Source organism: Schistocerca americana, chromosome 3 (assembly GCF_021461395.2).
Source record: "Schistocerca americana isolate TAMUIC-IGC-003095 chromosome 3, iqSchAmer2.1, whole genome shotgun sequence".
Taxonomy (NCBI): domain Eukaryota; kingdom Metazoa; phylum Arthropoda; class Insecta; order Orthoptera; family Acrididae; genus Schistocerca; species Schistocerca americana.
Window position 1 is genome coordinate 908,378,105 of NC_060121.1, and position 72,089 is coordinate 908,450,193.

At 42.2% G+C, this 72,089-nt stretch overlaps 2 protein-coding genes across 2 annotated transcripts in view; both read right to left on the reverse strand.

Annotated features, from left to right (window-relative positions):
* Window positions 1-31,753: 31,753 nt before the first annotated feature.
* Window positions 31,754-38,911, reverse strand: LOC124606503 (spidroin-2-like). The gene is made up of 2 exons (XM_047138486.1): window positions 38,851-38,911; window positions 31,754-32,239 (listed from the first exon to the last, which is right to left on the reverse strand). Exons 1-2 carry the CDS (start codon window positions 38,860-38,862, stop codon window positions 31,754-31,756), a joined length of 498 nt encoding a protein of 165 aa, XP_046994442.1. The 5' UTR covers window positions 38,863-38,911.
* Window positions 38,912-61,387: 22,476 nt separating this feature from the next.
* Window positions 61,388-72,089, reverse strand: part of LOC124606504 (spidroin-2-like) — a 15,308-nt gene continuing 4,606 nt past the window's right edge. Inside the window, exon 2 of the mRNA XM_047138488.1 lies at window positions 61,388-61,879. Within this exon, the coding sequence (XP_046994444.1) occupies window positions 61,388-61,879 (492 nt within the window). The remainder of the gene's footprint in view (window positions 61,880-72,089) is intronic.

Consider the following 72,089-nt stretch of genomic DNA (forward strand, 5'->3'; position numbering starts at 1 on the left):
CCCACTATACGCCCTCGCTCAAAGTCCGTCAACTGCACATACGGTTCACGTCCACGCTGTCGCGGCATGCTACCAGTGTTAAAGACTGCGATGGAGCTCCGTATGCCACGGCAAACTGGCTGACACTGACGGCGGCGGTGCACAAATGCTGCGCAGCTAGCGCCATTCGACGGCCAACACCGCGGTTCCTGGTGTGTCCGCTGTGCCGTGCGTGTGATCATTGCTTGTACAGCCCTCTCGCAGTGTCCGGAGCAAGTATGGTGGGTCTGACACACCGGTGTCAATGTGTTCTTTTTTCCATTTCCAGGAGTGTAGCTTCACAGTGCATTTCTAATAAATTCATCATAGTTAGTTTCTTATATAGTCTCCTCTTAAGCTAACTTAAATCTACTGAGCTCAGATACTAAACTAAGGGACGAGGCAATGCAGCAGCACATAACAAATTAACACAAACAGCAATGCAAAAAAATGGAAAATTGCAAAGCAAGCTACAGTAAATATAAATTACCAAGCAATGTAACATTACAACTAATATTAGCCAATGTACAGTAGCAAGAAAAATAAGTCAGTAGTAAAATTAGCTTAACAGAGTAACACAATTTAAAATTCAGTAGCACTATGCCTGGCAAACAGCAGCAGCAAATATAAAAAATATAAAAAATATAAAACTTATATCTATACATGACAAAGCTCAAGCAGAAAAAATATTACAGTAAAAACAACAATGCAGATAAGGGAAATGTATATTCACATCTTAATATCTATGTAATTAAAGTGATGCACCACAACAACTTATTGTAAAAGAAATATTACCATGTACTTGAAAAGAATATTATGTATGCAATTACTGTTACTAGTTCCTTCTTATTGTTCTTTCCTTTCCACGAGCTCCTTTATCGAAGAATGTGGGTCATAAAATAATTATTTAATAGATCTGTTGACAGAAAGTGTCCACATTAGCAAATGCATTTTATTTTATAAAAGCAATGCTGCAACACAGCTGGAAACCAGATGTCAAATGAAATAAGCAATTACGCAAACCAAAGCATAAAAACATCATTCAATAGTCATGTGGCATTTCGTAACTCAGTAGCTCTCAACTCTCGTAGAAAGACACTTGTCATAATCAGGTGTGCAGATGTACGAATATTTCCCATCAATTCATAAGCATTTCAGTAATTAGCACAAAGTATGAGTAACCATATGTTTTCAGGTAATGAGCGTGTAATATTTGCGATGCTTTCTACAAAGGAACGTCAATAGCCAGGATAATGGCCTCCCTTTTTTTTCTACCAGTGTCGCTGAAAGGCTAATGGCTTTTTTTTTTTTTTTTTCGTGCGGCTGTCGCCCAGGTGGGTGCCCGCGACGCATTACGTGCAGGTGGTCACTTAACTTTCTTACGGAAAAATTTACGACAGCAGTTTCCGCTACAGTGACAGTCTCACATAAAAATATTTCACAGGTCAAGAATTAGCGTTGCAAATCTGTAGAAACAAAATCCTATGAATATAACAGTGTCCAAAAACATTTTCAGTGGCATTGTGATACATTCACACATGATTCACACATGTACACACATTTCATAATTCTAAAGTATGATTCTTGGTTTCCAACATCCTTTTCCATAAGTCAGAGTCCCTAATCACTATTCATTACTCCTTACCTTATTACACATATATGTATCCATCGACACTCGTCAATATTTCGTCATTATAAATATGAAGCATAATCAAATAACTCATATAGCCTCAGCCTATTAATCGTAAACATACCTCAGCAGCATAATACACATCGTCGTCGTAAAAATAACATCATAACACCTCAGTCAAATCTCAAAATCGTCGTAGCTTCCTCCAATAATTAAAAAAATTCTCTGCTCATGTCAAAAGTGTCATCTGCCTCAAACGTACTTTAAAAATCATGAATCCATACCAAATACATCATTCAAAGCTCTCATAGTATCACAACGGTTCCGAAAAATTATGAGCATTTCACAAAGTACAGACAAAATACAATTTCATAAGTGTGAAGTTATCCAACTGTGTAATTGCGTAAGCATCTGTCACTGATGTAATAAAAAAAGTTTATCTCTCAGTTACATGATCAGATAGCTGTGTAATTTGTGTGTTAGAGAAATATGGTACCGATGTGTAAAGTTGTATAAGCAAATACCATATTAGCTAGGGTTCCTTGTGGTTGCCAAACACATGGTACACAAAGTAGGCGTATACCCCCCTGAGGATTAATGTAATTATACCCTCAGGTGTTACAGATTACAGCAATAGAATGAAATATATCACGGAAAACTTTCTTTGTAATTCAAAAATCTTGAAAAATAAATGGCTTAAGTACAAAATCTCTCAAATGCGTGTCCTGTAGCGCTAAATGTGCGTCTTGCTGTAAGATAATTCTGTGGAAGTGTCGTACTTATCGTCCTCCGAAAGCCAAGTTCTGCAGAAGTCAATGTACTTACCTCATGATAAACAAAAGTGAAATGCTTTATGTATAGATATCTTAGTTATTACGCTTATTGCCGTGATGAAGAAAGTACTGTGCTGTAACGTATTGTTGTGCTACGGAAAAGACAATCTCATTGTTGCTGTACCACAAAAGTTACTACTAAAACATGTTTTACTTTCCAGAAGAATTCAGAAAAACTGTGCAGATATAAAACAGAAACACTGCAAAAGCAACATTGTAAATTGTCACTCATTAGTAGCGTCGTGATAAAATCGTGTAGCTGTCACATAAACTAACCACTGTGCCATCTGGTATCTCACTGAAAGTACTTTAAATCCAGAATATATTTTCAAGTAAACCAAAATGTTGCATTAAAATCTCATTAGCAGTACTGGTAAATGTTCTAAGTATGTAAGCCTTATAGTCGTTCCATAATCGTGCAACTAACAAGCAAGAATGTACACACACAATAACACTGTGACGTCTGTTCACTATAACAATGCATTCGTCATTTCTGTTTAAGTAAGTTCTCTTGGTTCTTGATTGGATATTTAACTTCAAACATTGTTGTATGTTAACAGATTCTAAGTCTGACAATGCATATCAGTAATGTGAAGCGAAAAATTTTATGGCAAAGACTAAGTTTAAAAGCAGATTATCTTTCAATAAATGGTTTTACATGTGAAATGTGGTGTAAACCTTTACTCTTCCTAGTACGCAGAGTTTCAACTTCTACGCAATTATCATGTGGTATACGTTGGATTCTGTAAGGTCCATTGTAAACTAGAAAGAATTTGTGACTCAAGTGCTTCTTCTTATGTGACAATGAATGAGCTTTAATGAGAACTTTCTGACCAATATACAACTTCTTTGCATTTGCTTTACCGTGTAGTTTTCTCCTTTTGTCTGCTGCAGATTTTATATTTTTAAGAGCCAAATCAATTATGTCTTTGTGTCGAAGTTTACGTGTATTCGGGAAAGGTACAAGCTCTCTGATTCTGTTCGGTGGTTCTTCATTCTTCAGTACAAGAGTAGGTGGTAAAGTAGTGGAGTCGTGAGGCATTTCATTCAGCACGTTTTGAAATAAGTGTAAATATCTGTCCCAATGCTGATGCTTTCTGTGACAATAAAGTCTGCAAAGCTTATTGATTTCTTTCATAATCCGTTCAGACGGGTTGCAATGTGGTGAGTACAATGAAATAAAAACGGGTTTGATTTTATGGTTGCGAAGCATGCGTGACCAAACAGCAGATCTGAATTGCGGTCCGTTATCTGAAATGACTTTACTAACGTGTCCAACTTCACGTAAGAAATTTTTAACAAAGGCGTTGGATACAGATCGTCCAGTGGCTTTACGTAACGGAGTGAAAGAAACAAATTTTGAAGTAAGTTCAACAGCGACTAGAACGTACGAAAATCCATTAGATGTTCTGACAAGCGGTCCCAAGAGATCAACAGCAGCAAATTCTTTTAATTTAGAAGGAATGATAGGAAACAACGGAGCACGATGTGAGACAGTAGATGGTTTCGCCTTTTGACAAAGTTTACAAATAGACAAGACTCTTCGAATTCGCTTTTCCATATTGTTAAAATAACAAGTCGTTCGAAGAATATGATAACATTTTCGTGGGCCAAAATGTGCGTAGCTGAAATGAATGTACCAAATGAGCTTATTAACAAAATCGTCTGGAATGCAAAGTACCCACAGACTGCACACAGCACAGCCAGTGATTTTCATACAGAGGTGGCGTTACCAATAAAAAAACCTAAACAGCCTACTTACAGTACATGTACTCAAGAAAACGAATTTCTTGAACACAAATCGGAGGAAAAGAGAGCACTAGGACTGACTACCCAGCACTAGACAGCAAGACGGTGATTAAAAACTGATTGCAATGTTAATATCTTCAAATGTAAGAGTAAGACGAGCAAGAGAGCAATGCAAACATTGAGAATCGATCGGGAAATGTGATGGCGTGTCACCTAGTCCGTAGAGTGTAAAAAGTCAGTGTGTAGCTGACAACTGGAGGATGGCAGTACAGCTTCTGATCACATAGGTAACAAAGGCAGTTTATGCTCAGCGAACGATTAACATTGCGATCGAAATGAGACGCTCTGACCACACGTATGAGAGTGTGAGCACCCAGGTAGGCTTGCAGCACTATGCAGTGTTCTACTTGGCAGTTAGATAAAGTTAGATAAATTAGACAATTAGATAAGAATGACGATATATCACGTTAAATTGAGAATGTTGACATTGCCAGAGCTAATCTCGTCGCCGACTGTGGTGCCCTCTGCACAGCCAATATACGGCGCTCGCTCGAGTTCTGGTTGCAGTTCGCCACTTTACCTGTGATGATGTCTCCCACAGTCGGAGAGGAAACGTTGGGAGAAAAGGAAGTATTATACATCGACCACGGCTCATTAGCCCGGAAGTTTTATGTGATGTTCGTACCCAAGTCGTGCGTTTCTGGATATGGATTCCTTCTTGTAAACCGACCAGTTTGCCTGCACGCACAACATACTATGCACTGTCAGTGTTTTATTGAACACATTGTATGTTGTGAATAGTAACGATCATGTAACATTGCAATACTCCCCTGGGGTACATCCGAAGTTACTTTTACATCGGAAGATTTCCATCCATCCAGAATTACATGCTATGTCCTGCTAGCTAGTTATTCATCAGTCCAGTGGCACAGCTGGTCTCATATAGTGGACGCACGAATTTTGTTCATTAAGGGGCAGTGCACAACTATATCGAATGCGATATATAAGTCAAAGGACAAGGAACCAGGGCACCAGAAAAGGGTTCATCGAACCATTTTCATACTACTTCTCTACCATTCCACTCTCGAATGGCGCGTGGAAAAAAGGAACACTAAATCTTTCCGTTCGAGCTCTGATTTCTCTTATTTTATTATGATGATCATTTCTCCCTACGTAGGTGGGTGTCAACAAAATATCCCATGGTGCTCAGAGCCATTTTTGTCAACAAAATATTTTCGCATTCGGAAGTGGAAGTTAGTGACTGAAATTTCGTAAGTACATCTCGCCGAAAAGAAAGCCGCCTTTGCTTCAGTGACAGCCACCCCAACTCGCGTATCATATCAGTGACACACTCACCCATAACGAGTTGCCCTTCTTTGCACTTTTTCGATGTCCTCCGTCAATCCTACCTGGTAAGGATCCCATATCGCGCAGCAATATTCCAGCAGAGGACGGACAAGTGTAATGTAGGCAGTCTCTTTAGCGGGTTTGTCGCATCTTCTAAGTGTTCTGCCAACAAAGTGCAGTCTTTGTTTCGCTTTCCCCACAATGTTATCTAAGTGGTTTTCCCAATTTAAGTTGCTCGTAATTGCAATTCCTAGTTATTTAGTCGAATTGACAGCCCTTAGATTTGTGCGATTTATCGTATACCCAAAATGTATCGGATTTCTTTTAGTACCCATGTGGATGACCTCGCACTTTTCTTTGTTTAGTGCCAATTGCCACTTTTCGCACCGTACAGAAATTCTCTCTCGATCATTTTGTAACTGGAATTAATCGTCTGATAATTTTACTAGACAGTAAATTACAGCGTCATCTGCAAACAATCTAAGGGGGCTGCTCAGATTATCACCTCGATCAAAAGAATACTTATCAAGTGAGACGAATTACATTAATATTAAAATTATCCAACAATACATTCACACCAAATAATATATACATATTATAAAAAAAAGTTCCCAGCAGCATCTTTCAGTTTATAGGTGAAGGCTCACTAGGAAACTAATGTAGCGGTTTTGATAACGTTTCCACTGCTAGACAGATTCCCGAGGAAGGTTTGTGGATGTAAAATATTACCTCTAGGTCAGACAAGTCTTCCGACCGTAGATACTGTGTACTACCCGTCCAAAGTTTGGGCAGATCGCCAGTATTATCTAATTTCCGTATCTCTCTCGTCTAGAGAAAACATCTAAAATTGTAATTTAAAGCTTGGGATGAATTAAATGGTAACGAATTGGCAAAATAAAGGTTCCTCTGTGAAATTTGAGCTTCTTCCAGCGCATCGAATATTCAACTACCTTGCGCGGAAGTATCCGCGTAATGTCGCTCTGCAGGTTTCCTCAAAGTTATATGAACAAAATGACACATTTCAATTTAAGTATCGTTAAATTTTGGCCACATGATTGTGTTAAAATCTCCATCCCTTCTGGTGCCCCTCTGCACAGTTAAGTTCCCACTTGGAACTTCGTCCTCGGACTTCATTTGTGTACTCCTCAGTTCTGTTTCCAGTGGTTCTTTTTGTACGTAAATACTGACGTAGTATAGGTAGTTATATGAATGCAAAGTTGAATGACGAACACCTCGTTTATGGTACGTTGCCGTAAAGCTTGTCGACATGGTGACAATGGAAACTACGATCAGCTCCTGTAAAGAATAGTTCTACGTTGTTACGTACTGTGTAGCAACCATACTCTTTTTCTGTCACTTTTCGTTATTTGCTACCAACGCTGTCAGAGTTCAAGAGTGGGTTTGAGATTACGAATTCGTGGGTACTATTTCCACATAAACTCAACGATCATCGTTAAAACGGAATAGCCCTGTAAAGTGAAAACAACGAAAATATTTATTGTAGTTAGAAGCATTTTTTCAAAATTACCATTGAAAAAACAGACTGAATCATCTGCAACAAAGGAAACGAACAAAAATGTCAATAGTCCAGTGAAACTGTCAGAAAAAAAGCCTGTACCTTGCAAAAGGTGGGGTAGAAGATTTTATTTTTTTAACTCGTTCATATTGTTGGAAAGGTTAGAAAACAAGGTTTTGCCAACAAAATTTCTCTTGGGAAAACTTTCTGCAGTCAAAAAACTTCGAAAATTTCGGACTTTTTTCAGTTTTTTCAAAATATCTCAGTTTCATTTGCTCCTATCGCTTTGACGTCTATTTTCTTTTTTAAAGAGCACAAAAGTCTCTACAAATTCGATTCTTGCCATTTTTTTTCTACTCCCAGTATCTAAGGCGCTACAACGCGTTAAAAGATACCATTTTTTTCAAATTTCGAGCAAAGAATAGTTGGTGACAATTTCCACGATGTTAAGTTCCGTAGAAAAGATAAAGTTGTGACTCTCCTTTCTGCGTTCAATTCTGTAAAAGCTATGAGCACTAAAATTACTCCTGTTGATCCTTTAACTCTTTTCCAAAGGATTTGTTTAATGAAACAAAGTGAAGAAGAGTTAAAAGCCTTTCTGAAATATGAATTTGCTCCTTACCCAATGTCCCTATTCTCAGAAAAAGGCATGCGAAAAGGAACAAAATCTTCATTCTACAATGCCTTCGTTCCAGTGGAAGATGTGAAGTCAGGTGGACCGAGTAAATTTTTTGTCATTGATGGATGGTACTTTATCCACAAAGTGACTTGGACTCGAAATGTTTGCTTCAACTCAGTAGCCCAAAGCTATCTTTCTTACCTGCAACGTCATTTTGGATCTCAATTTGCTATTGTATTTGATGGGTATCCATGTGAGGGAGAAAAGAAAAATGTAGCACAAAGAGTGCTGTCAGGATTCGTAGATCCAAACAGCATTCTTTGGTTGACGTTGTGGCTGAATCAGAGATGGTGAACCAAGTCCCTCAGGACAAGTTCTTGTACAACGAACGAAACAAGATGCGTTTGATCACACTTCTTAAAATGGAATTTCTGGAGTGTAGCATTGAAGTGCACCAGGCATAAGAAGATGCTGACGTTATTATTGTAACATCTACCATTTCAAGAACCAAAGATTTTGGAAGTGTTGTCATTGTAGGAGAAGATGTAGACCTGCTTGTGCTCATGGCCGGTTTGGGGCAAGGCGTTGAAAACTAATTTTTCTTAAAGCCAGGAAGAGGAAATGCAGAAGACAAGTGGTTTTCCACTGCATCTTACAAGTTTGACAGTGAATATACACTCCTGGAAATTGAAATAAGAACACCGTGAATTCATTGTCCCAGGAAGGGGAAACTTTATTGACACATTCCTGGGGTCAGATACATCACATGATCACACTGACAGAACCACAGGCACATAGACACAGGCAACAGAGCATGCACAATGTCGGCACTAGTACAGTGTATATCCACCTATCGCAGCAATGCAGGCTGCTATTCTCCCATGGAGACGATCGTAGAGATGCTGGATGTAGTCCTGTGGAACGGCTTGCCATGCAATTTCCACCTGGCGCCTCAGTTGGACCAGCGTTCGTGCTAGACGTGCAGACCGCGTGAGACGACGCTTCATCCAGTCCCAAACATGCTCAATGGGGGACATATCCGGAGATCTTGCTGGCCAGGGTAGTTGACTTACACCTTCTAGAGCACGTTGGGTGGCACGGGATACATGCGGACGTGCATTGTCCTGTTGGAACAGCAAGGTCCCTTGCCGGTCTAGGAATGGTAGAACGATGGGTTCGAGGACGGTTTGGATGTACCGTGCACTGTTCAGTGTCCCCTCGACGATCACCAGTGGTGTACGGCCAGTGTAGGAGATCGCTCCCCACACCATGATGCCGGGTGTTGGCCCTGTGTGCCTCGGTCGTATGCAGTCCTGATTGTGGCGCTCACCTGCACGGCGCCAAACACGCATACGACCATCATTGGCACCAAGGCTGAAGCGACTCTCATCGCTGAAGACGACACGTCTCCATTCGTCCCTCCATTCACGCCTGTCGCGACACCACTGGAGGCGGGCTGCACGATGTTGGGGCGTGAGCGGAAGACGGCCTAACGGTGTGCGGGACCGTAGCCCAGCTTCATGGAGACGGTTGCGAATGGTCCTCGCCGATACCCCAGGAGCAACAGTGTAGCTAATTTGCTGGTAAGTGGCGGTGCGGTCCCCTACGCCACTGCGTAGGATCCTACGGTCTTGGCGTGCATCCGTGCGTCGCTGCGGTCCGGTCCCAGGTCGACGGGCACGTGCACCTTCCGCCGACCACTGGCGACAACATCGATGTACTGTGGAGACCTCACGCCCCACGTGTTGAGCAATTCGGCGGTACGTCCACCCGGCCTCCCGTATGCCCACTATACGCCCTCGCTCAAAGTCCGTCAACTGCACATACGGTTCACGTCCACGCTGTCGCGGCATGCTACCAGTGTTAAAGACTGCGATGGAGCTTCGTATGCCACGGCAAACTGGCTGACACTGGCGGCGGCGGTGCACAAATGCTGCGCAGCTAACGCCATTCGACGACCAACACCGCGGTTCCTGGTGTGTCCGCTGTGCCGTGCGTGTGATCATTGCTTGTACAGCCCTCTCGCAGTGTCCGGAGCAAGTATGGTGGGTCTGACATACCGGTGTCAATGTGTTCTTTTTTCCATTTCCAGGAGTGTATTCTGTTCACTCACGCCTTTAGCGGATGTGATACAACATCTGCTTTTTTTTGGTCAAGGAAAAACTAAGTGCTGCAATATTGTTGCGAAAAATGAACACCTAACCTCAGCGCTTTGCACGTCCAATAAGCCACATGCTACCCGTGATGAAATAATAACTGCAGGAGAACAGGTTACTATCGCATTGTATAGTGGAGGTGTCAGCAGTTCCCACACACTAGACCATTTGCGGTACCAGCTATTCGCCAAGTCTGCCACAAAAAACAAACTGAACCTTGCACGGTTGCCACCTACACAAGATGCTGCACAACATCATTCGTTGCGGACTTACCAACAACTCCGAAGTTGGATGGGAAACTGGGAACCTCCTGAGAAATGGAGCTAGAATCACAGTGACCGCGGTCCCATACCCGTTATGATGAGCCAAGATCCAGCACCTGAAGCACTTCTTCAGATTGTTTCATGCTCATGCAAGCTGAACTGTGGTGGAGCGTGCTCCTGCAGAAAAGTGGGTTTGAAATGTTCTTCATTTTGCAAGAAATGTATTGGGGTCAACTGTGAAAACGTGCCAAATTTTTATATGAAGACAGTGAAGAAGATGTTATGGAGGATGTTGAGGAAACCGCTGACGAAACCAACGAACTTTCTGAGGCTGACTCGCTGTTTAAAGAAGAGGTCAATCTGGGATCAACTCTATGTACAGACCCTGAATCCGTAACTCAAGGTATTTCTGGTGACACTTAGGAACCTGGCCCATCAAAACGTTGGAAGTGATGCTCATATCTGTCTCAAGTGCGTTTAAGTGCGATATTACAAGTATTACACACCCAGAACTGTCAACATTTTTTAGTAACTGACAATACATTTTAATTGTAATAAAGCTACTTATTTTTAATGTCAGCTGTGTGGCTTTTATACACAGGACTAATTACCTACCTAATTAGGTTGCCTATTGCAGCTAATAATAGTTCAGTTTCCTGAGAAAATTTATTTTGTGTGTGTGTGTGTGTGTGTTTATGTCTCTTAATGATGTATTTTTATATTCATAGTTTTACAAATACCAGGGCGGAGGTGGCCCATAGTGAACTTCAGGTAGTGATGTAAGAATCACAATAGTTGGGTGCCCAGCAATCCTCATGTTGCATACAGAGAAATTGAATACCTGAAAGTGAGGTGGTAAATTCCAACTTATAACATGATGTACAATGTATTTATACTACACAAACAAAAACTGAAAAAATAGGTATCATGCCACTATGCTCAAAATTTGAAAAATTCGTGTTTTTTAGGCGTTGTAGCTCCTTAGATATTGGGAGTAGAAAAAAATGGCAAGAATCTAATCTGTAGAGAATTTTGTGCTCTTTAAAAAATAAAGTAGACGTTAAAGCGATCGGAGCAAATGAAACAGATATTTTGGAAAAACTGAAAAAAGTCCGAAATTTTTGAAGTTTTTTGACGGCAGAAAGTTTTCGCAAGCGAAATTTTGTCGGCAAAACTCGGTTTTCTAATCTTTCCAACCGTATGAACGAGTTGAAAAAATATACTCTTCTACCCCACCTTTTGCAAGGTATATCTACTATTTGACTGGACTACAAGTGAATCCTCCGATTCAGGGAGAGGCACTCAGCATAGAGATTAAGTAAAAGAATTTTTAGTTTTCATTCACCCATTGTTGATACATGTTTCGAAGTATTGTCGTTAGCTATATACACCCACATTAAGAAGGTGCAAGCCCTCCTGAATAAATTCTTGGGTAATTGCTACTGATGCTCCCAGTTACGTACCAAGCTTCATATGTGTGAAATCATACAACAGCCATTGCACAACGTCTGCTTCTAGGTTAAATCATCACCCCATCATTTCATCCGAGCCGTAGGTACGATAAGATCCTCCCTCGCACTAGGTACAAATTTCTCCAATTGATTCTCAATCGGCAGTTGAATATCGGGATTGCTTCGTCCCTTAATCGTACAGTCTCAGAACAAAACAACAGTGAAGACAATGTCAAACGGTGATTATAATTTGAAAGAGCGACCAGCCAGAAGTACGCATTAAAATTTTTTATCGGAATTCGAACCATATCAGAACGTAAGCCCCCGGCCTAGACAAGGAATAAAACCTATGCCGTCGCGGTTTCTTCAAAGTCGATACTTCAACTCTGTCGTTGCTCGGTCGGTACTGCGTTTGTTCTTGGACTTTAGGGCGGCCGTCGCTCTCTCACTGAGACGGCGTCGTGCTTCAGGTTCACCGCGTGTTACTACGCTTGCTGGTACGCACGTCTAGGCCACCTAAACGTTACAGCTTTCCTCGTCATTCTGCGGCCCTGTGGTCAACCTCTGCGACGTGATCGGCCGCTACGACATCGTATCCACTTCAACGCTACTAAAACTCTGCTCCAAGGACGCGGCTGCTGAATTTCATAACTTCCTCGCCGCAGCTGCGGAGATTTCGTTAGTGGCTTCAAAGTAATTCGTATTTTGTCAACTCCCTGCGGTTGCCACCACTTTTTCTTTCGTTTCGTGAGTCAAGGTGTGATACTTGAAGGAAGTTCAGTGCGAATACTGCTTTCTAGTTCTTACGAACCAGGGCTCGGGTGTTGAAACTCTTGTTACCTAAAATGAGGTATTACTGGCATTATCTTTTTCACATATGTTGGTATATTCATCATGGCAAGACGCATTTAAATCGTGGGAAGGAAAATTGATCTACACCAAGATCGAAACCCAGTTATCCCGCTTAACGTGACCAGTCAGTAACCCTGCGTTAATCTGGCGGACTGTCGTATACTCCATGACACATGCTTTTTTTAGCAAGTTTGGTGTTTCCACATTTCATTTTCTCCGTCTGTGTGCCTTCTGCTTTTGTAACTTACGCTGAAGAGCCAAAGAGATTGGTACACCTGCCTAATATCATACAGGGCCCCTCGAGCAAGCGGAAGTGCCGCACCAAGGCGTGGCATGGACTCGGCTAACACTGTCGGAGGGAACTGACACCATGAATACTGAAGGGCTGTCCATAAATCCGTAAGAGCACGATGGGGTGGAGACACTTGTTGATGGTCCAACATTGAAATCTGCAGTAATTTGCGGAAGGATTGCTGTTCTGTCACGTTGAATGATTCTCTTCAGTCGTCGTTGGTACCGTCCTTGCATGATCTTTTTCCGACCGCAGCGGTGTCGGAGATTTGATGTTTTACCGGATATCTGATATTCACGGGGCACTCGTGAAATGGTCCTACGGCGAAATCCCCACCACATTGCTACCTCGGAGATGCTGTGTCCCATCGTTTGCGCGCCGACTATAAGACCACGTTCAAACTCACTTAAATCTTGATAACCTACCGTTGCAACAGCAGTAACCGATCTAACAACTGCGCCAGACGCTTGTTGTTTTGTATAAGCGTTGCCGTCGCCGTATTCTGTCTGTTTACATTTCTCTGTATTTGAATACGCATACCAGTTTCTTTGGCGCTTCAGTGTAATATATATAGATGACTTAACTATATTCTCCAATTCTCATTTTTCCCATGTATCTAATTTATAATAATAACGCCATTTCCAGCTGTATGCTTCGTTATTCAAGTACAAAATTGATAGTGAGGTTGACTTTAAGCAAGATTTTTTTTTATTTTTAATTTTTAATTACATGTGTGGTCAGGCGTTAAAATTAATGATGTGACCTTAGTTCAGTAACATTATATAGGAGGTATATTCAGGTTAACATTACGTCATTTTCCTTCTCATGGTAACGCACGGTTAACCAAAAGTGATACTGCACGTATCTAATAGGATAGAACCAAAATTCAGTGCCGGGCGCGGTGGTCTAGCGGTTCTAGGCGCGCAGTCCGGAACCGCGCGACTGCTACGGTCGCAGGTTCGAATCCTGCCTCGGGCATGGATGTGTGTGATGTCATTAGGTTAGTTAGGTTTAAGTAGTTCTAAGTTCTAGGGGACTGATGACCACAGATGTTAAGTCCAACAGTGCTCAGAGCCATTTGAGCCTAAATTCAGTGCCATTTATATTTTGCTCCTATTTTTACCTTCGGGAATAGTGCCAGTCGGTTTGAGTTCAGTTTGTGTGTTTATTTACGGCAAGTTAAACCATGGTCCTTTGTCATGACCGCTCTTCTCGAGACACTATTCCCGAAGGGTGAATCTTCGGTCTGTAGCGCCGGAAATGCATATCCTCCTATTTCAATCTATTGTACTATAAATTTTTCCCTTATTTTGTTACCTGAAGATATGACACTTCTGTGTCTTTATATACTGTAATTGTGTTATATATATACATTTATGTCGATGTATAATTGGTTTGTTTTGTAAATATTTTTTGTATTTTCACACTGGGTCTTGCCTAGGGAAAATTATGCTATCGAACGATTACATCGATAAGTCCTGTGGAGGACCAAAGTGCTTAAGATCTTGGGTAGTGTGAACTCTGCCGCATGGAGCGCGGGCAGAAGGGTCTGGCTGGAGTAGCGAGTGGAGCAGGTGTGTTGAGTGACGCTCCCGCTAGTTGCCGCGCTTTCGGGGTTTGGCAGCATGTAATTACGCTCGACTTGCTATTATAGTTTCTGACACGGTGTCGTGGACGGGAAACATTACCTGGCACACACCGTTTCGCCTGGTGACCGTGTCGAGAAGAAGGCGCGCCAACATCCAGCTTCTGCAACAGCGGCGGCCGACAATAAGTGACTGTCGCCACCTCCTCGATCGACGACTTCACACGTTCAATCAACCAACAAGGAAGACTGAAAGCACGTAAAGGTTTAGAACTGTATGACACACCTCAGCTTTTCAAACTGTTCCATTTGCATCACTAAAATACAGCAACTTAGCATGAACCTTTGTTGCTCATTGTCCCAATTGCATTACCAAGCAGAGTCCCTTCCTTTTCCGAAGTGAACCCGAACGTCGTTGAAATTCAAACGCTAGCATTAAAGTAACAACATTCCATTTCACTGCTTTAAATTTCAAAGTTCAGTTAGAGTATTCATGGCCTGCTACAATAAACAAACAGAACTATATTGAAATTACACAAGCACAAATTAAGAGTGCGAGTTTTGTTACCATATTTTAGCTTACCTGTGACTGCAGCTCAGCTTGGTACGTATTAAATTTTACTATTGTTAATTGTTCAAAATCGTTTAATTCAAGTTCAAAGTTAAATCTCTTATTTCCAAATTGCGTAGATTCAAGTTGATTTTGAGATGATTGTTGAGGTGGCCCAAGACTAACCTTATTTTATTTAATTTCGTAGTGATTCAGAAACAAAGTTCACTATTAATTTCAGTCACAAAATGAACTTTCAATTTTCCGGTTTTATTAATTCTTTTGCTAAATTAAGTCAGAGTGTAGCCAAATTTATAACTTCTGACAAACATTCAGTTTTCCCACAACACGTGTCAACCTTCAGTTGCTACACTTTTAGTGCTAATTATTTGTGCATTAACCTTTCTTTTTCAGTTATTATAGTAGTTGTCCATAGGACTGACGACAGTAATTTTCCCCAAAATCTCAAATATCTAATTAACGCCAGTTAAATTTTAACGTAACGACCACATATTTACTTTCTTTATTAACTTTACCCTTTTTCAAAATTAATTTCCACCAATTTCATTTGCATTCTTCCTTTCCCTTAGATGTAACCCTTCCTCCCTCTTTACCGACAGATTAACTTCAGTGACAATTGCTTTTCCCAAATTTCCATTAGTTACACGCGGTTTAATTTTTCACTGTCATTAAGGTCGATTAGTGACGGGGAGGTTACAGGTTGACTGTTTAGAGAAGTATGTTGACAGTATTTCTTATTTAAAATATATTGGTCGGTTGGCGGAGTGATACGCATGACTTAAATTATAAGGCGACAGCTTGAGACAAGCATGAGAGCAGAGTTGTAACCCAGTGTAGCACAATACTTTGATTTTGCGGATGCAACATTTCAAGAAAGATTTCGTGCATACCACTTCTGTTAACTGATCTTACTCATTCAATTGTACTGCGTTAATTGGATAGATATCCTGAATCTCTAAGAATTAATATTAATTATAGTTGGTAATAGTAGCATGCTTTCACCAATCACACCAATACTTAACTATGCTCCTACCTGATATTGCAAGACGATTACAACCATTTTATACTGGTGTAAATTTCGTATTTGTTCTCCTTTCGTACCCGCATCTCATTACATCCCTCCACAGAGATAGCTGAGTCATGGTGACAGTACGGCGTGTTTCACGTGGAAATTGAAAAGTGTGTGCTCGACTGTAACCCCAACCTGGTCCCTTGATTTTTTGTGTACATTGTTCTACCAAATGAGCTAGCCGAATACGCTTCATCGCCCGACTCAAAACTTCAGCTAGCCAAAGGCCTCTCTCTGCGTCTCTCTAATTTCAGAGGACTTGCCCTCAGATGCTGTGGTTCTCGTAGGGAGATGTGGTTCCCCAGACAGGTAGATGTACCCACAGGCTCAGAAGAAAAAGAGCAAAGTAGAGGCCTGTCATTGTGAATTTCATCGGGGAAACCGATGAAACACTTTGATATGAAAAATTCACATCGTAATTTCGCAATCGTACAATACGCCGTTAACCAGTTTATAAGCTTTGTGTCTACCGACATTACAGAAATAAAGTAGTAAAATTGGCGGTGTTCGAGTCTCACATTACACCAAACAGATTTAGGCCCTGACTTACCGTATCACTTTCTACACACAGTGAAACTTGCAATGCATCAGTCTAATATCAGCCACAACGCTAGGAAGGAAAATATCTGGGTATGACGGAGATAATATTATAACTAAGACATACAGTGTTGATCCGAATTCAACAGAAAAATTTACGACTTTGTTGAGTTGTAATTTTTGAATATTTTGACATCAGGGACCCATGGTCTCTGGCAGCTTGTTGTTGAATAATACTGTAATTGTAGTTTATTCAGTTTCCCACCACTGTTTCTGTGAAAACACCTTCAAAACAGTGAAAGAGACTGTAATGTGGGATCACCAAAACGTTCCAACAAAACACAGAGTAAGTATACAACCCTTACGAGAAATGGTGTACTCTCTTTATTTTAATGTGTTTAGCATGTTCACACACGCGGACGTAGCCAGCATTCTGTAAAAGGGGCTGTCCGATTTGTTAAAGAGGACTTTAAAAATGCCTTTATGCTGAAAGTACATATAATGAAAGATAAGAAGAACGCCTCTAATTTTAAACAGCTCTTTTATAAAGACGAGTGAAATGGAAAATACATTTGGCAACGGATCTGTTCACAAAGCTAAGAGCTACTCTAAGAGAAAAATAAACCCTATTTACTTTAAAATACAGGTTCTATGCAACGTAATTGTTCCTGGATGAATTTATTTATTAGTATTTCTTGGCAAAAGTTCAGTGGGCTTCTCAATGAGGCAGGAACAACAGCCTGAAGAGGGTCTTACTCTGATAAAAGTAGAAATATCTTTTCTCGTGAGCGCCGATAGAGAAAATTAATTGCCCAGTATCATGTGCCATTGATGGTACGATCCTTGTCCACTAACACTTTCCGTTCGGTTCTTGCTTGTTAGGCGGGTATAGTATAAAAATCACTTTATGGTACGCCAGAGGAAAGTACATGCTGCACTATATTCGCCAGTTGGTCTGCACGTCCTTGTCCTTATTACCAACTTTTCCGCACCGTGTTCTTGAAGTACAGGTTTCACGAGGAAGCTGCGAGCCCTTGCTGATAAAACATTCTTCCACACGATCCAAAACAATCGACTCAAATTCTATAGTCGACCATTGTTGCAAAACGTGTCGCTATGCATTCACCTGGCTTTCCGGATACAGAATCCTACTGCACCATACTTTAAGCGAATGTCTACCAATTCCTGTTACAGGTAACGCTTCTTATTTGATAACTGGTCATGACGTGTAAACATTGATAATATTCACAATGAACGTAGCACAGAAGATAGTACAATGTACTGCTATGGTTCGTTATGAAACATGTGCAGCCTACAAAATGCGCAACACACTGATTGCTGATTCAATATCTAGAATCCACTGGCTTCCTAATTTCCAACGATTACATCCTTATCTCAGCGTACTCAGTTTATATTTATCCACCGTCTGCATAATTTAGGCCCTTAGGCTTACAGACACTTTTTATCCTCATCAGTCATCAGCTTAGGCTTTGTGAATGAAAAGTTTATATTGATATTTAATGATTTGTCCCGTGAAAAAATACTGCTAAAATACTAAATTTAAAAATTGTTATGATTCTCCGAAATTTTAGACATGTAGCATATATGGTCCAACAAATACACTTTATGATAAAAAATACACACCACGAAGGAATGATGCAAATGAAACAGAAATCAATAGATGTGATGTACATGTGCAGTGAGTTTCTTGGACCACGACCTCACATCCCAAAAGATTTACTAGCAGCTATGTCATCCGGTCGTGAAAGCCTTCCGTCTATGTTGTACATTGTTTTCAAAGAAAACAAAATGCATCACAGCAATAGATACAATTCTGTATTGCATTTTTCCTTTCGTTGTTCATGTTTCGACATTTGATAGTACATGAATATTTTAATATTCAGTTGTGTAGGGAGTTCGTGGCCTAAGTTATTATGATATTAAAGAGCATAGGTAGGTTTTGGACGAATGCAGGGGAGGCGGGCGGAAGGTGGGGGGACGCAGGGCGGGGTGGCTCGGACGGCTTCAAGCAGACCACCGAAAAATGATCTGTTATAAACAAACTATAGAATGGGCTGTCATCACATACCCTTGCGCTCTTCACAACTGCTCTCCGCTTTTCTGTATTGGAGCCGGTTTTAATAACTGAGTACCGCCCGGATGACCAAGTTGGGCGATATTTTGCAATTTGCCATAATAATGGTTGAATTTTGAGCAGCTTTTTTTATAGAAATGCAAACATCGCCGTTTAGGCGATATTTTTGTTGATGAACGCGATTTTTGGGCCACACTGGCTAAATCAAGTGTATTTTTATGCACTGTTTTTAACTTAATATTATTTGTAACCATGTTTGGTGCACCGCTGCTTTGTGAAATTCTGAAATACTGCAACCCGAAAGTTCTGCCCCTCTCCAAATAAGGACCCCTGTCTCAACATTAAACTGCTTTAGAAATGTACATATTTTTAACGTATCATAACGGTAATGGACGAATCAGACTCGGTTTTCATCTTATTTCTTGTTACAAACTTATCCATAATTAGAACAGCACACCGCTATAAACAATAAACGAAACCAGTTATATTAAATTCAGCCTCAAGTAAGAACTGAACTGATTAACAAAACAACAACTGTACTCTAGTATGGTCAATAATGTACAATGGTTGGACTTGTCTAAAGTAGGGATAGGTGAAAGCCAATAGCGCTGCCGATATATAGAGATTATAGCCTGTTGAGTCGATAGTGCGTATTCCTCGACAGCGCGTCCGCCTTTGCTTCGCTCCCGCAGCTTGTATGGCCTGCAGAGAGTTTTCATTGTTTTTATTTAATCGAATTTTTATGTTGTTCACAAACTGAACACCGTCGAAGCTAATTAAGGCCATATAAGCATGGTCTTTCCCGAATGTACTTCTGACTAAAGAGCGATTCCGCTAGCTGTAATCCAAAGATTTTGTTAATGATGCCTTCCTGTGGAGGTATTTCCATAGCAACTTTCATCCATTCACAAGTATTTCATTATATTTAATTGAGAAATGACATACGATTTTTTATAAATTTAGCTTTAAATTTTTTTAATGTAAAAAAATATTTTCTTAATAATTTTTATCCCCTATTGGACTCTCGTAAGGACTGAATTTCCAGAAACACTGAAAGACGTATTTTTTTAAATTTCTAACAGGGAGTTACAGTACCATTTGTTATAGATGCAGCCTTAAAAATACTTCAGTAGTTCTTTAGTATATACTTTCTAAAAAAATTCACGCACTGTTTTAGCCCCTTAGTGGTTGAATTCCCAAAAATGCTGAAACACTTATTTTTTATATTCCGACTGAGAAGCCAAATGCCAATTTTCGTAGGTGTAGCTTCAAAATTCCCAGTGGAATTTTGGACAATCCCTTCTTAAATGATGCCTAGAATATAAGATCTACATCCTCTACAAACTTCAAGTTTCTGTCTTTAGCGATGTGGGCTGGGAGCTGATGAGTCGGTAAATAAGTCTGATCCTATTTCACCCCCTTAGGGGTTGAATTTCCAAAAAGTGAAACAAGTATATTCTCGTTTCTAACTAGGAAGCCAAATTTAAATTTTCATAGATTTAGCTTTAAAAAAAGCTTTCGTAATAAATTATTTTCATCAAACTTCTCATTCCCTGTTTCACCCCCTTAGGTGTTCAGTTTCCAAAAACACTGAAATACGTATTTCTTTTTATTTGTAACCGAAAGTCGAATACACTGTTCTTAGATCTAAATAAAAAAAACTATAGTAAGTCTTTAATAATGGTCTTTAAAAGAAACTTCTGCCAGTATTTCACCGCCTCAGGGTTAATTTTTTTTTAAATGCTGACCGTGAAACCAAATACCAATTTTCGTAGGTCTCGGTTCAAAATTCCCTAAATAGCGTCCTTTTTCAGAAAAAATCCTTCATCCTCCATTTCTACCCCTTACTTTTGGAATTTCGAAAAATTCTTTCTTAAACGATTCCTACAGTGTATGATCCACGCCTTCTCCAAATTTCAAGTTTCTCTCTTTAGCGGTTTGGGACTGGGCGATCATGAGTCAGTCAATCAGGACATCTCCTTTTATATACAGAAAGAAGATGATTGAATATCAGAATTCAAGGGGCAACAAAAAGTTTCCGTTCTAAGACAGTACACTCCACAGTTTTTAAGCCACTCAGGCAAAATCGCCGTAGGCTTTGAGGCAATCATTCCACTGATGCATCAGGTTGAGGATAACCGTTCGGTAAAACACCGCGTCCTTCTGCGTGAAGAAGTCCTTAACAGCCTGCTGCAGATCCTCGTCCGACAGGGATCAACAATCTTTCAGAGCCCTTTCTAAGGGGCCGAAGGCGCGATAATCGCATGGGAAGTGTTCGAGTGTCTCCCACTTCAAATGGCGTAACGCCTGCATTGCGACATTTACAGTATGGGAATGTGCGTTATCATGGAGCAGCAGCACTCCACGTCGCTCCATTCCACAACCGTGGGTTTCGACAGATATACTTCCCCGTACACATTCTTCATTCTCCGAAGGATGTCTACTAGTGTTCGTTTTTCTGCAGCCAAGAAAAGGATAACAGCACCTTGGTCCTGTTTGGACGCATTTGGCAATAACGTCGCCATAATTCATGTATCCGCATTTAAGACATGCACGTTGGAAAGATACGAATGCGACACTAATCCCTGGCCAAGTCCGTGCTTAAATACCCGCGTCGGAGTCGCGCTACGTTACATATACGCAACAGTGACGCCCTCAAACGAAAATGTTGCTCCTCCCTTGTATCTTTCAATCTGAGTACACGGCAACTACGTCGTGTGTAAATTCATGTAGGTGATTAGCAGGGGGGGGGGGGAGGAGGGGAGGGGGCAGGGCGCATTTCCTGGACCTCCCCTTCGGCTACGTCTTTGTCTGACAGCCTATAGACAGTACGTAACAAATACAGAACTGTTCCCTTACCGTAAACGCTCGAAGTGTGGCCCACTACGATCAAGGCAAATTGTACAGATACTGTTAAAGTACAACTAACACTGCCGGAAAAAGAAATCCAAGACAGATCCAACCGATACTGAATGCAAATATGATGGTGAAGAGTAACGTGAGCAACAGCGACAACAAGTATTGCGATTGAGTAGAACAAGTTTGTTAGCAAACAAGACACACATCAGATATCATCGACGTATTTGCAGTGCAACACATACACCAAGACAAATAAGACGAAGCAATGAAAGAAAACGCAGTTTCTCTCTAACGAGTCCCCGAGTCCTCGGGTCCCTTTTATCAAAGTGCTCAGAACAACCTACGATATTTTTTCGGTTGAATTCATGTCACCATGTATCCATTTAATAGCAAGAAAATATATGTTTCTCTGAGACAGGAGCAGTATCGTTTTGTCATGAGGTTTCCGTGGGAATACTATAGGGTCAGTATAACTCTGTCAGGTCACGTAAACTTTCGTACGGCCGGGAGAGCAGTGTGCTGACCACATGTAACCTCCATATCCGCACCCAGTGACGCCGGTGGACTGAGGAAGACAAGGCGGCCGGTCGGTACCGTTGGGCCTTCATGGACTGCTCGGGAGGAATTTTTTTTCAGTATAACTCGGGCCATTTCACGGGAATGCTGGGACATATGCATACATCGCACCTAGCTTATGGGCTGTTGCAGGGTGGGAGGGGTTCAGAAGAAACAAGTCCCGCCTCTTTTTCGTGGGAGGGGCAGCACGCTGGAACCAACATTGCATTGACAGTGCCTGCTTAAATGTTGCGGCGTTTTTCATGGTTTAGTAGGAATGGGCGACAACATTCCGTGCTAACCTAAACTCATACGACTACTAACGATTCCTTTCGCTCCTAGAGAAGGGCGAAGTTAGCGTTGGACGAAAATTTGGGAACACGGCGAAAAATGCATGCTTCAACACAAACGCTCATGCTAGCAAGGCTGCAGATGGCGCCATTTTATTTGATCACGAACGGCACCTGCGCAGTGCATGCCGGAACTGAGTGAACTCGAACGCAGCAAATTGTTTAGTGTTCGTATGGTGGAGCTGCCGTAGCCAAGGTAGCCGATGTGTTTGGTGTTCCCAGAGGCATCATATCGAAGTTTCATACCCCACACAGGGACAGCGAGTATACATCATCCGCTAAGCCGCGGTACGGTCGAAGGTATGTATTTAGTTATCATGACGGACTATCACAGAAGAGGATTGTGACGAAAATAAGGCAGCTGCAAAAGTTACTGTAGAACTGAGTGTTGCATTCACGAAGCCTATCAGCATAAAAACAACGCGAATGACCCTCCGTAAGTAGGGAAAGGGTGAACTTTAATTCCGAGACCACTCATCGGTGATGCGAATGCCCGTAACAGTAAAACGTGGTGACGAATCCATGAAACCTGGACTGTGGACGAAAGGAAGAAAGTCATTTAACCGACTGAATTGTTTCCTACTTTCGACCGAGTTTTCGTTTGGCGTACGCCGCCCCTATACCTATGATGCTTGGTGCTAAGAGTAAAACATGGCGGGAGTTATACCACTCTCTGCGAAGCCGCATTACTGCCAAGCATTTTCCCTTATTTGGCCCACCCAATGATACAATGTTTGTCGCTCACTGGTGGTACCGTGTTTCAAGACGATGTGGCTCTTGTTCACACAGCTCGCATCGTCCCGGGCTGGTTTTTTAAGCACGAGGATGTCTCCTGACCACCACTGTCAGAAGATTTCAATATTATTGAATCTCTATGATCTACTTTGGGGAAAAGAACTGGTGATCGCTATCTATCGCCATCAATCTTACCTGAATTTGCTACTATTTTGCAGGAATAATAGTATAAGATTCCCTTGAAAACCATGAAGGACCTGTATTCATCCATTCAGAGATTACTAGAAACTATTTTGAATGCTAACAGATTTCCTACACCAGGATTGTGTAATGTGTAGTGGTTTTGATGTTCCCATATTTTTGGCCACCCTCTGTTCAAATGGTTCAAATGGCTCTGAGCACTATGGGACTCAACTGCTGTGGTCATAAGTCCCCTAGAACTTAGAACTACTTAAACCTAACTAACCTAAGGACAGCACACGACACCCAGCCATCACGAGGCAGAGAAAATCCCTGACCCCGCCGGGAATCGAACCCGGGAACCCGGGCGTGGGAAGCGAGAACGCTACCGCACGACCACGAGATGCGGGCGCCACCCTCTGTATTTGTGTGTATAGGAAACGACAATAGTGTTGTTTGCAGGTCGCGTATGCGGTACGTATTATGGTGGCCCAATCGATTGTTTGTCAACAAAATATATAAACATGCTCAGTGCTATCTTAACTAGCCTACTGTCGTACCAGCGCACTGTATTGTGCTGCCAGTTCATCACCTCAAATCTTATTCCTCACAAGCTCTCGTTATTCCAAATCCTCCTCAAAGACAGCTACCGCGTAACTTCGGCGGTACCGGCCGGATCGTTCCTCTTCGCAAGTCAGTGTGACATAGCAACTACGTTGTCGCACTGACAACAATCGCACGGGGCTCAATGATTTTGGTGATTGTTATTCACAGTGTTGCCTTTCAGCCAGTCCTGTACACACACACACACACACACACACACACACACACACACACACACACACACACACACACACATAATCTACGGGTGCCAGCTTGACCCTTAACTCACGAAGTATGGTCTCTCAGACAGTGCAAAAATTTTCAAACTCGCTCCCCAAGGCCAGTTGTGGTGGAATGCTTCTATAGTCCCATATCCTCCTTAACCCGCGGTCGTTCGCGTATATTCTTGTGACGCGATAACTTTTTTATCTCTTTATTCCAGACAAAGATAAGTTTATACAATAAACCACTTCTTTATTATTACAAAAGCGTTATAAATTACAATAAACATGGTATGGAACATGTAATTTGCTAAACTTTTATATTTCGACATGCAAAGATTTCACAAACTTTTTTGATTACAACACCTGTGTGAACAGCAGTTCGTAATATTTATAGCAAGTGATGAATTAAATTTAACCACACTCCTTTTTACCCGTCAGATTCAGGCATGGCTTCTTGTGACATACACTTCTGGCAAATAAGAACATGCGATGCTGTATGTTCTTTACAGATGTAGTTGGAACATTGATGGTAGTGATGCTGTGAGAAAATGTTTTTCCTTTTAGGGCAGTAGTGACATCCTGCTTTTTCTCTTGTTTCATTTTCTTCTTTAGCTGTCGGTAGTTTGCAAATGTGTACAACACCTTTTATTTTCTCCTTCAAGCGAAGTGATATCCTCGGAATCGACATGCGTTTGATAATGTGGGCTTTTGTAAGCATCATACTCAATTCTGTGATGAATCTACTTCGTGGAATTAAGACATTTGTGTTTATACTATTTGAGCATTTATTGCTCCGATGTTCAACAAGCTGAAAAACAGTGTAAGAGGGCAGCGGTTGCTTATTCTTGAAACGCGATATTCTGATTTCAAACGATGGACGACATCTACACCTTTTTTTGTGAGATTGTAAAATGCAATGACTTCAGGTTTGTTTGCTTCGACACTGTCAGTGTCTATAGCTTCGTCGCTGTGCATGGTGGCTAACAGTAGGACATTCTTTTTCTGTTTCTTTTTCTGGGACGTATGAGCAAATCAAGCAGTTGTTGCTTGGTTTTTCTCAAATGGCTCTGAGCACTATGGGACTTAACTGCTGAGGTCATCAGTCCCCTAGAACTTAGAACTACTTAAAACTAACTAGCCTAAGGACATCACACACATCCATGCCCGAGGCAGGATTCGAACCTGCGAGCGTAGCGGTCGCGCGGTTCCAGGCTGTAGCGCCTAGAACCGCTTGGCCACTCCGGCCGGCTGGTTTTTCTCCAAATGCGAATATGCTGCTATTTAGTTGCCTACAGTTTACGTCCAGAAGCTCCGGCGGAAATTCTCTTTTTTTTTTTCTTCTGTAGGGTGCCTACTACTGTGAGTCGATGATTGGCGTACATTTTGTTAGCCAATGATATAGGTGTACAATAATTGTCCACCGTCACATTTATGCCTGTTTTGTCAATCGGTTGAATCAATCGTAACACCACATTCTCTGCATCATTAGGTACTTGATATGGCCCAGTAGGCTGTTTGCTTGCATATACTTCCATATTTAGCATATAAAACGTTCTGGCATCACAGAGTACATAATACCTTGATGCCACATTTAGCAGGCTTGTTTGCTATGTACTGCCTGAATTTGCAACGTCCACAGAATGGTTTTAACATATCGTCTATCGTTGTCAATGCACCGGCACTATAGTTCTTCTTGTAAACATCCACAAATTCGTCAAATATTTCTCCAGTAGGTGCCAAATTATCTGTTTCCTTTCTCTGAGCTCTTGTAGATTTGTCGTCAAAACGATAGCTTGGAGAAGTGTGTGTGGAACCTTCGTTTGCTCATCGATGCAATAAATAAATCTGGTGCAGTACTGCCAGTGGCCCATAGCTCATCAGTATTGAGATGCTGTGCCTTTTTCACTACTGCGAGATGTAATACATCAAAGAAAGCAGATAACTCTTCAAAATCTGTCCGTGGGCAGTCTCAAGCACTTCTTGAATAAGATGCTGCCATTCTGTCAAGTTCTTGGTTTGAGTATTCCACAATGTGATCAATTACACTATCTGGAGAAAATAATTTCCAGCATTCCAAAATTGTTTTCGAATCTTTTGCAACATCCTTCACACCTGAAAGCTATGTTACAATGTTCTTACGGGCAGTTTTTGCTAGAGGAGAGTGTTGCATCAACCATTGTAGTATTCCATCCTTACACAAAAGGTTTCACGATCTGTATGTTGAGAAACTGCGGTAGCTGAAGTATCAGATTCGCTGTCTGACTGATCCGTTGCGGTATCGATCTCTTCATGCTCAGAGGGTGCGTCTGTATCTGATGACAGACCCTCTGTGTGAATATCCTCGTCTAGTGATTCATCTAGCCATATCAATACCTGTCCCTCTGACATGACTTCGTCCCTAAAAAGTTTCATATATTTTCATATCCGACAGAGAATGTCATGTACTTTGTATAAACAATTGCTTCATCCAATTCCTAAAACCCAATAAGAATACTTGCTTTTCTTATAAAAGACGTTACATACGCTGAACACTTTCAGGAGAAAACAAACGAACACAACCGATTGTTACAAGTACAAGAAACAGACTAAAAGTGAAGCGAGGCGGTATTCCACGAAACGAGAAGTAATTGTTACTTAAACACTCCAGTGTTAGAAAAAATCTGACACTTGTCACCATTTCAAATAATGGTACAACTAGCAAACTATTGCTGAAATTTGACTGAAATTTGACTGTCGAGCCACAGATTAATTGAAGCACGGGATATGAAAGAAATCGCTTCTAGATCGTCAGTTCATTAGCTTTGAAATGCGCTGGAATATTTAACTAAAATCATAAATGTTAGATTTTTTCTAACAACGCGAGTGATCGCGGCTTAAACTGCCAAGCCTATGATGTTTTGTCGTCGGTTGCCTTATCGCTTTCTGTGTTTATTGTTGACACGTCTTACTGATAGGTGTTGGAGTCTCCTAGACCGCGCCTCTTGAACTACGTACCTGTTTTCTTCAGTGCGGTACCCTATAGCTCAAAATGTGTTCGCACGAATGTGTTAGTTTTAACCTTCCCGAGTTTGATGAAATTGTTAGTTGGTCTACGGAGGAAGTTGAGAGTGATATGTATGAACAAATAAACGAAAGACAATTTTACGTTAGCCATTGATCACAGTTCTGCTATCGAACGAGAGTATGATTCAGAGGAAGAACTTCAGGAAAGTTGTGATGGGGGCCATTCTGTTTCTTCAAGTGTACGTTAAAATCGAATGTGTTCTGAGTGGGGTTAAAAAAAATGTAGTTCCCAGCAATGAATGTCAATTTGACAGACTTTCTTTTTGTACCCATCTGGTGCAATTTTTATGGGCAAATTTAAACCCTGGAATTTAAATTTATTTGGAAATTTCTTTGCTACAGAGATTATCTAAATAATTTTTCAGAATGTAAAATTCAGTACTCTAACAGTCCATTTATTTTACTGTTTAAAAGAACCATACAAAATTATATGCTTTTGTGTGATAAACATTAAAATGCTGCAGGCTTTGTTTATTAGAACAAAATAAACTAGGAGCACTTAAAGGTAGTAAGTATTTTTCTAATGTTACGAACACACAAATGCTTAAACGTTCACTGACTTGTTTGGCTGTGCACGTGCGCCCGAACATTTCAATAAAAACTAAAACTAAACAATGTTGCCGCACGTCAGATACGCACTCGCGCCGCGTGATTGGTGACAGGTGAGCGGCAGCATCTGTCTGGCATGTGACTCGCTCTCTCATGTACACGCCCCCCGCGCTGCCGCTGTCACCCGTACGTTTCGGATGTCAGGAATATGAGCAGGTAGGGGGGTACGTCTAATCAATTATCGTTTGGCCTGTTTGCAAACCGGGTCATTTTCCTTCTGGCTGGGGAGAACGGGAAAGACGAAGCGGAACTGTCCCGCTCAAAGCGGGACTTAATGGTCACGTCAATCATACCAGCAGTCAGTCTGTTACTCACGTCGGGCTATGAATGAATCGTGCTACTGACGATTCCATCCACATACGAACTGCTCCATGGAGCCGCAATTATTCTTTTGCTAGTTTTTTTTTTCTTTTTCTTTTTTTTTTTTTTTTACTGTTAGGCGTGACTCCATTTAAAAACGTTTTCGAAGAAAGTGAGTTTGTGGACGTAGATGTTTCACTTCGTAATTGTTTCAAATGCAGCACGCATCGGCTGGCAACAGTGTACCAAACGCTTCTTGACTTAATTTTGCAACTCAGTAAACAAATTAATGATATGAATGGAATTCTAAAAATGCCGAACCACTCATACTGAACCTCGAACACAGGGCTGAAGTACCGAACAGTTCGTTAAAAAACGGAACACCTGGTAACCCCCCCCCCCCCCCCCACACACACACACACCACACACACACACTCATACACACACACACGGACGACCGCAATTCCCGTTTTTGACTAGAACAACGGATGCTGTCTCAGATTATTTTCCAACTATCAGTCTTCTGACTGGTTCGATGCGGCCCGTCACGAACTCTTTCCTAGTGTCAACTTCTTCATCTCTATGTTGCACTTGCACCCTGCGTCCTCAATTATTTGTTGGATTTATTCCAGTTTTTCTCTTCAATTACAGTTTTTACTCCCTACAGCTTCACCTACAACCGTTGAAGTTGCTCCCTGATGTCTTAACGCGTTTCCTGTCATCCATTCCCTTGTTCTTGCCAGTGTTTTCCAAATGTTTCTTTCTTTGCCATTCTGTGGTGAACCTCCTCATTCCTTATTTTATCAGTCACCTAATTTTCAACATTCTTCCATAGCAACATATGTCCAGTGCTTCGATTCTCTTCTTTTCCGGTATTCCCACAGCCCATACTCTCTACCACACTCGTACAATGCTATAATCCGAACGTACGTTCTGACAACTTTCTTTCTCACGATAAGACCGATGTTTGATGTTATAGCACACTTCTCTTGGCCAGGAATATCCTCTTTGCCTGTGCTCTTCTGATTCCTATGTTCTCCTTGATTCGTCCAACATCTGTTACTTTGTTTCCAAAGTAGAAGAGTTTCTTAACTTCGGCTACTTTGTGCTTCGCGATATTCATGTTAAGTTTATGGTTATTCTCACGTCTGCTGCTCCGCCACACACCATTAGGTGGCTTGCAGAGTATGATGTAAATGTAAACCTGTTGCTTCTCATTACTTTTACGTTTCTCCGGTTTACTTTCAATCCATATTCTGTACTCATTAGACAAGTGGTCGTCAAACTGCGGCCCGCGGTTCTCAGCTGCATTTTGTAGACTATACATCTAACAACTAACAGCCGAATCCAAAAACGTTAAATGACGTTAAGAGCTTCTTAACAGTGTACTTTTCCTGCTGAGTAACAATCAAATATACTTACAGAGACAGTAATATTTTAAGATGTGCTTAGTTTTAATTGATTTTGGTGTATTCGGCCTTGAGATAAGTAAAGTCGGCCGCTCACGTTACTCGTACCGATCAGCTGCTATGGTATCAACTTTGGCACGAAAGTAACATGCACTGTTGGATGCTCTTTATACTGACGGTCATGTTGTAATGTGTATTGTTCCCTCTTGTTCCTGTCCATGTGGTGTATCACCCGTCTTTCCAACAGTGGCAGAATCGCTTTGAACACTTTACGCCTCATCGTCAATAACACTGAACACCTGTTAAAAAATGCAAGTAATACGGAAACCAACAAGACAGATCGGATAAAGGCTAATACCTTTAGGCCCCTTGGTTGAAAAATCGCAGTTGACGACTCACTCACTCCCGAAATTACGAAACTCGTTAGCAATACTAAGCTTAAATGGCGAACTCAGAGAGAAAATACGTCGATATGCAGTCCGCCCAATTGCCTTGCATGTAGCAGAACGTTGGCCATCAACAAAAGGAGCAAAGTAATGACAACTGCTAATGGAAACCAAAATACGTGAGTGGTCATCTGACCTGGCGGTTTGGCAAAGAAAGACGAATGACTAATTTCGATAGCAGCTTGGAGTGGTCTTCGCCGTGGTCGGACAGCAGACAAACGAAGAGGAAAAGTGACAATTTATCGTCGCCGCTCGGCAGAGAGGGGAGAGAGAGAGAGAAAGAGAGAGAGAGGGGGGAGGGAGTGTCTTGTTCGCCGTCTCGCACTAGAACCATGGTATGGAAGACTGCAGAGACGCCGCACATTACAGAAGACGGGCTGTACTCGTCGTTTATCGGGTGTGTTGCACCATGGGGAACGGTGTCGTGAAACAGTATCATCCTGGAGCGTGTTGCGTCGCTTTCATTGGAGATTTATGACAGGCAGGTATTAAACTTGACTGCAGGTCGCTGAGGCAGCATTTTGTTGAATCTATCACGTCGCCCACTGGCGCTATGTTATTCCTAACTTCCAAAGCAACCACAACGCCTGCATGGAGTCGTTCTTATTTGATGTGTTGATTGGGTGCCCTTTCTACAGGTGATACGATATCAGTCTTGATAGTAACTATTTAGAGTTGTAATTGAAGTGCGTTAGCCGGCCAGAGTGGCCGAGCGGTTCTAGGCGCTACAGTCTGGAACCGAGCGACAGCTGCGGTCGCAGGTTCGAATCCTGCCTCGGGTATGGATGTGTGTAATGCCCTTAGGTTAGTTAGGTTTAAGTAGTTCTAAGTTCTAGGGGAATGATGACCTCAGCAGTTAAGTCCCATAGTGCTCAGAGCCATTTTTGAAGTGTGTTACTTCTTTGGTCATTGTAATTGTTTAGTTCAAGCTGTAACCTTAATCGTCTAAATTAGCTGTAACACGTCTATTAAATGATTGTGGAAAATTTCCCTTGCGGTGTCCAGTCTAAAATAAAAGTACTTTTTGTACTCTATTGGAGAACGTATCAACCGCTTTCCTGCTCCATGCAGTTGCTACCAGGATAAATATCCTGCACAATCAGACATGTGCTTCGAACATATCAAGGAACAAAATAGTAAAATGCGAGGTCGATGGCAAACAACGTTTCAGGAGACACGGTAGCATTGACTAGACACCGTCAGAGTAGACTTCAAGATAAAAGGTTTGCAGAATGGCCAAGCATGAGGCTGAGCCAAATGGGGACAGAAAGCAGAAATCGAGGAAGAAGAAGAAGGGACTCCGCATCTCATTAGTGCTATAGACCCCATTCAACATTCATCCAGACCTATTCGTCAGACGATTTACTCCATCCCAAGAGACCTCGGAAGGCCAAGTGGAACCAATCGACCACCATCTCATCCTCAGCCAATCGGTTTCACTACACACGGATATGGAGGGGCAAGTGGTCAGCACACCATTCTCAATCAAGTAGATCCTCAATAGGACTCATGAAGGCTGAGTCCACCCTACTTACCAACAGGACTCAGAAGACACAGAAGGTCACCCATTCAGGACTAGCCAAGCCCGACAGTGCTTAACTTTGGTGATCTCAAGGGAACTGTTGTTACCACACAGCAAGGCCGTTTGCTCAGACATGTTAAAAGGTAAAGAATGCAGAAAATGTGTCTAGCTCCAATTAAAAAGATAGAGTCTTAATTTACTTGAAATTGCAGAAATAGTTTTATTGATAAATAACTTTGTACAAATGCTTGAAGCGTGTGAGTAGTGTGTGCACGCGTCCGTCGGTCAGTCTCGGAGGGTCAGCGGGCCTCACAGTCAGCCCAAGTGGTGTCCGGCCTTGAGCGCCAGGATGCTGGGGGCGGCCAGGCCGGCTCCCGCGTAGCCCAGGCCGGCAGGACCGTACGCGCCAGCTCCGGCGTAGCCAGCAGAAGCAGCAGCAGCGGCTGCAGCGGCGGCGGCCGCAGCGGCGCCGGCGCCCGCGTAGCCAGCGTAGGCGGGGGAGGCTCCGGCGTAGCCCGCGTAGGCGGGGGCGACGCCGTTGATGGCGGCGTCGCGGGCGCGCGTCGCGGCGACGGTGGCCAGGTGCGCCTTGCGAGCGGCCGCCACCTCCGGCGTGTCGAGGGGCACGCCGCCCGGACCGATGACGATGTTGGCGGGAGCGAAGTGTCCGGGGCCAGCGTAGCCCGCGTAGCCGGCGTAGGCGGCGGGTCCCGCGTAGCCCACGCCCAGCAGGCCGGGGGCGGCGCCGCCCAGGAAGCCCGGCTTAGCCACGGCGGCGGCCAGCAGGCAGCTCAGCACCGTCTGTAAGGCAGAGGTCCGGTGTGTGAGCCGTAGCTAACTCGAGAATATGCAGATATTATTGTGGTGTTAGTGCGACCCAATTCTTCAAAATGCTAACTCTAAATCAATGTCCACAGTGTCAATACGTACAGGATGAGTCACTTAATGCATTACACCCTTTTATTTCCTGAACGTTTCTAGGTATCTAAATGAAGTTTTTGGCCACGTAATTTTGCTCCATGATATGCTCTTCTAGCTTTAGAATCAACCGACATGTTGAAATAAGTTTAGATTATGAGGTGGTCTTGAGGTTAGAGTGCTGGTCCCCAGCCCTTGAGATCCCTGGTTCAATCCTGCTTAAGGGAGGGTGAAAACAGTTGTGGAAGACAGAGACTGAAAAGAAAAATGCAACAAATGACTGAGGATGTAGGTTGAAAGTTCTATTCAGAGATGAAAACGTGCATAGGAGGGGAATTCGTGAGGGTCGTATCAAATGGAATGATCAGATTACACAAGTAACGGGCAACACGAACTCTAGATTGCGGTTTATTGGTAGAATCCTGAAGCGATGAAGTCCTTCAAGAAAGGAAACTGCTTACAATACGTTAGTTCGTCCAGTCTTAGAGTACTGTTCGTCTGTATGATACCCTTACCAGTTGGGCCTGATTCAACAGATTTAGAAGGTCCAAAGAAGAGCGGCAAGATTCGTGACTGGTACATTTAGCCATCGGGAGAGCGTTACAAATCTCATTGATAGTTTGAAGTGGGACACACTTGCAGATAGACAACGCGCTAAAAGGAAAGGGCTGCTCACTAAATTCCGAAATCCGATCTTCGCCGAGGATGTAGAGCATATATTACTACCACAAACTTTCATATCGCACAATGATCGCCATTGAAAGATAAGGGAAATTAGAGCGTTCAGACAGTCGTTTCTCCCTCGCGTGATCCGTGAATGGTGCAGAGGGGGGGGGGGGGGGGGGGGGGGGGGACATGACTTGGGCTCGAATTGTGCTCTTCGCTACACACCGCTTGGTGGCTAGCGGAGTATGTATGTAGATGTAGACATGTAGAAACCTGTCGAAGTTCGACGACTCAAGAAAAACAGAAAGAGGTAAGTATTTTTGCTAATTCCAGTCCCCCCATGACGACCCCAGTTCCACTCAGCCTGGTATCAGGTTGAGTACGGGGAACCTTCCACAAGTATAAAAGGCACCCAATGTGATGGGCTCTCTACCCTCCCCCTTCTAGTGCTGCACCAAACGAAGGGCTGCACTCTAGCTGCAGTCAGGCCAGAAGTCCATTCACAGGTTGACTCCCACAGACTTTACCTTCATTTTTGTTGTTCCTTAAACAGAGAGATTTACCTTTTCTGGCCTTGAAGCTTCTGGCAAACATATCCTGGGAAGGTACTAAAATCGGAAGGAAAGGCGGCCGGAATCAAGTGTTATGACGTAGACGCTGCCAGCCTCTGTCGCTTCCTAAAAACCTTTCACTGCTTACACGATTCCAGAAAAGATTTTCACTTGGATGTGTGTACATAGACATATTTCAAATTGTTTCCTAAGCCCTTCTCAGTGGCTACAAATTAGGATACAGTTCATTTACAAAAATCGTAGCTTGTACTGTGTCAACGTAAAATACCATCTATCTTGCAAGTTTGTAGTATCTTCTTACTGCATATAACCTGACAATGTTTGCACCACAGTAGCCGATTCCACTCCAGTGGAAGAGTATTCGTTGGATGCTTTTGAGAATGTAAAATGTCAATACTCACAAGCATTACATCACAGGATGCTTCTTTTCAAGAACTTCGAATTCCGTAGTAGAAGTAAACCGTGACATTTAAAAGACCTGAACTACCCTAACATAACTGTTGTTTCAGAAGTTAAAGTGTTTAAGCATCCAAAAACTTTACATGGTTCTCTGCTTCCATGATTTTCCGAAAACTTTGCCTGGCTAACTTGAATCATTCATGAGAGACGATGGATCTTACGCTTTATGCGACTCATCCTGTACATAGTGGGACAGAGCAGAGTCTAATTTTGTACGTGCAAGTCATGCAAGACAGAGTGTGCTTGAAAGCCCTTAATAAATGTAATAAACACAATTTACGGACACGGAAATGCAGAATTCACCTACTCCAAAGGAACTACAATTTGGGTTTGACTTTACAACGTCATTACCATTACAGTCGTAAATTCAACTCTGAGTTGCCACTAATTCCATCATTTCGTAGCGGTTACTCAGTGTTCACACTCAAATGTTCAGGAAAGCCACAGGAAACCTAGATCTAGCTGGCTCCATCGGTAAATGGAACCCACTTCTCTAGAACTGGAGCTTAGATATGAACTGCCCACTTGCTCCATCACCGATGTTCAGATGATCAGAGAATAAGCAGTATTAGAGACATTTAGATGACGCTGGCCACATGTGGCGCCTCCCTTTTGGAGTACAGTTTAATGCACAAGACATACAATCTAATTACTACAGTGCATCACTATTATGAACTGCTGCAGTGGCCTCTTCGTAGTAATGGTCAGGGTAACGGCTCACCAGTGTACTAAAAGTAGTTGAGCCACTGAACTTTAATAGAAATCAACTGATTTATTAATGTTTTATCAAATATGGAAGCAACAATAAGCTCTTATTGCACAAACAACCATTTGAAATGAGCCATAATTATAGATTATCACAGGCAATAATTTAGAATATTTTTTATTGTTCGTGTTGCAATAAAGGGAGAGGCATTATCTAACAGGTAAAAAAGACCAAGAAGAAGACAGAAGACAACATTCAGAGAAATACTATAATGCTAGTCTGTTAATAACTATGAGAAAATTTTGAAGAAAGTGGGCATGTAACATGTAAAGTTTACACTGCTGCTGCGATTGTATTAAACGGTAAAGTGGTGAACTTTTATGTCATTTATACCTCCCATAATTCGGATTTAACTGTGATTGTGATAACTGTACTGAGGAACATACACGTAGAAATATTACTGTTAGTGTTTTAAATGACAGAAGATGTCTAGTCTTTATGTGAGGCACTTTTTTAGAGATTTTTGATTATTGGCAAACACAATTAGGATTCAGTTACAGAATCTTTGTAGATAGGAAGATAGTAATTGGGAAAGCTAGTACAGTACAGGGCATAATACTTTCAACCTGCCCGACAGATAAGTAAATTAGCCCTTACACTGACCTGATGGTTTCAATGTCAGTGATTACAAAATTCACTTCACTGGAGACGGTTCGTGGTTGACACTGAGAAACAGAGGACTCGGGAAATTCACGCTATCAATTTGCAAGTGGATGAAGTCCGTACTAGGTCGCATGATATAATGTGCCTCCCTGTTTAAACAAGGGCACGAACTGTCAACCTTACCGTCAGAACATAATACATAAGAAGATCCTACACGGGTGACTAGAAGAAATAATAGCACCTGAGCATGTTCTCATGCTCCACTTGGAACTAAATGGGGATGGGACCGAACAATGGGATAGCGTCTTCCGCATTCCATTATGCAACTGTATGGGTTTAAGGTGTTAAAATGTAGACGGGGAACCAGTTGTAGAATATGTTATACTTTGATAGACCACTCGAAGGTACGATTTGCAAAACTGTAAACACTGCCTCAGTGGATTGTAGTCACGGAAAGTGTTATAGAGGTAGTTTCGCCTAGGGAAATTTAATTTCAGTTATCATCTTACTTTTACTGACAAAATGCCCAGCACGTGACTGGTCACAACGTAATGAGAAATAGATGGTACGTTCTAGCTAAGAAAAATGGGATTATAATTTATTTTATTTTACACGTACAGTTTCGTAGGACCAAATTGAGAAACAAATCTCCATCATCGTGGGACGAATCAGTACATCTGATATGTGACGGTTTGCTTGTTTTCGAGCAAGGAAATAGGGGTGCCAAGACCTTTACTATTTTTGTAAATGAACTGATAAAATTACCTAAATTTAAAGCGAAAATCGGATTAACTTATGATCAGTGTATGGAACATGGTAAGATTAAATGAAAGGGCCTTCAGGTGGGTTCAGATATAATAAATAAAGCTTGTGATAGGCAGAACATTAGGTTTCGAATTCAGGCCCGGCACACATTTTTGGTAATCATCAAATCCTTACCTTGGAGTTTAGCATTTTCGTAGAGTAAACAACTGAAACCGAGTCTCTCATTGCATCCTCATCGACTCCGTCTATTTCATGTGAGTGAAATTAATTCACATGATGAACAGTGAATTTCAATGAAAAGAGAAGCCGCAGATCTCAGAATATTGAGCACATATGTACGAGTAACTGTAGTATTGTATGTGAAACTTTCAAGAAGTGTTTGACTCAGTATGACAGCAACACTTTTTTGAACAAACATTATACTGGGCTGAGGATTTGTTGATAGAGAGGATGGAGAGACGTTGACATATGTGGAGTAGCTTAAGTTTTTTTCTAGTAAAGTGTGTTGGAACGCTTGCTTTTCATGTTTTGTGTATGTTACTGACATGACAGACTAATTTTATAGAAACCTCAAGGCTTTGAAGATTGTGCAGTTATCTACAATGAAGCACAATGTGAAAATAGGTGCAGAAAATATCCAGTCAGAACCTAGTAAGTTTATAAAGTGCTACTACGGGTCACTTGCTTTAAATGTTCATAAATATGAAACTGTGCACGACTCAAAAAGCAAAAAGTGTCTAATCACTGCAGTATTAATAAATCACACTTGGAATCAATCAACTCTTACAAATATGTAAGTGTAACATAATGTGGGCCAATGAAATGGATTGGTCTACAAAGGCGATAGCTTCTAAAATTTTCTTGTGACCCATTTATAAAACTGGTCATATGTGTGGGCCCCTTACCAGGTAGGATTTTTAGGTTAATTGAACAGATACACAGAAGGACAGCATTGATGGGTGCAGAGGAGACGTTTATATAAATGCTGAGAGACTTGGCATGGCAGACATTTCAAGATATTCGTCAATTGTCTCATGACATAATTTCAAACATTAGTATTAAGTGACAAATCTAAGAATATGTTGCACTCCCTTACGTATCATTCCCCTATGGCTCGTGAAGATACGATTAGACTAGCTGTAGCGCGCAAAGAGGCATCTTGGCACTCATTCTTCCCGAGCTTGATACGCGAATGAAGCCATGCACTTCACAGTGATTTACGTGTGTAGATGAACGTTTGTAAATGTTGCTTGAAGCGAGCGCACGTATGAGTGGCGAAATGAAATGGGAGACCGTTCAAATACAATGAACATTCGATATTTGAAATCGTGTAGCCGAATCGTATTTTTTACGAGAAGTACTTCAATACACACAGATTAAAATAAAGAGTTTGTAGGTACTGGAAGCACTCCTTACGGTCTGTTTACGATATTTATGTACGATATTCACTTCTCTAGGAGTTCTAGTGCAACACAGAATACAGAAGAGCGTCAGTGATGTTCGGAAAGTTGGAGAAATGTACTGAAAGAAGTGAAGTGTTGGAGGTTGGTTCCGAGACATTCCTGACTGACCTAGCCAGAAAGAACATATTGGCAAAGAGAATAAATAGACCAGATCGTGTCGTGGTTTCAGTCTTTGTGGCAGTTTCATGACAAAACCGTCTTCCCCCGGTAGCAGAGTGGTTGCCGGCACGGTAGCACAGCGTGTTCGGTCAGAGGGCTGCATGCTCTCTGTAATAAAAAAATTGAGTCAAAGAATCAACGATCCACTTGAACGGATGTCTTGTGACGTCCTCCCAGACCAAACGCTACGAGCAATATTGAACAAAATGAATAAAAAGAAAAGTGGTCAGTGGGGCAGACTGTCAATCCTAAGGGCCCGGGTTCAATTCCCGGTTGGTTCGGAGATTTTTCTCCGCTCAGGGACTGGGTGTTGTGTTGTCCTAATCATCATCATTTTATCCGCATCGACGCGCAGGTCGCCGAAGTGGCGTCAAATCGAAAGACTTGTCCCCGGCGAAAGGTCTACCTGACGGGAAGCTCTAGTCACACGACTTTTTTTTTTTTTAATGACAAAACCTGCTTGTTTAAGAGTGCTCGAACTGCGGGAGGAGACAACTTATAGCAACGCTTGCGAAATCATTAACAAAACCGAAGGTAGGAAGAAATATCAAAAGTGAAATAGAAGCTGTTGATGTCTCGGGGTAGACAGCTTGATCAGTATCGTTCTCAGATGTGTAAAAAAAATTGGAAACAACTCGAAAGGAAAAAATAAGAGTGAGCAATTTTCCAAAAGATCAAGAAGGAAAAACGTTTTAAGATGGTCAAATCAAGATGATTCTAACTAGGCCAAAGTAGATGTTCTTCAAGCAAAGACTATGAATTCGTGCTGCGTTAACTACAGGTGGAATTTCTTAACTCGGACGTATCAAGCGGGGAATTGCATGAAAGTTAACTATGGACAGTAAGCAAGTCAGAGAAAAAGTTACTTCAGTATTTTCAAAATCGACTGTTTAGAAGAATTGTGCACTACAAAGTTAAGTGAATGAAGTACGACTTCAGGAGGTATCGGAGTAGATGGTGAAAGGAGAGTATAGGTAAGTTCTACTAGAGAGAGAAGACATCGGGCCTCGTACAACGACGTGGTGCTGCTGCGCTACTCACCAGGATCTGCATGGTTGGCTGGTGGATGGTTGTACGACCAGAGGCGGCTGGGAGCGACTGTGCCCTGAGCGCTGGCCGGCGGCGCTTTTATAGCGAGGCCCGGCCAGGCCAGGGTTCATCGCGAGAAAGTCTCCTCCCAGCTGAGTCCGTCCCTCCGCAGAGGGCGTGAGGAGCAGGCGGGCTGGGCGTGGGCCGTGGCCGCGAGCCTTGACATTTCGACCGCGGGAACTGTCCCTCGCGCTTCACTATTACGGGAAGTACCCACTAATGCACAGGACATATCACTTTTTGTTAGGGTCGTAACTCCGACAACTCCAGTAGCTCCAGTTTTGAGCTGCAGTGGTGCGCTAATTACCCGATACCGCTCGTTACGCAGAAGCGGAAACACATCACGATGACTACATACCTCGCTGACGATCTTACGAGCCGAGCAGTTTATCCCGTTATGCCGATGTCGTCATAACCTGCACATACACTCCTCGAAACAAGGCTCGTGGGAAAATTACTTGCAGCACAACGCCTGAGTAACTTTGTCCTCGATGACCGAGGATCGCGACTTCCACCTACTGGCCAGTATAAACATGTAGTTGTAATGGTTCTTTATTTACGTGACCATTACGGCACTCCAACCCCTTCTCGATACTAGTAACATCGTACTACTTTTCTGCGAAGTAACAGACATATTTTTGTGACAATATTCACATTTGGTTTTATTAATGTATAGGTACTCCGATGTATCGATATATTACAGTGATATGGTTCTTGTGTGTATTCATTTCTGTGAGACTGTTCAAATGGTTCAAACGGCTCTGAGCACTATGGGACTCAACAGCTGAGGTCATCAGTCCCCTAGAACTTAGAACTACTTAAACCTAACTAACCTAAGGGCATCACACACATCCATGCCCGAGGCCGGATTCGAACCTGCGACCGTATCGGTCGTGCGGTTCCAGCGCCTAGAACCGCTCGGCCACTCCGGCCGGCTGTGAGACTGTCATAATCTTTGATTTACTTGTAACCGTTTTGGCGTGAATGCGCACATGTCAGTCTTTGTTTCACTTTGCAGAAGATAAGTTGTTATTTCGCTTTGTAAAAGAACAGTCAAGTCTTGTGTTTGGTTGAAGAGGAAATTAAATATATGAAGATTGATACAAAACTGTTTTCTTGATCATGTGACAATTAAGAAGAAGTATATGTGAATTAACAAGAAGTTTAATAAAAATGTGGATCGTGAACACCAAGTCAAATATTATATCTGCCATACCTTTGCTCTGATCTGGGACTGTTTGATCATTAAGAATGTCCTGAAAAACGCATTTATTAGGTCTTCAAATATTGCTGAAATACAGACTTGGACCTTCTAGCAGTCAAAGTGGAATCACCCTAGAATCAACAAGATGAGCCATAACAACTTCGACGTAATCTACGTTGGAATCCATTCAAGATAAGTGCCAAAATTAATTACTTTCTTACAGAGACTTCATTATTTCCATTCGGACGATACCATCCACAGTCAATAACTTTGTTGTTGCCCGACAAAGCGAACATATGGGACGTGAGCAACATTATTAATATGATTTCTAACCTACTTTGCAATTGATGGTATTGTTAGATAGTGATTCGTTAGACTTTTATCCAGGAAATGTTAGTAAGCGCTAAGGCGATCTTTAGGAGACGTACAGAATGACAATAAATGCAGGCATCACAGAACATGTGACTGAAATTGAGAATACGTAGTTAATTTTATGGCTGTGGAACATGCGGTTTGAATGAGAAGGGAATTCAAGAGTTGAGGGTTACTCAGTGACCGACGGAGAATTCTATCTTGCAAATTACTGGGAGAACAAAATTATGCCTATGGCGAAAATGTGGATGTGACATGTAGCCCGATGAATGGTTGGATCAAAATTTACTGGATTCCTAGATGTACGATAATGTTGAAACAATGACGTAATGGAAAACTGGTACATATCATTACAAAACATGTAGCAATAACACTGTGACATAGAGCTCTTGTGTAATGCTTGTGAAGGTCTACCGAAAACATTTAACCAACAGTGGGTATCAACTGAGTCATGACGCCAACGACGATTATTATTATTATTATTATTACTATTATTACTGGCGAATTCTCCCAACAAATGGAAGGCGTTAAGCAAATAACTCAATCAACTTTTCTTTAGGTTCTTTTTCTTGCTCCAATAGGCTTTAAATCCTTCTAAGAAGCCCTGCTTACGTTGTCCCGAACACCATGGTCCGTAATGTTTCTTTTTTTACGTTGCTCTTGTTTAAGTTCCCATTTGTCTACTTTGTGTGTGAAATTTTATATTTCTAAAATGTCCATTGTCTTATGTTTGCGTTTTGATGTCCTGTCGAATTTCGTTCAGCCAAAGTGTTGAGTTCTTAACTGATGTTACATAGTCCCTTATCCTTTGTGTCAATCGCCTTTTTAATAACCTGTTGAGATGACCAAAGAATTTCATTCGCCTTCTCTTAATGTCGGCTTCTATATTTAAAAACTTTTCTGTTGTTTTGATTGATTGTTGCCGGTAACCATCTTGCGTATGCCTCACTTATCAAATTTTTGCAGTGGTCTTTCTGTCTTCTTTTTTGATTTCTATAAGTTCGTTTTGTTTGTTAAAACGTCAGTGTTTCGCTTGCGTGGAGGACTGTTTTATGAGTGTGTTGTATTGCCAAATTTTTGTCTGTCTTGACGTGTATTCTTGTTGTGGAACTTATGCACCAACCCTAACAGTCTTCTGACTTTTTGAAGTCGACTTTGCTGTGAGATTTTTTCGAGGCCTGCTGATTCGGTAATTTCTGCGAGGTATTTAAAATAGTGGTTCCTGTCGATTTTATCTCACTTTGTTTTTGTACTTACGATTTATCTTTGAACTTGAGCGTTCAGTTTCCTTGAAGGAGATTTATAAAGTCATTTTTCTGCACATTCTTTAATATCTCGAGCTGTGTAAGTTTCGTCACGTCCACAAGCACGAGATGTGGTATGTAGAGGTCTTTTATTGGGGGGGGGAGGGGGGAGGGGGCGGGGAACCCAATAGGATTGCCTTCCATGATGATGTCGACGACTTGTGTGCTGCTTAAAACTTAAGTAATGGTGCATTTTTATGTGTGTGTTCATTGTGGTCTCTGGCACTCGTCAAAATAGGGGTATCGCCTAAGCTTGTCATTCGGTGAAGCAGGTGGCAAAAAACAACCAACCTGTTTGCTCCATTTGACTAAGCAAGAGGAAGTGTGTAACATGCATACGTTCACGCAATGCTGTAGGACACTGAAAGGATCCCTCTGTTTAGTATACAAATGGTCCCTAACCCAAGGGCTAACGCAGCTGACACTTTGCAAAAAGCGGTGGATATACTCTCATGACCAAAAACATTGTGGCTAGTGCTCACTGCTAAACTGAAAGCCAGCTGATAAGTAGCAGCTACATGAATACATAAGGAAAGAATATAAGGGGAGCAGAGGTGAATGGGGAATTTTTCTAAAGACAACGACACAGGCCGCAAGTGGGGAGGTCCTCTGACACAATCGACTTTGAGAGAGAGCAGTTTGTTACAGTCCTGGGCCTGGGAACGAACATCTCGGGAACGGAGAAGATGTTCGGTTGCTCGCATGCCACTGTCGTGAGTATCTGTGGAAAGTGGTTGAAGAACGTTGAAATCACGGCTGCGCGGCAAAGCTTTTGGACGTCCCCGTTTCATCACAGAACATGGAGGCAGGAGGCTTTCCCCCTATGTGAAACAGAATAGGCAGCGGTTTGTGGGAAACACGACGGCAGAGTACAACACTGGGGCAAGCACAAGTGTTTCGGAGCAGACTCTTCAGCACAGAGCTCACCATTCAGCGCATCCCCATTGATGTATGAGTACAAAATAAGTGATCAGTCATTGGAAGCGGTAACATCAGTCAAGTATCTGAGTGTGACTATTCGAAATGATCTCAAATGGAATGATCTGATAACACAAGTGAACTCTAGATTGCGGTTTATTGGTAGAATCCTGAAGCGATGTAGTCCTTCAACAAAGGAAATAGCCTACAATACGTTAGTTCGTCCAGTCTTAGAGTATTGTTCGTCTGCATGGGACCCTTACCAGTTGGGTCTGATTCAAGAGATTGAGAAGGTCCAAAGAAGAGCGGCAAGATTCGTTACTGGTACATTTAGCCATCGCGAGAGCGTTACAAATCTCATAGAAAGTTTGAAGTGGGACACACTTGCAGATAGACGACGCGCTAAATAGAAGGGGCTGTTCACTAAATTCCGAAATCCAATCTTCACTGAGGATGTAGAGCATATATTATTACCACCAACTTTCAGATCGCGTAATGATCATCATTCAAAGATAAGGGAAATAAGAGCTAGTACTGAGGCGTTCAGACAGTCGTTTTTCGCTCGCGCAATCCGCGAGTGGACCAGAGGGGGGGAAATATGACTTTGGCACGAACTGTGCCCTCCGCCGCGCACCGCTTGGTGGCTAGCGGAGTATATATGTAGATGTAGATGCGGTAGACGATCCCTATATGTTCCAATGTCGACCTAACCAAATAGTCAACTACAATATCACAAAGACTGGTCGGTGAATCAACGGAAGCGTGTGGCTTGGTCGGATTAATCACGGTTCTTGCTACATCAGGTCTGTCATCGCGTTGGGATACGTTGTTGTCCAGGGGAACGGATGCTCGAAACATAGAGCGCTTCCCGCGGCAGACGCAAGCCGTAGAGGGCAACAGTATGCTATTGGAGACATTCGTAACAGCTTACATTGGACCTATGGCAGTAACTGAAAAAATTGTTCAAATGGCTCTGAGCACTATGGGACTTAACTTCTGAGGTCATCAGTCCCCTAGAACTTAGAACTACTTAAACCTAACTAACCTAAGGACATCACACACATCCATGCCCAAGGCAGGATTCGAACCTGTGACCATAGCGGTAGTAACTGAAGTCTGCCTGACAGTTGTGGACTACATGAACGTTATTTCGGACTACCTGCATCCCTTAATGCTTTAAGTCTTCCATGGCGACGATTGCATCTTCCTGTGGGACAACTGTCCGTGTCGCAAGGCAACCATCTTGCTACAGTGCTTTGAGGAGTACGATGTTGACGTCCCTTTGATCTCTTGGCCACCAAAGGTAGGGGAACTGCATGACACGTGCGTACACATTTTGTGCCACACATCTCCAGAAGCATACCAAGCACTTGTCGAATTCATGTCACGCAGTAGTACTGCTATATTGTGTTCCAAAGGTGGACTTAGAGGCTGTTGACAAGATGGTCAAAATGTATTGACACATGAGTGTACGTATCTAGGCAACATTACGCAGTTAAGCTACATGAAGATGTGATTGTTCTTAAACGTGTTCCTCAGTCTTGAATGGAAACGAGCGTAAAAGCTCGGTATCAAGGCCGTGAAGACGGCTGTTTTGTAATCTTTGTGAGTTTTGCTGTAGAATGGACTTCTGGATTCAGAATATCTCGAAACCATGGAAATCATAAATCATTGAAATGAGTGTGTGGAGGACAACTTTTAGAGCTGAAAAACATTATAAACTTGAACAGCGTTTAAACATATTTAAATTTTTTGTTACTTAAAATGTCATCAAACCAGCTTTTTCTGCTGTGTTGAAGTAAAGCTGAAGCTAGGATAATTGCAGTTGTAACCCACTACGACTGAACTACCGCTTACAGGTAAATATTAACGCAGTTCCCAGACTGAAATTTTTCACTCTGCAGCGGCTTGTGCGCTGATATGAAACTTCCTGGCAGATTAAAACTGTGTGCCGGACCGAAATTCGAACTCGGGACCTTTGTCTATCCCAGGCAAGGGTCATTAAAACTGTGTGCCGGACCGAAATTCGAACTCGGGACCTTTGTCTATCCCAGGCAAGGGTCCCACCAACTGAGCCACCCAAGCACGACTCACGAGTCGTCCTGAGAGCCTTATTTCCGCCAGTACGTCGTCTTCTACCTTTCAAACTTCACAGAAGCTCTCCTGCGCAGGAGAACTTTGGTCCTTATGTAATGAACGTGGGTGTTCTTGGCGTAATGGATTTATGACTCCCCATTCGTCTTGTCTCTGATCTGCTTATACTCGTATTCCACGCTATGCGCCCACACCATGGCCAGGCAGCATCCAATCCAGCAGTGGACAGTGATTCTGTTTAAGTTCATTACTGTACACTGTACCCAGTTAGAAATCCACAATGCTCTGAATAAGTAATCTCAGATGAAGTATTTAAGATATGCATTCCTATATTTATTGAACGAAAATAATTAAGAGCTACATAGAATGTGAACCGTATACAGAGGTCAAGCGTTTTCCCATTCAAGAGGCTTCTATCACAGAGTCAAATGGCTTGTTTGGTTGGTAATATCACTGTACATGTAGTAAGAAGATTTTTAGGTGCTTATCAAGATTGCTCTTATCTCAGTAGAAACTATTAAATTTCAACATCTATATTTTTTGAATTATTGATGGTACTATCATGACCTGTTAACGTGATCGTTTGGAGACTCGCTAGCTGTAGCTTACATATGTTGAACTGCACCTCCTCTAACACGCATCGGCTGTTCACAGAGGACCCCCCCCCCCCTAACTAACAGTGTCACCACCCCTACCGTACCATATGTGCAGGTACGGGAAAAATAATTTTTTTATGTACTCCGCACCTTCTTCTTGGCAGTGTACCAGCTGCAGGTGATTACCAGCAGCTGCAGCTGCTCACTGATTATACAATAACTAGCTGATTCACAAGACTTCAAACATGTTACTTCTGATTTTCTATGTACGCGACTGCATAATGATTTAGGATATTATTACAAAAACACTTCATGTAAGGTCTGCTAAGAGATGAGTGACTGAACAATAAAGTTTATTGCAGCCGAAAATTCACACGATATATTATAGTGTGTTATCGAAGAAAATATTTGACTGCTGTAAACCGTATTATTAATATAAACGTGCTCTCTGCTACTCTCCTTTGGCAACATGGAAAGCATGAACAGTAAACTGACGTCTAAGTTAGCGCTTAAGCGGGGCCCTATTTCACAAGTTTCCGCTCTTTCAAAAACCTATATTCACTCTCCTAAACGCATGTTACGAAACTTTTGGGTTGTGCTCACCGTACAGACGGGCCTCAGACACCTCTTCCGCTCAATACAAATTTCGTTTTATACTGTCTGGTGTCCTTCAGGACTCCTGCATTCCTCTTTGCATTCGTACTTCAGCTGCCAGCCTTTCTGTAGATTACGTATTGCTATGGTCCTCGTACAGTGTGGATGGGACACATTAAATTTGCTGCCTTCCCAGTTCACATTTGCTTAGAGGGAAGCTTCCCCGCTTGAGTGGGCATCTGGTAACTAAACGCAGAGATTGAACACCACAATCACAGTGCTTAATACAGGTGCCAGCTCATTTCTGTCTTTTCCTCAGCTCTCTAGTAGAACTGAGCTATTCCCTTGAGAAATATTATTCTAGTTATCACGGTTTTCATTCTCTTTCACTGATGACTTACTTCAGAGCACCTACGTATTTCGATTTCACTGTCATATGTCCAAAGGCAGGAACGGTGTGGGAAACGACGATATGTCCATATACACTGAAGAGCCAGATGAGCTGGTACACCAGCCTAATATCGTGTAGGGGTGCCCGCGAGCACGCAGAAGTGCCGCAACACGATGTATCATGGACTCGACTAATGTCTGAAGTCGTGCTGGAGTGAACTGACACCATGAATCCTGCAGAGCTCACAATAAATTCGTAAGAGTACGACGGGGTGGAGATGTCTTCTGAACAGCACGTTGCAAGGCGTCCCAGATATACTCAATAATGTTCATGTCTGAGGAGTTTAGTGACCAGCAGAAGTGTTTAAGCTCAGAATGTTCCTGTAGCTACTCTGTAGCAATTATAGATTTTTGGAGTGTCGCATTGTCCTGCTGGAATTGCCCAAGTCCGTCGGAATGCACAATGGACATGGATGGATACAGGTGATCAGACAGGATGCTCACCTACGTGCCACCTGTTATAAGAGTCGTATCTACACGTATCAGGGGACCCACACCATGCCAACTGCACAGGTCCCACACCATTACGGAGCTTCCCCAGCTTTAAAAGTCCCCTGTTGACGGGCTGGTGCCACAGATTGGTGAAGTTGTCTCCATACCTGTACACGTCCACCCGCTCAATACAATTTGAAACGACACTCGTTCGACGACGCAGCACGTTTCCAGTTATCAACAGTACAATGTCGGTGTTGACGTGCTCAGACTAGGCGTAAAGCTTTGTGTCGTACATTAATCAAGGTTACACGAATGGGCCGTCGGCCCCTTAAACCCATACTGATGATCTTTCGTTGAATGGTTCGCACCCTGACACTTGTTGATGGCCCAGCACTGAAATCTGCAGCAATTTGCAGAGGCGTTGCACTTCTGTCACTTTGAATGATTCTCTTCAGTCGTCGTTGGTCCCGTTCTTGCAGGATCTTTTTCCAGCCGCAGCGATGTCGGAGATTTGATGTTTTACCGGAAAATCTCCACTTCATCGCTACCGTGGAGATGCTGTGTTCCATCGCTAGTGCGGCAACTATAACATTGCAGTCAAACTCACTTAAATCTTGATAACCTGGCATTGTAGCAATGGTGACCGATCTAACAACTGCACCAGATACTTGTTGTCTTATATTGGATTTGTTGACCGCAGAACCATATTCTGCCTGTTTACATATCTCTGTATCTGAATATGCATGCCTATACTAATTTCTTTGGCGCTTCAGTGTAAATGTTAGAGGCAGTTGTCATTACTTGTTAAAGAGGGCAGTCAAGACATGACTTTTGTTCTACCTCTATCATTTCATTTTTGATATATGTTATAACTACATTCCCCATAAATAGTATTTTAATAGCTTTATGGTTAATTTTATTTAGCTATGTTACTACCGATATCAGCGTCATATCAATCCATGCCCAGAACATTTTAAAATATATTTAAAACAAACCAGCATTTTTGTAGGGATTCCTTACCCAATTTTTACACAGAGTGTAATAAATTAAATTTTCCGTCAGCCGGCAGCCCGCTAGGTGTATGAAATACATCTATAAAAATGAACCCATGTGCGAGGCTTATGAAAGAACAGCCACATATGAAGAGCGGAAAGAGTAGGTGCAGTCTCACAATAGGTACAAGACGTGGGGATCGTTTCTGACAATATGAGCGATGCCCTAGAGATAGTGCAAGTACCTCAGACGTTTTGATGTATGAAATATGTCTTTCTTGAGATAACATGCACAACTTCAACATAATCTTCTATATATCTCGTTTCCAACAACGTTTTCATTGAAGCAAATCCTTAAAATCAGTTAAATCGAGCACCTACACCACAGACAAAACAACGCCACAAAATTTATAAATGTTTACAAGTAGGCTTGTTTACATAGAAGAGAGCACATAAAATAAACTACTGTAGCATTCGAGACAATTTAAAAAAATCTAAAAGTTATGACCGTGAATTGCTTCATAAGGATATCATGATTACGGATCATCAGGTGCATATTTTGTTGTGGCGATATGAACATAGTGGAGGCTTCATACTGCAACACATAAATAGTATCGCCACATTTTCTGGACATGGATCTGATCTTTTGATGTTAATGAATATTTGCCGACTATTACATTGGCACTAATCTTTTTATGTTGATTGGAATGCAATCTGATTACGCTGGTACAGAAATTTTAATTGTATTGACTACGTGACAAATACTGACGTCCATCACTTGTTTGATTTGGTTGAATGCTGCTCGTTACTGTAATCAGTAATTGTTTTAATGCAGTATGTAATGTACCTGGACACTGCTCCTCTTTTTTTTCGTTATGTATTGGAAAAAGCGATACAAATCAGGTCATAGCACAATCCACTAAAATCGAAATTGTTACTGCATTTACTATAATTTGGCCGTTACAGCCAAAATAATCATACATTTTATAAACAGAAGTGAAGCGCGATGTAGATGTAAGATTAATTACAATACGAGGGTTGATTGAAAAGTAATGCCTTCCCTCTTCGTAACTCTTCAACAATTGGCAGCATTGGTACGCGACTGGTACTGGCTTGTTCCGTAGCCTCTTCTCTACACCTCCAGTTGGCGGGAAGCTTTACCACTCAACAGTTGTGTTGTTACAGTGTAAAGTATGGAACCCCGCGCAGACGGTCGGTCAGCGCGATTTAAGGAACGTGCAGTCATTGAATTCTTGACAGCAGAAGGTGTCACCCCAAAGGAGATTCATCAGAGAATGAAGGCAGTTTATGGTGATTGTGTTGATGTGAGTACTGTGCGTCGTTGGGCGAGTAGGTTTAAAGATGTTGAGACGGAGACATCTGATCTGCGAGACAAACGAAGAGTTGGACGGCCTATGACAGCAACCACCGAGTTTCACAAGCAAAACGTTGACAGATTGATTCAGGACTATCGTCGTATCACTCAGAGAGAAACTGCATGCACAATCGGCATTTGACAAGAACGTGAGGGTCACATTATTGCTTTAATTGGCTACCGGAAGATCTGTGCACCTCGGATAATCACTCCTGAAATGAAATTGCACAGATCTGAAATTTTCCAGGAACTCTTCTCGCGTTACGAGATTGAAAGTGACGCCTTTCTCCATTCAGTTGTGATAGGAGACGAAACGTGGGTACACCATTACGACCCGGACGTCAGTCTATCGAATATCGACACAAAGACTCGCCCCGGAGAAAGAAATTGAAGACGCAGCTCTCAGCTGGAAAAATCATGGCCACAGTGTTGTGAGACGCAGATAGTGTTATCCATGTTGATTCCCTTGATTGTGGAAAAACAATAAATTCAGAGCGTTACATCACAACGATGCGAACTCAGAGACGACGGCTAGCAACGGTCCGAATGGAGAAGGGAAATGTTTTCCTGCAGCATGAGACTGCCAAACCACACGCTTCAAGTGCCACCACAGCAGAACGTCAGACACTGAATATCACCACCGTACGCATGTTCCATACAGTCCAGATTTAGCACTGTCTGGCTTCCATCTGTTCCCGATAATCAAAGACGATCTGCGGGGACATCATTATGCTTCTGTTGAAGACGTTGAGAGAACTGAGAGACAGTGGTTGTGGAAACAGAGTGTCGACTTCTTCCGTGACGGCTTCAGAAAACTTGTTCAACGTTGGCAGAAATGTATCCAATTGGCTGGAGATTATGTGCAAGAGTGAATATTGGTAATTAAAGATCACATTCTAGGGATTATTTCTGCGTTTGATTTATTAAAATATTCCCATCCAAGCCCAATTAACGAAGGTGGAGGCATTACTTTTCATTCAACCGTCGTATAAGGAACACAATGACTTTTATACTTTCGACGTGTTTCAGTTATATTCATATTTGAAATCATAAACATTTAAAGTTCGAATTTTGATCATAATTATTGTTTCTATACTTATTGCAAAGATTATTAGATATATGGTTTTCTCTGTGAAATATTAATGAAAGGCAATTCCTTGGTTATATCCATTCTATCGATTGTATTCACTTATCTTTGTACTAAAACTGTTAGATTTCTGATCTTGTAGTGTGTGTAAGCTTTTGGTATGAGTCAGTTTTAGCTGAGTTGTACTCATGGTTGTAATCCACAGTAGTATTAGTAAGTTGAATGGACTGTGTTACATTGAAAGGACATTATGACAATAAAAATGTTCTGAAAAGAATATACAATCCTGCAAACGATTTACTATTCTCTTAATGTATGCAGATAGAAGACCTGGAGACCTCTTCGTAGCTACTGCATGAAGAACTCATCTGCTGCGACTACTGCGCCGCGAATAAGAATGAGAAGGATCTACAACGAGCATTAAGAAAGAGCTAATTTGACAACATTTTTATAAAATTTCGGAAGATAACTAACTTTATCACTCGTTCTCAGGTTCAGGCTTCATGTAGCTGAACATAATCTGACTCCAATGAAAATGCATTTAATGCATAGTTTGGAATAATAGTCATCAATAATAACTATCGAACTTTACTTTTAATATTTTAATGAGACAGAGGAGTCAGAAGTATCAGTCTACCCCCTACATATGTCAGTGTTTCAAATAGTGTTCAGGATCTATCGCATTCACCTTGTATAATTAAACGTTCAGGACGACAAATAAATATTATCGCCGCAGTGTATTCTCTCTTGACTAGTAATTCCGATGATGGCCTTTGCACAAATGCATGAATTGTGTAATGAGGTTCTTTAAATTACGTTTAACACAGGACGCTGTCTATAGATACTAAAGTGATCACTAACCCCACTAAGGCGTTTCTAATTTTCACTGTGAAATTTATGAATATGTCGTCAGTAAAATAAAACAAAAATTACACTTTAAGTATTAATGGATGCAGCTAATATATAGCTCATAAATACCGATTCGTTTTTCATAGATATTTCGATCTTAAGGTTCATCTTAAACTGTGACTGTGCTCCTGTAGAGTTGTCTGATAGACAAGGAACTTCAATGTTTCAACGATTTTTTGTAGTGTTACTGGAAATGATGCGGGAAGTCACGTCATGCAGCCCAATGCAATGACAGGCTGCATGGCAAAGCGCTGAGTCGCTTGCATATTGAATAGGTGTGACTTTTGGTCTGGTGAACTGCACCCGTACATCCTGGGTGAGATCTCCCAAGCGCTTTATGCACACAGTCTACTTGGCTGGTCGTCTGTGTCCACTACAGAGGAAAAACATTCAAACAGTCAAAAATACAGCAGAATGAATAAATACTTGAGTATTCAAAGGTATGTAGTTGTATTACACTGTATCTATGTGTTACTGTTGTAACCTTCAATCTGAAGACTTGTTTGATGCAGCAAACTGATATTTATTGGCGTCTCTTCTATCTGTTTTCCCATACTTCTGTAAAGAATTTATGTTAGTGTTTTGCAAACATGACATACTAAACTGATAATGCGGTAATATTTCCAACTGTCAACAACTGCTTTCTTTTGAATTGAAATTAATAGATTGTGCTTGAAGTGTGAGTGTATTTCGCCCATCTCATACATCTTCCACACCAGATGGAAGAGTTTCGACATGGCTGGTTCTCCCAAAGCTATCATTAGTTCTGACGGACTGTCGCTTACGCCCAAGGCCTTGTTTCTACTTAGGTCTTTCATTGCTCTATCAAATTCTTTTCGTAGTATCATATCTCCAGTCTCATCTTAACCTATCTCCTCTTACATTTTTATAATACTGCCTTCAAGTTCATCACTGTATTATATACTCCCAACTTTTCAGCTTTCCCTTCTTTCCTTAGGAGTGGTTTTCCATCTGAGGTCTTGGTATTCATACAGCTGCTTTTCTTTTCTCCAAAAGCCTGTTCAGTTTTCCTGAAGACGTTATTTATGTTTCCCCCACTGAAATATGCTTCTACCTGTATCTATATACATATCTGCAGATACAACTCCATTATACTGTATAAGCCACCTTCTTGCTGATAATCAAAAATTTTGTAAGGTGTCAAACAAATAACACACCTTACATTGAACACCTAAAAAGATTCCGGTAACTCAGTGTAACATGTTGTTGTTGTTCTTGTTGTCTTCAGTCCTGAGTCTGGTTTGATGCAGCTCTCCGTGCTACTCTATCCTGTGCAAGCTTCTTCATCTCCCAGTACTTACTGCAACCTACATCCTTCTGAATCTGCTTAGTGTATTCATCTCTTGGTCTCCCTCTACGATTTTTACCCTCCACGCTGCCCTCCAATGCTAAATTTGAGATCCCTTGATGCCGCAGAACGTGTCCTACCAACCGGTCCCTTCTTCTTGTCAAGTTGTGCCACAAACTCCTCTTCCCCCCAATTCTATTCAATACCTCCTCATTATCTATGTGATCTACCCATCTAATCTTCAGCATTCCTCTCTAGCACCACATTTCGAAGGCTTCTATTCGCTTCTTGTCCAAACTATTTATCGTCCACGTTTCACTTCCATACATGCCTGCACTACATACAAATGCTTTCAGAAACGACTTCCTGATACTTAAATTTATACTAGATTGAAACGTCCCCTTAGAAATATTATACAGGACTGTGCTTAAACTCACACACAATATTTTTAGCGCAACGCAATCTGACTTTCAAAAATCCCTACAAAAGAATGGCCCCGACTAACATTAACCTATACCTTTCACAAATCACTTACCTTACAAAAATCTTCGTTACTCGAACTACTGCAATACAGCGAGCGCCACTACTGCCAGCTAAATAAAAGATTCAAACTACAGAAGGCACTAACTACTGATAGGCATAGTTAGCAAATGAAAGATTTTAATAAAGAACAAACAATGTATTTACCTTAATAATGTTGAAAAATCATAATATACATAGCAGTTCATGACATCCAGTCTTACAAATTTCAAAACTCCACCATTTCTCTCCCCACATCCACCACCGCTGGCGGCTCACCTCCAACTGCGCAACACTACGCGCTGTTAACATCCAGCGCCCAACACTTCAATAGCAGACAACAATGCAAACTAGCCACAGACTGCACACAGCACAGCCAGTGATTTTCATATAGAGCGCTACGTGGCATTACCAATAAAAAAACCTAAACAGCCTACTTAAACAATGTTAACAAATTTCTCTTCTTCAGAAACGCTTTCCTTGCCATTGCCAGTCTACATTTTATATCCTCTCTACTTCGACCATCATCAGTTGTTTTGCTCCCCAAATAGCAAAACTCCTTTACTACTTTAAGTGTCTCATTTCCTAATCTAATTCCCTCAGCATCACCCGACTTAATTCGACTAAATTCCATTATCGTCGTTTTGCTTTTGTTGATGTTCATCTTATATCCTCCTTTCAAGACACTGTCCATTCCGTTCAACTGCCCTTCCAAGTCCTTTGCTGTCTCTGACAGAATTACAATGTCATCGGCGAACCTCAACGTTTTTATTTCTTCTCCATGGACTTTAATACCTTCTCCGAATTTTTTTTTGGTTTCCTTTACTGCTTGCTTAATATACAGATTGAATAACATCGGGGACAGGCTACAACCCTGTCCCCCTCCCTTCCCAACCGCTGCTTCCCTTTCATGCACCGCGACTCTTATAACTGCCCTCTGGTTTCTGTACAAATTGTAAATAGCCTTTCGCTCCCTGTATTTTACCCCTGCCGCCTTTAGAATTTGAAAGAGAGTATTCCAGTCAACATTGTCAAAAGCTTTCTCTAAGTCTACAAATGCTAGAAATGTAGGTTTGCCTTTTCTTAATCTATTTTCTATGATAAGTCGTAGGGTCAGTATTGCCTCACGTGTTCCAACATTTCTGCGGAATCCAAACTGATCTTCGCCGAGATCGGCTTCTACCAGTTTTTCCATTCGTCTGTAAGGAATTCACGTTAGTATTTTGCAGCTGTGACTTACTAAACGAACAGTTCGGTAATTTTCACATCTGTCAACACCTGCTTTCTTTGGGATTGGAATTATTATATTCTTCTTGAAGTCTGAGGCTATTTCGCCTGTCTCATACATCTTGCTCACCAGGACTGGCTCTCCCAAGGCCGTCAGTAATTCCAATGGAATGTTGTCTACTCCCGGGGCCTTGTTTCGACTCAGGTCTTTCAGTGCTCTGTCAAACTCTTCACGCAGTATCTTATCTCTCATTTCATCTTCATCTACATGCTCTTCCATTTCCATAATATTACCCTCAAGTACATCGCCCTTGTATAGACCCTCTATATACTCCACCTTTCTGATTTCCCTTCCTTGCTCTTGATATTCATACAAGTGGCTCTCTTTTCTCCAAAAGTCTCTTTAATTTTCCGGTAGGCAGTATCTATCTTACCCCTAGTGAGATAAGCCTCTACATCCTTACATTTGTCCTCTAGCCATCCCTGCTTAGCCAATTTGCACTTCCTGTCGATCTCATTTTTGAGGCGTTTGTATTCCCTTTCGCCTGTTTCATTTACTGCGTTTTTATATTTTCTCGGTTCATCAATTAAATTCAATATTTCTTCTGTTACCCAAGGATTTCTACTAGCCCTCGTCTTTTTACCTACTTGATCCTCTGCTGCTTTCACTACTTCATCCCTCAGAGCTACCTATTCTTCTTCTACTGTATTTCTTTCCCTCATTCCTGTCAATTGTTCCCCTATGCTCTCCCTGAAACTCTTTACAACCTCTGGTTTAGTCAGTTTATCCAGGTCCCATCTCCTTAAATTCCCACCTTTTTGCAGTTTCTTCAGTTTTAATCTGCAGTTCATAACCAATAGATTGTGGTCAGAGTCCACATCTGCCCCTGGAAATGTCTTACAATTTAAAACCTGGTTCCTAAATCTCTGTCTTACCATAATTTAATCTATCTGATACCTTCCAGTATCTCCAGGATTCTTCCATGTATACAACCTTCTTTTATGATTCTTGAAACAAGTGTTAGCTATGATTAAGTTATGCTCTGTGCAAAATTCTACCAGGCGGCTTCCTCTTTCATTTCTCTCCCCCAATCCATATTCACCCACTATGTTTCCTTCTCTCCCTTTTCCTACTCTCGAATTCCAGTCAACCATGACTATTAAATTTTCGTCTTCCTTCAGTGCTTGAATAATTTCTTTTATCTCATCATACATTTCATCAATTTCATCATGTGCAGAGCTAGTTGGCATATAATCTTTTACTACTGTAGTAGGCATCGGCTTCGTGTCTATCTTGACCACAATAATGCGTTCACTATGCTGTTGGTAGTACCTTACCAGCACTCCTATTTTTTTTATTCATTATTAAACCTACTCCTGCATTACCCCTATTTGATTTTGTATTTATAACCCTGTATTCACCTGACGAAAGGACTTGTTCCTCCTGCCACCGAACTTCACTAATTCCCACTATATCTAACTTCAACTTATCCATTTCCCTTTTTAAATTTTCTAACCTACCTGTCCGATTAAGGGATCTGACATTCCACGCTCCGAACCGTAGAACGCGTTTTCTTTCCCCTGATAACGACGTCCTCTTGAGTAGTCCCCGGCTGGAGATCCGAATGGGTTACTATTTTACCTCTGGACATACAGTAAAGCGGACATACGATATATTTATGTGAAAATGTCCGAATTTTATTGACAGGCAAAGCAAATAGACAGTGCAACATTTCGGGAATGTAAACCACTAACACTCACACTAGTAATTGCACGCAAGTAATTTCCCAGACCCGAGCTACAAGGCGCAGTTCTGAGGGAAGAGAATTTTGTGATGGCATCCCGTGTAGAACAAAAACATTCACAGCGTGTCACCTATGGACAGAATGAGACGCCGGAGCCACTGTGTAAGCCGCCAGTAATAGCAGTCCTTGTCCATGCTTTTAACGACGACCCTTCGGAATGCCTTTCTACAGGAACATGGCGGGAGATGCCAGATAAACATCCAGCAAACCCAAACTCAAAACACTGGTGACTCACTGTAGCCACCTGTGTTAAAACTCACATGATAGAAAAAGCTGTTTATCTCGGTATTCGTAACAGAAGTTAAACTGTGCCCTACGAAAGAAATAATGCCTGTGATAGGCTACAAAAACTCTAGTGGATGGAGTTATAACAAGTACAAACGCTGTGATTGGTCAGAAAGAAAATGCGTGGTCACCAGCTTTAATATACGCAAATTGCAGACAGAGTAATTCACTGCTACTCTTGCAGAAAATCATTGAGTGTTTGAGCAAGGCAACTCGCGCCGCACTGAGACGATTGCTAGAATCATTATCTGATCATCTGTTCACAGGCTCGTCTTAACTCGTAAAGAGTTAAACTGCAAAGTCACCTAGTACAGAGAATCGCACCGAACACTGACAGCGCTTGTAAGCGATTTGAGGGCAACGACTATGCGCTATTCCAGCCAAATAGCGTGTACCACGCGAGTTAACTTAGCTATGGAGTAACAAGCAGTCTCAACTTCATCGAAGACGTAGGAAAAATATCCAGCTGGTGTTTAACAGTCTAGAAAAAAATAGAATGGATTCTCAGGTTCACATCTCGCGCCGGCAGCAGCCACTCCCGCCACCGACGGAAGGTAAACACGCGAGCTTGCACTACACCACAAAACGATACTCAATTGACACTCAGAACTGTGGTCGTCTATGTCTCTCTTTGTACTTTTGTACATTCTGCCATGACCTTTGGTTGAACATATTCACGATTGTTGGGCTTAACTGAAGCAGAAACGCGAAATATCCGATTTAACGAACAGAATTGTTCAGCCGCTGTAGAGTGCTGGAATTGTTTAGGCTATGTACCTCTTTTTGATTGCTCTTTACCGACCCCCATTAAATTTTTGGTATTTTCATTGTGCATTTTAGCGTAACTGATATTTATGCCCCAGTTGTATTTTATTTGTTTGAATTTTAATCACCCCCAGACATGGTCATAAACCAAGTTACCATTAAAGAACCTTACAATAGTTTCGAATTTCGCTTCACAGTTGTGGACACCCAGTATCAATATTTTACCGCCCTGTATGTAATTTTGCTAACATTGCTTTTTCATGAAGTCATAATTAGAGTGAAGATAAACCTTAATAACGAAAATCTAAGATTTCATTTTTGCTAACGTATAGTTATGCCTGAACCCGTACACTAATCTCTGTTAGCGATAATGTTTCCTTTACAGGGAATGTAGTGAAACCAATATTGAGATTGTTGTCTGATTACATCACTGCTGCACTCTTCTGAACTCTGCATGCATGAAATGTGTCTCCCTACCTTTCAGGTCATAGGTTCAACACCAAATTCCTAAAACACTCAAACAGCATCTGAGCATAACTATGTTAGGAAGATAGATGAGAACCAGTCTCACACATGTTAGAATTTTTAATCCAGTATGGGAAAGCAGCCACAATACGCTGTCTCATAAAGTGAGAACAGTGCTTGGCAATGTCCTTATTGATGAACGCAGGAAGCCATTGGATACATTTAGCACCAAATACAAGCGTAAAAGGCCTACACCTATCTCTCTTGCGATTGTCTACGTTCAGCTGTAGCTCAAGAGATAATGCTTTATTATTATTACTGGAAATAACACTGTATTGTGCGAAACAACCTTACTCATTTGTTGGCTACTTCACAGCTTTTGTGCTAATATGACTGCTTATTTACTCAAGAAAGCTCTCAGTCCCTTAAACCTGAGATGAGTGGGTTGGAATTCAATCGGACACCTTGTCAGTAACCCATTCTCCACAGAACTAGTACACTGCCAGAAGAAAAAAAAAATGGATATCTCGAAGGAAGATGTTGATTTTGATCTGGTGACAGAATATGCTACCTGCATGATGCTAGATGTACCGATATGGGTTTGAGCGTCATCCAGCAGCAGATGAAGTGGTGACATAGCTACCAGAGAGCCATTTGTGTCGGTGGAGGATGAAATGGAGCAACATGGTCGCCAGCAATTAAAGTTCTCTTTGCATGCAAATCACTGTCGTTCATGCATGCAATGTAAATCCGTTGAGTGCTGTCCCAGAAAATACTTTCTTCCAAGACACATTGGTCCCACCGTATGCCTTACAGACTGATGTGCAATAAGCTGCAACTCTCTTTAATCTTTGGTGTTTGCAGAGAGAACACACCACGATACAATACATGCACAATATTGTTCGACAACTTATTCTGCATTTCTTGCAACAGGAAGGTATCCTACAACAGTATTCGTCACTTTTTCGGCCGACTGCAAGACAAAACCAGTACCTGCCTCTTGTGGAGGCTATGCAGAATACTGGTATGTGTGTTTCGGCGTGGGTTCATATCTCGTACCTCGACACTGGCTGAGCTAACTGATCTGTAAATGTAATCTTTCCTTTTATTCCACAAAAAAAGGGTTCAAATGGCTCTGAGCACTATGGGACTTAACTTCTGAGGTCATCAGTCCACTAGAACATAGAACTACTTAAACCTAACTAACCTAAGGACATCACACACATCCATGCCCGAGGCAGGATTCGAACCTGCGACCGTAGTGGTCGCGTGGTTCCAGACTGTAGCGACTAGAACCGCTAGGCCACACCGGCCGCCTTCATTCCACAGTCTGTCTTAACTTGAGACAACCAAATGTCTGCAAAACGACACATCATATGAAAAAGATGTTACCAGCGAAAAGTGAATATCACTAAAGGGGACATCTGTCTGTGCTACAACTGGCCACCTCCCATCCACACATCCTGCGTAGGCGGGATCAAAGTTGCATTTTGAAATGAGAAGCGTCCAATTTTTAGTGTATATTTAGATTTCACGGCAAAATACGTACGGTTTACTAAATCCAATGTTTTCCGTTAGTGGTAGATGAAGCTGTAATCGACAAATATCTGCTACGGTCGCAGGTTCGAATCCTGCCTGGGTCATGGATGTGTGTGATGTCCTTAGGTTAGTTAAGTTTCAGTTGTTCTATGTCTAGGGGACTAATGGCCTCAGATGTTAAGTCCCATAGTGCTTAGAGCCATTTGCACCATTTTAGCCATTCGACAAATATCAAGAGTGTCTGTTTTCGCAATTAAGAACCGACGCATTTAATTCTATATCTCGTTTTACCTTGCGTCATTTTCGAAGTACTTAGCTGTCTCAGTTTAAAAAAAGCCCCCTGTAAGCTTATTCTACAATATTTTTGAAAAATCTGGAAACTGCACTCGGAAGTTCTCATTTTTCCTGACGGTATAGATATTAGTTTCTTCATTAGAAGTGGGGGCTCACACTCCTAGCTTCACTGTCTATGGAACTGCTGACAGAGAACCAAGTAGGGCATTCTCCCAGTCATTAACGTCAGCTTGAAAAACAGGAACCACTACTTCAAGCACCTTCTAGACGATATGAGACTAAGGACACAAACTCTACCACGTTTACCTGCGAAATACACTACTGGCCTTTAAAATTGCTACACCACGAAGATGACGTGCTACATACGGGAAATTTAACCGACAGAAAAAAGATGTTGTGATATGCAAATGATTAGCTTTTCAGAGCATTCACACAAGGTTGGCGCCGGTGGAGACACCTACAACGTGCTGACATGAGGCACGTTTCCAACCGATTTCTCGTAAACAAACAGCAGTTGACCGCCGTTGGCTGGTGAAACGTTGCTGTGATGCCTCGTGTAAGGAGGAGAAATGCGCACCATCCCGTTTCCGACTTTGATAAAGGTCGGATTGTGGCCTATCGCGATTGCGGTTTATCGTATCGCGACACTGCTGCTCGCGTTGGTCGAGATCCAAAGACTGTTAGCAGAATATGGAATCGGTGGGTTCAGGAGGGTAATACGGAACGCCGTGCTGGATCCCAACGGCCTCGTATCACTAACAGTCGAGATGACAGGCATCTTATCCGCATGGCTGTAACGCATCGTGCAGCCACGTCTCGATCACTGAGTCAACAGATGGGGCCGATTGCAAGACAGCAACAATCTGCACGAACAGTTCGACGACGTTTGCAGCAGCAGGGACTGTCAGCTCGGAGACCATGGCTGCGGTTACCCTTGACGCTGCAGCACAGACAGGTGCGCCTGCGATGGTGTACTCAACGACGAAACTGGGTACACGAATGGCAAAACGTAATTTTTTCGGATGAATCCAGGTTCTGTTTACAGCATAATGATGGTCGCATCCGTGTTTTGCGTCATCGCGGTGAACGCACATTTGAAGCGTGTATTCGTCGTCGCCATACTGGTGTATCACCCGGCGTGATGGTATAGGATACCATTGGTTACACGTCTCGGTCACCTCTTGTTCGCACTGACGGCACTTTGATCAGTGGACGTTACATTTCAGATGTGCTACGACCCGTGGCTCTACCCTTCATTCGATCCCTGCGAAACCCTACATTTCAGCAGGATAATGCACGACCGCATGTTGCAGGTCCTGTACGGGCCTTTCTGGATACAGTAAATGTTCGACTGCTACCCTGGCCAGCACATTCTCCAGTTCTCTCACCAATTGAAAACGTCTGGTCAATGGTGGCCGACCAACTGGCTCGTCACAATACGTCAGTCACTACTCTTGATGAACTATGGTATCGTATTGAAGCTGCATGGACAGCTGTACCTCTACACGCCATCCAAGATCTGTTTGACTCAATGCCCAGGCGTATCAAGACCGTTATTACGGGCAGATATGGTTGTTCTGGGTACTGATTTCTCAGGATCTATGCCCCCAAACTGCGTGAAAATGTCATCAAATGTCAGTTTTAGTATAATATATTAGTCCTATGAGTACCCGTTTGTCATTTGTATTTCTTCGTGGTGTAGCAATTTTAATGGCCAGTAGTGTAAGTCTAGCACTGCCAACGAAGATTTGGTGTCATCTGGTTAGCAGTCACAACTACAAGTGAGCTGGCATACCTAGATCAGGTACACTTAAAAAAGGACGCACAATACTGTTAGTTTGCAAGACTACATTTATTTATAAATAACTTTGTACAAATATGTAAGAGGTGTGTTTCACACATAGATATACGCGTCCGTCGGTCAGTCTCGGAGGGTGATCAGTGCTCGGGGTCATCCCAAGTGGTGTCCGGCCTTGAGCGCCAGGATGCTGGGGGCGGCCAGACCGGCTCCTGCGTAGCCCAGGCCGGCGGGACCGTAGGCGCCAGCTCCGGCGTAGCCAGCAGAAGCAGCAGCAGCGGCTGCGGCGGCGGCGGCCGCGGCACCGGCGCCCGCGTAGCCGGCGTAGGCGGGGGCGGCGCCAGCGTAGCCAGCGTAGCCCGCGTAGGCGGGGGCGGCGCCGTTGATGGCAGCATCGCGGGCGCGCGTCGCGGCGACGGCTGCCAGGTGCGCCTTGCGAGCGGTGGCCACCTCCGGCGTGTCGAGGGGCACGCCGCCCGGACCGATGACGATGTTGGCGGGCGCGAAGGGTCCAGGGCCAGCGTAGCCCGCGTAGCCGGCGTAGGCGGCGGGTCCCGCGTAGCCCGCGCCCAGCAGGCCGGGGGCGGCGCCGCCCAGGAAGCCCGGCTTAGCCACGGCGGCGGCCAGCAGGCAGCTCAGCACCGTCTGCTAGGAAAAGTTCCGCAGTGTGAGCCATGTCGCTGCAGTCTCAGCTTTGTAAAGTTTAGCCACTGTTGAAGTTAAATCTTCACGACACTAACAAATACAGTGAGTTGTGAAGGAAGTGTCTGGTCAGCAGCACAAGGTCGACGATATAAAGCTAGTTTGCATTAAAATACATCTGTTTCTGATAAATCAGATATATGTACAGTATGTACAATCATTTTCTGATCACTGCCGGTGAATTAAACAAAAATATAGTTTCTACAGAAAATCTTATAACTCTCTTGGCAAATGCCTTTCCGAGATTGATGTCTGAAATACTACTCTGTGATACAGACAACAGGGAGATTGAATCGGTAATTAAATCACTGAAATCTAAGGACTCTCATGAATGTGATGGAGTGCCTAGCAGAATACTAAAGTACTGTGCTGCACATTTTAGCCCTTTATTTAGCCATATTTGTGATTTTTCTTTTAGGAATGGTCAGTTTCCTGAACGACTGAAGTATCAGTAGTAAAGCCACTGTATAGAAAGGAAGAAAGGGATCATGTAGACAATTTTAGACCTGTTTCTATGCCATCAGTTTTCGCAAAAGTTACTGAAAAGGCTATATATGTAAGGGTAATTGATCATTTTACATTAGACGATTTGCTATCAAATGTACAGTTCGGCTTTAGAAGTCGTTTAACAACTGAAAATGCTATATTCTGTTTTCTCTGTGATGTACTGGATGTGTTAAACAAAAGGTTTCGAACTCCTGGCATATTTTTTTATTTAACTAAGGCATTTGATTGTGTTGTACACAAAATATTGCTCTAGAAGTTGGACCATTACAGAATACGGCGAGTAGCTCAGAATTGGTTCACCTCTTACTTTAGCAACAGGCAGCAAAAGGTCATTGTCCACAATGTGGATAACGGCTATAACGTGGCTGAGTGGGGTACTGTCAAGTGGGGGGTGCCCCAGGGATCAGTGTTGGGGCCATTCCTGTTCCTTATTTATATAAATGATATGCCCTCTAGTATTATGGGTAACTCCAAAATGTTTTTGTTTGCTGATGACACAAGCTTGGTAGTAAAGGATGTTGTGTGCAACATTGGCTCAGTTTCAAATAGTGCAGTTCATGACCTAAGTTCGTGGCTTGTAGAAAATAAACTAACGCAAAATCCCAGCAAGAGTCAGTTTTTACAGTTTCTAACACACAATTCAACAAAACCTGAGGTTTTAATTTCACAGAATGGGCATATGATTAGCGAAACTGAACAGTTCAAATTTCTAGGTGTTCAGATAGATAGTAAGCTGTTGTGGAAAGCCCACGTTCAGGATCTTGTTGAAAGACTTAATACTGCCATTTTTACTATTCGAACGGTATCAGAAGTGAGTGATCGTTCAACACGAAAATTAGTCTACTTTGTTTATTTTCATTCGCTATTGTTATATAGTATTATATTTTTGGGGTAACTCTTCTCATTCTAAAAGGATATTTTTGGCTCAGAAACGGGCGGTTCGGGCAGTAAGTGATGTTAGTTCACGAACCTCTTGTCGACCTCTGTTCACGAGTCTGGATATTTGGACATGGCCTCTCAATACGTATATTCCTTATTGTCGTTTCTTGTTAGTTTATTCCCAGGAATAGCAGCTTTCACTCGTTTAATACTCGCCAGAAATCAAACCATTCAGGGATTTGAAATTAGGATTTTGGCCACATAACCTTGGTGTATGTTTGATGCCCCTAACTCTAGCAGCAAGCAACATGTTTAAGTAAGTGTAGATTCTTAGGTGGCCATGGTGGACTAGAGGTTACAGTGCTAGACTACGGGCATGGAGGTCCCTGATTCAATCCTGTGTAAGAGTGGGGAACTTTCCTCGTTCAAGTTCCCCCATGGCGGCCCCAGTTCCTCTCATCCTGCTATCAGGTTGAGAACTGGGGATCATTCCCAGGCATAAAAGGCACCCAGTGTGTTGGCCTACCCACCCTGTCCCTACTAGCGCCGCGCAAGTGAAAGGCTGCACTCTTAGCTCCACTCAGGCCGGACGCACGTTAATGGGTTCAACACCAGAGCCTTCACCTTTACTTTAATAGCTCCTTAGATGGAATCATTGTTTTTTCTAAGGTTGAAACTTCTGACAAAGGTATCTGGGAAAGGAGCTATAAAAACAAGGTGGTTGGAATCAGCTATTATGGTGTAAATGCTGCCATGGTCTGTTGTTTTATCAAACCTTCAGCTAGTTACAAGATTCAACAAAATCGTTTTGCTTCAATATGTGGACATATATTTAAAATACTTTTCCTAATCACTTCTGAAATCTGCTAGAAATTAGCATACAGTTCATTTACAAAAGGCGTAGTGCGTCCTGTGTAAAAGAAAAAAAAAATGTGTTACGTCTTATGCGACTCACCCTGTGCGTACTGGGAGAGAGTAGAGTCTGATTTGGCAAGTGTTTAAGTCAGATTGTGCTTCAATGCGCTTAATCAATGTGACGAACATCCGGAAAGGACATGAAAGTGTAGCGTTCGCTCATTTTAGAGGAAGAAAAGTTAGGGTTTGAAGTTACGTCGATGACGTTGCCATTGCAGTAGTAAATTCGACTCGGAATTGCCACAAATTCCATCGTTTCACAACAGTTATTCAGTCTTCGCCTTCATGTGCTTAGGGAAACGATGGAAAACCTTAATCTAGATGGCTGCAATGGGACATGAAACCCACTACTCTAGAACTGTGGTCTTACTGGAGGAGTCACCACTCAGCAACACAACAACTCCTCAGTGCAGTTGATCATATGACACGCAGCAACAACATGAACAAAGCCACAGGGGCCGTGTTCCTTAACATCGAAAAAGATTTCGACCATCTTTGGCACAACGGCCTTATACGCAAACTAAGCGAAGCTGGTTTCCCGGACGGACTCGTACGTCTCATACACTCATATCTCACGAACAGATCTTTTCGGTACTGACGTGCAGGGCAAACAATCGACACAGCACGGTATCCAAGCTGGAGCACCCCCTGGAAGCATCCTAGGGCCCATCTTGTTCAACCTGTACAATAACGACTTCCCAGTAACACAAAACACGACGTTAGCCATCTACGCGGATCACACAGCCATGCTTGCACAAGATTGTAAACCATCGAACATTAATTCACGATACAGACGGCACTCAGAACTGCCGAGCCTTGGTTGGAACGGTGGCGTATTAAAGTAAACGTCGACAAGTGCGAAGCATTTCCGTTCACACGCAGACATCAACACTGTAGACGGATAACACTACACATGCACCAAAAACGTTTCCGAAAGAGAGTCATATGTCGTTGTTTGGCTGGACCTTAGCCGGCCGCGGTGGTCTAGCGGTTCTAGGCGCTCAGTCCGGAACCGCGGGACTGCTACGGTCGCAGGTTCGAATCCTGCATCGGGCATGGATGTGTGTGATGTCCTTAGGTTAGTTAGGTTTAAGTAGTTCTAAGTTCTAGGGGACTGATGACCACAGATGTTAAGTCCCATAGTGCTCAGAGCCATTTGAACCATTTTTTTCTGGCTGGACCGGAAAATTCCATGGGGGAACCACATCGAATACGTTGACAACAGAGTGCACGCGAGGCTCAGACAACTCTACCCAATGCCCAACAGCGAAAGTACAGTGAACAGGAGGGTGTCGAGGTCCATATACATGATACTGATTAGACCTATGATGACGTACGCAGCTCCAATCTGGGGATATACAGCTCCTACACGCCTGCGCCACGTGCAGATCATGCAGAACAAAGTGCTACGCATCATTATCAAAGCTCCACGCTACACACGCACCGTGTACCTTCACGATGAATACCGCCTTGGAACCCTCAAGGAAGTATTCAAAAAACACGCCACATGACTATACAGGAACTCGAGACACTCGAACAATCCTTTCATCCTTACTCTGGGAAGCTATGATCACAATCATAGGTGGAAGCATAAGCGTGGAAGCATAAGCGACCAAAGACATTACTAGCTAGCGCATAACCACCTATGGCAAACTAAAATACATCAACATGCGACAAACGTCGGTAAGCCTCCGCGTATCAGCAACGTTGACTGGATATGCCAGCTGCTATTAAAGCTGAGCAACAGGCTACAGCAGGGAAACCGACGAGCTCGCCCACTTACGAACAAATCGCAAACTTCACCCTACACTGTGCTTCTGATATATGATCTATTGGAGACAAAACAATGATGCACCTAACTGCTACAGGTATGCTGACACTGACAGAGAGATCAACACCGGCAGTCAGCGGCAGCCGCCGAGTAACAACACCGCACTACGTCAAAGGTATCGAAATGCGTGATACCCAAAGCCTACCATTGCCTGATCTTTCGCTGGCAGCAAGACATCCGCTACTGTTCCTACTACCCGACCAAACAATAGCAGAACTTTTTTTCCTTTACCTCTTACCTTGGAACTTTTTTTCCTCTGCCCTCCAAACCTCTACTCCTCGTTCGACTTTCGACCCAGTCTATCTTCAGATGAGCGCGTATTAATGGTTAACCTTAACCAGACGTACGCAAACATCGCAGTACCCACATCCTGCGACCCCTCACATTAGTGAAAACTGAACCCTATGCAGACATGGCAGTAGACCTTCTGAGTTGGCCATCATGTCTGTGTGGGCGTGAAGGGGCTACAATTCTTAATAAAAAAATACTGGAGCCTGAGAGACCAGCTGGCCACTTGTTCCAGCACTGATTTTGAGCTCAGCAGTGCATGAGTCAGAGTTAAATGGGAACAGGAATCTGACTGCATCTTATACAGGGAATTTGTATGAGGATGTCTTGAATACAATGGCTGAATTTGGCGTACAGTTTCATACCGTCAGATAATCAATCTTAGAACTGTATTGCACACGTGAACAACCAGAGGCCTGCTGACCACATCCGGCCCGCAGTTGGTTTCAATCTGGCTCTCGGGAGAAATTCCGAGTGGGTTTAAAATGAAAGTTTTCTCACAAACACGAGCTTTGAAGCATAATTTGTTCTCATGACGTATCGGGAAAGGGATGCCATTCGTATCAGTTCGTTATCCAACAAACATTAGTCACCGACGCTATAGTTTAGATTTTTTGTGCCAGGAGGATTGTTCTCAAGGTTATATAAATATGTGAATCAGGCCCGCAGGTCACGAAACGTTGTCCGTGCTTGTTGTAGTGTGTCGCACTTACGTACTGCTGCACTGTCGTCGTTATAGTAAACGTGATGGACAGCAATAGCAGCTCACAGTATACTACAAGTACTTGAGTTACCAAGGTTCCGTAGAAAACAATAGTTTTGTTAATGTTTTACCACCTCAGAAATACGAAAGAAACAATACACTCTTAGTGTACGAGTAATCAGTGGGAAGGAGCAACAATTACAGAGTATCAGAATCAATATCTTTGAATATTCTTGAAGGTTGTTGCTGCCGTAAAGGCAAAAGCAAAATCAAACAGGTAAAAAGACCCAGAATAAGACAGAAGAAAGCTTTTGCGGAAATATTTTGACGCTAGTTTGCATATAACTACGAGAGAATTCTGAAGATGGTAGCTTAGTGCATAAAGTTAACAATGACCCTGCGATTATATCAAATGGTAAAATAGTAAACTTGTATGTCACGTACACCTTTTGTACGTCATATTTTACTGTGATTATGATAACTGGGTTGGTTAAAGTATGCATAGAGATATTTTTCTTCGTGCTAAGTGTCAGCGGATGTACAGTCTCGGTATGTGGCACCTTTTTAAATAATTTTGTTTCGTGGAGAAAGTAATTAGGAAGCAATTGTTGAATCATATAAACAGAAGGATAAGAGTTTGGAAAAACGATTATATTATAGGGGATAAGGGATAATACTTTCTACCTGCCGTCATATTCAGTCAGATAAATAGCACTGATAAGGACCGCAAGTTATGATTTTGAATACTACAAAAATAACTTTACTGACTATGGTCCGTGGATGACATTACAAAACAGACCTCTCAGGAAAGTCACGATAAATATTTGGAAGAGGGTGTAGAGCATATTAGGCCGCATGGTACAATGTACCTCCCTGTCTAAAAAAGCACACGAACTATCTACCTTACCACAAAAACATAAGACAACGCACGAGAAACGCCTATACGAATGACAAGTGCAAATAATAGCACCAGGTAGTACAGAAGACGTCCAGACAACTGTTCTCGTTTTACGACTTGGACGTGATTGGAGAAGGAACCGAACAATGTAACTACTAGGCTTTTACGCATACAATTATGCAACTATACATCAGTTTAAGATGTTAAAATGTACTCTGACAAAACCCTTGAAGTCACGATTTTAAAAGCGCAAAAACAGCATTATCAGATTTTAGTAGAGGAAGGAGCTATAACGGGTGTTTCGTCCACGAGAATTAAATTTCATTTATCGAGTTACTTTTTGACATAATGGCTAGAGCGTGACTGGTTCACAAGGTAATGAAAGATAGATATAACGCTGTAGTAAAAAGAATGGAACTATAATCTACTGCTGTTTTGCTTCGCTTTCAGCTATGAAACAAGGTTACCAAAGCCTTGATTGTTTTTGTAAATAAACTGACAAAATTACTTAAATTGAAAGGGAAAATCTGTTAACTTACTATCAATGTTTAGAACAGAGTAAGATTACGTGAAAAAGACCTCCGTATGTATTCAGATACGATATTTATCTCGGCCGCTTATGATAAGCAGGGAATTCGTTTTCGAATAAATTAGTATTAAAAGAGGAACCTAGTCCGCTGTCCCCAACATATCACTCGCATAGGGGCCACGAGGACACATTTAGGATAAATACGGCACACATTTTAGCACATTCTTTCCTTGCTCGATACGCGAATGGAGCGGAAAGAAACCTCGATACTTATCACAGTGGGAAGAAACGTTTGCCATTCACTTCATAGTGGTTTGTGTGTGTGCATATAGGCGCATAAATGCTGCTTGAAGCGAGTGCCATTATGAGTGGCGAAAGGAAAGCGAGAAAGTTCAAATACAATGAACATTCGATACTTTAAATCGTATAGACGAACAGCATTTTTTACAAAAAGTACTTAAATAACAACAGTTTAAAATAAAAAATGCTTAGGTATTGTTAGCGCCGCTTACGGTCTGGCTACAACATTTCTCCACTGAGCCTTGTCGGCTGCCTTTCCTTTCACAAAAGAAAGGAAAAAGTAGTTCAGTATGAAGGAACTCTACCCCTAACAACGTGGGACCAGAATGTTCGACAGAGATAAATCGCTTAAGTACAAGGTTCAGGCCACCAAATTCAGATTATATGCTTTGGCTCTTACTAGATTTCGCTAAACCAAAAGAAAAGGTTACAGCACCAGATACTGGTTTTTCCATTCATTGAATTCTAAGGTTAGATACAGCGCCGGAGTTTGTTTCTCGGTGGAGATACAGAGGCAGCGCCTACTCATGAACTTTCATATTTCCTTTTTTTTTTTAAATTCTAAAATCAGTAGTTTCTTGTTTGATTTATTGTTGAGTCAACCTACTGCGGCAAGTTTGCAACATTCTTGTCAAAAGTTATGGAAAATTGTATTTGACTTATTTGCGCCCGTTACTGTTCTCCCAAGCTAAGCTCTGTGTGGAAATAGATACAGCCTGTGGTTTAAATGATAGTAGCATTTGACCCTAATTTGGCATTAGTGGTTTCAAGTTTCTTGGGCTTGTCTGTAGAGAGTTGTGATTTGATAAACGACCCTATTTCAAGCTGTTGCTCCTATCAAGACTGTTGTTCCCTTTTTTCCCCATTGCTGTTAAATATATTTGTTGCTGATCATACAAATTTTCGCCTAGGATACACTAGCTTTTTTTAAAAAAAGTGATCATAAAGTTTGGCAGATGGTTAATGATGTGTACTTAAAACCATGGGCCAGTCCTTTAACGTGTTTGATATTGGTTAAGCCGCACTATGAAAAGTCAGATTTCAATGGTCATTCAGAGCGTAGTTTTCTTGGTTAAGATAAAGAATTTTCCCTACTGCGTCAGTACTTTTAGTCACTGGTGTTTTTTGTTGTATTTGCTTATTGCAATTCTTTGTTGTAATTAATTCTGTCCTATTTGCAGGATTATTGCCAAGCATGGCGTGGCGCTGTTTTCCTGGCGTTTCCCTTCTTAAGAGAGATAGTTTAACCTATGAGGCAAGGATACGACAAATCCGTCCCGATGGAAGTGTTGCTGAGTTAGTGGCTCGTTTGCGTACAGCCTAGTGAAGCCGTTTTGGAACACTATTTTATCCATAATATTGGGTTAATTTCGACTATCGGGATAGAACTTTTTACCTCAAGTTTCGTCCTGTTGAGAGGCTTGCCTTGTGTTCCATTCATAGTTCTCTGGAAGTCTGTGCCCCTCCAGAAAATTTGAGGCCAGTCTCTACTGTTTTTATATGACAAGCTGAGGATAATGAATAAGATTTAGTATTGTACAAGATCATCCTTACCGATGAGGTGGCAGTTCGGCAAGCTCCATACAACTATCCCCTCCTAAAATGAAGAACTTAGGTTGTTTGATTGGTGGCATGTTACGTGATGGAGTTATCAGACCCTCTATATAGCCGTATGTATCGCCCATATTTCTAGTAATTGAAGCCAAGAGTGGGCAGTTCGCTGACTACAGGTTAGTTAGGCAAAATATTGTTTCAGAATCGGTATCCTTGCTTAGTTTACATAATTGTTTTATGTGGCTCATGGGGCCAAGTTCTTTGCCTTTCTTGAGCTTAATCAGACTACTATTAGAGTCCTTTATCTGCGGATTCTAAACATATTACCGCCTTCTGTACGGACAGGAACTTATGAGTTCAACAGTGTTCCTTTTGACTTGTCCACTGATGCATCTGTTTTATCCCGCCTTTCACATAGTGTCTCGAGTGATTTGAAGTTTAATTGTGTATATAACTATCTCGATGACGTTTTGGATTACAGCGCCATTTTCGCTGATCATTAGAAACACCTGGAGGCGGTTCTGGAGCGTCTTGGGGGGGGGGGGGGGGGCATGGTTGGACGTCAAACCACCAAACATCACGTTGGCGCGTCGGCAGATATCATTTTTGGGGCATTTCGTTTCTGCTGACGGTATCAGGATCATTCAAGATCGCACTAGGGATTTTGGCAGATTCCTTGTGCCCGGGAATAAGGAGGATGTGCCGGCCGGAGTGGCCGAGCGGTTCTAGGCGCTTAAGTCCTCAGGTTAGTTAGATTTAAGTAGTTCTAAGTTCTAGGGGACTGATGACCTCTGAAGCTAAGTCCCATAGTGTTCAGAGCCATTTGAACCATTTTTATTTAAGGAGGCTGTAACTATGTTTATTGGCAAGGCAAATTTTTTTTGTAAGTTCTTTCCAAAGTTTACTTAGTTAGCTGGGCCCAAATGACGATCCTAGGACAGGGGTTGTTTCCCACTGGGACGAGTGGCATCAGGCATCCAAACGGATGCTTCTACTTGCGGAATAGCGGCGGTTCTTCTGCAACAACAAACCGGGGAACGGCATCCCACCCCTTACGCTTCTAGAAAGTTGCTACCCTCTGAAACTAAATATTCCGTTATGAATGGTTAACATTGGCAGTCGTCTTTGCCCTCGATAAATTTAAGATTCATCTTGATCACAGGAAGTTTCTTCCATAAACGGATAACCACACCCTGAATACGGTTCTAGCACATCCCCTTAAGACTGTGCGAATAACACTTCAGGCGATCCGGATTTCCGCTGTTTGTTTTAAGGTCAGGCATATTAGGGGCCTGACAAGCTGGTGGCGGTTGCCTTAAGCCGCGTGTTGGAATACGAGGTGCATGATCACCAGGAGCAAGGAGGGGGTGGGGGGACAGATCTTCCGAAGATTGGGCAAGAGGGGATTTTACGGAGTTCTCTCAACTCTTTACTGACTTGAAGGGAAAGCAAGGTCTTGGCCCTAGAATTGCTGGGATTAAACGGAGGTTATTACAGAGGGAACAGTTCCTTGGGTATGGCGTGCACAAAGGCATACTTTGTTACATTCGCTGTGGAGAGCGTGAATCTAAGATTTCTTAGCTCATGGAACTTTTCGATCAGCGTTTCAATACTTTCACGATACCGTGGTGCGTGGCAGTTGCTAACGTTAAGGAACATGTTACTTGGCCTACCCTTCATAAGGACATTCGGATACTGGTGGGGGAGTGTGCAAGCTAAGCTCAATTCTAACTCGCATAAGGTGTTTTT